Below are 72,089 nucleotides of genomic sequence, written 5' to 3'. Positions count from 1 at the left end.
TTGTGCCAGGCCTTGCAGCCTTGTCTTTCCATTCCCCAAAGATCACAGAATTTCAGCTGGGTCGCTCTCTCAGCTCTTGTTTCTTCTTCACTTTCCATATGGGAAGAAGCTCCCAGTCACCATCGAGTCGGAACATCTTTGGAGTTCATCACTCTTCAGACCCAGAAGACTGTGATCGCGACTCCAAAACCACCACTACTCCAAACCATCAAGACTTTCACCAGAGACTGCATTCAGACACTTGTTCAACGACCAAGGCAATGCAAGTATCGTACAGTTAACTAAACAAAACAGAGGTATAGTATAAGCTGTAGACGGCACTGATGGTTTCACTCAGGTGGTTAACTGGCTCTTTTCATAGCTTGATCTTCTTGTCTCTCTAATGGCTTCTCACTTGCCCTTCCCCCATGTATGAGTGACTGTATGTTTGTTTGTTTAGATTAGTTATGTGTTAGCCCTTAGTTAATAAAACTTTTGTGCACAAATTACATGAGTTTTGATTCTGATTCTGCCTTGTAATATTAATGTCCCTTTATGATTCTGATTCAAGCTACATGCTCTAAGGCAATAGTAGAAAACAGTAGAAAGTTATTTTCTGTGACTAAGAAAATATAATTTCTTAGAGCTGATATGAAATTATACTGAATGTTCGCTGGACAAAGAGATTAGTTGACGGAAAATTAATCCTGCTACAGTTACTACTGGCAGCTGATACAAATAACTGTAATTAATCATAATTAATTGTAATTATTTATATACATTTCCCTTTTGAGCTAATTTGCACACTTGATGAAACACAATGGACCAACACCAGAAGATGTCACGGCACCCCAAATCATTACTGACTTCAGAAACTTCACACTGGACTTCAATCAGTTTGGATTCTGTGCCTCTCCAGTCTTTCTCCAGACTCTGGGACCATGATTTCAACAGAAAATACAAAATTTACTTTTATCTGAAAAGAGGACTTTGGACCACTGAGCAACAGTCCAGTTCTTTTTCTCCTTAGTCCAGGTAAGATACTTCTGACATTGTTTCCGTTTCAGAAGTGGCTTGGTAGCCCTTTTCCTGAAGACATCTGAGCGTGGGGACTCTTGATGCGCTAACTCCAGCTTCATTATACTCCTTGTGAAGCTCTCCCAAGTGTTTGAATCGGCTTTACTTGACAGTACTCTCAAGCTTGCGGTCATCCCTGTTTCTTCTGCACCTTTGCCTACCCAATTTCTTCCTTTCCAGTCAACTTTGCATTTAATATGCTTTGATACAGCACTCTGTAAACAGCCACCCTATTCAGTAATGACCTTCTGTGACTTACTCTCTTTGTGGAGGGTGTCAATGATTGTCTTCTGGACCATTGCCAAGTCAGCAGACTTCCCCATTAGTGTGGTTTCAAAGAACAAGAGATACCCAGAATTTATATGGTCATTTAATGAAACTCAAATGTAAATATTTTAATATTTTGAGATACTGGATTTTTGACTTTTTATGCGCTGTATGCTCTAATCATCAAAATTAAAAAAAAAAAAAAAAAAAAACTTTTGAAATGGTTTACTTTACATCTAATGAATCTAGAATATATGAAAGTTTAATTTTTTTTTAAAATAAGTTACAATAAAAAAAAATAAGCTAAAAAAAAAAATAAATTAAAAAAAAAAAAAAAAAATGATCGCAAAGAACTGGGTGATTACCCACCACAATTTCAACTTCTGCCGCAAACAACAACAGTGATGCGATGCAACAGACCCACAATTCAGTTCAGCAACACATGATGACACCCATTCAAAGTAAAAGAGAAGCATTAACCCAACAACCCGTGTGAATGCCCTATAACCATCTCAGATTCAGATAACCTTCTCCTCTGCTCATGACAACTCCTCAAACCCTAGTTGGTCCTCAAACCTTTTGGGAGAATTTTTTGTGGACTGATAAGCTGAAAGTAGAACTGTTTCGAAGACAGGGGTCCTTCCTTATACATCTGGTGTAAACCAAACACCAAATTCTACAAAAAGAACACCATGTCTACGATGAAGCATAGTGGTGGCAGTGTGCAGCAATAATTGAGGGAAACCAGAATATCCTAAAGGAGAATGTCAGGTCTTCAGTTAAAGTTTAAACACAACAGGATTATGCAGCAATACAATGATCTTGAGTAAGTCCCCCTCTGCAAAATGAAAGCTGTGGAGTGGCCTAGTAAAAGTCCTGACTAGAACCCAATTGAGATGATGTAGCAGTTCACAAAGGGCAGTTCTTGCTTAAAAACACCCAATGTGGCTGAATGAAAGCTAACAAGAGTGGGCCAAATGTCCACCACAGAGCTGTAAAAGAGTGATCTCCAGATATAGAAGCATTTGGTAGCAGTTATTGCTGCTATTAGTGGCACAAAGGGGGTGATTAGTTTTTCACATGGACAAGAGGTGTTGCATAACTTTTTATTTTTTGTTCAGTTTGTTTTATGTTGTATTTCATTTATTTAGTATAAAATAAATCACAAAAAAAAAACTCTTGCGTGCAGGATTTCCCAAACAGGACTGTGAACACCTGGGGGGGGTTGTGAGAGAACTGCAGGGTGAGATCATGAAAAGCTAATAATTTGTTAAATCATATAAATGTCAAATGAAAATAAATAAATAGGAGTGAACAATTATTGAAAATAAAACAGTAATTGCGATATAGAAGTCATAAAAGGGTGCAACAGTTTGACACACTGCATGTCTCTGCATGTTTACTGCACCTGTGGTACACATAATTTTTTAATGTATTTTGCATTCTCAAAAGTATAATACATTCATTGAGCAAGTTTTTTTTTTTTTTAATAATTATATTTATTGCATTTTCATTATAACAAAAATAAGATCATCAAAACAGCAACAAAAACAAAACAAAACAAACAAAACAAACAAAAAAAAAACAGAGCACAAATAGCTCACTTTAAATATCACAGGATTACCTCATATAAAACAGATAAGGGAAAAAGGAAAAAAAATTAAATAAATAATGAGTTGTCTAGAGAGTTATACAGCTACAACATTCCTTGTAATATAACAGGACGAAGATGAGGTTCCAAATAGTCAAGATATGGGGTCCAGACTTTATAAAACTGGCCTGTTTTTTTATGTAATACATAGGTAAGACGCTTCAGGGGAATTAACTCAAAAATTATCTTATGCCAACCTTTAAGTGATGGAGATTTATCACTAATCCAATTAAGTAAAATATTTTTCCTGGCAGCAAAGGCCAGAATATTATACAATTTCTTATTAGCAGATGAAGCAATGCGTCCATTAGGAATACCCAACAACAATGAGACTGGGTCAAAATCCAACTGTACATTAAAGATCTTTTCCATTTCCCCCAGCACCAAAAACCAATACCTTTGCAGTCTGTTACATGACCACAGACAATGTGTTAAAGTACCAACTTCAATTTTACATTTTAAACACATTGGCGATGTATCGGGGTTTAAAAAATGCCTGTGGTTAGGAGAAATATGGAGTCTATGTATGATTTTAAATTGTATTTCTTTTGTACGTGTACAAAGAGATATTTTCCTAGCATAAGACCAAATATCAGCCCATGTTTCATCATCAATATAAATAGCTAACTCTTCTTCCCATTTAGTTTTAATTCTCTGTGTATCAGCAGAAGAGATTAAACACATAGAACCATAAAATCTACCCAGAGACATCTTTCCCGGTGATACAAATAATAACCTCTCAATAGCAGATATTTCACCATTCCCAACAAGTGTTGTGTTATTAGTAATATAATGCCTCAATTGGAGGAAACGAAAAAAAAAAAAATCATGTTTGAACAGCTGGTACTTCTGGATTAACTCCACAAAAGACATTAATTTATTGTCTAAAAACATAACCCCAAGCCTAATAAGTCCCAAATCACACCAACGTTTGAAACCATCATCCAAAATTCCTGGGATAAAATCAGGATTGTTTAATATTGGGGTAAATAAAGAAGTCAATTTAGATCTACCTTCAAGCCTACAGACTGATTATTAACTATAACTGGATTATCATATATCGGTTTTATTTTTTGAAAGCTCTTAACAAAAAGAAGAGCTCTAAAATGAAATTTTGAAAAGGAAGATTCATAAAGGAAGTCAGCCAGCTATTCAGTTCTTTTAATGCTCTATTTGAGAACAGTATCGGAACCATTCTAATAAGATATAATAGTTTGGGTAACACAATCATCTTCACGAGTGCTATCTGACCTAGCCAAGATACTGGCAAGGAATTCCAACGTTCTAAATCCTGCCATATTTTCTCAAATAAGGGAACAAAATTAGATTCATACATCTGCTTCAAAGATGAAGCGATAGAAATACCTAAATAGATGAAACCTAGAGGTGACCACTTAAAAGGTCAAACAAGGCATAATGTTAGGTTTGGAGATAAGAGTACCTAAGGGCAAAGCTTCAGATTTGGTTAAATTAATTTTGTAACCAGAAAATGTACTGAACCAGTTAATCAACTCAATTAGAGCAGGAACTGACTTCTCAGGCTTAGATAAAAAAAAGCAATACGTCATCAGCGTACAGTGCAATCTTATGATGTATATGTTCTATCTGTCAACCTGAAATAGATGTTGTTGATCTGATAGCTTCAGCTAGAGGCTCCATAGCCATCGCAAATAAAAGTGGTGACAGGGGGCAACCCTGCCTGGTGCCTCTATGCATAGGAAAAAAAAAATCAGATCTAAAGCCATTAGTCAACACAGCAGAGCATGGGTTTGTAAACAGCACTTTGACCCACTGCACAAAATTTTTACCTAGGCCAAATTTTTCCAAAACAAAGAAAAGATAGGACCATTCGATACGATCAAACGCCTTCTCCGCATCCAAAGACCGAACTAGACCACCTATAGATTAAAGGCGTAAATAACATTTAAAAGGTGTCTAACATTATCAGATGAATTCCTACCCTGTATAAATCCAGTTTGATCAGTCTCAATTATCGTAGGCAAAACTTTCTCAAGACGTGTTGCTAAAATTTTAGAAAGCAGCTTCCGGTCCACATTCAGTAATGCAATTGGCCTATAAGAAGCACATATATCACGACTTTTACCTTTCTTTAATATAAGCGATATATAAGCTTCTCCAAAGGTCTTTGGTAATTCTTTAGCCACAAAAGACTAGTTAAACATATTAAGCAATGGGTCTGCTAGCAACTCTTGAAACTTCTTAAAGAACTCTCCGCAAAACCCATCTGGTCCCGGTGATTTACCATTCTTTAGAGCATTAATGGCATTAATAACCTCCTGTCTAGTAATAGGGCCATTAAGAGATTCTTTTTGTGTATCTGAAATTGATGGAAGATTAATCTCAGAAAAAAAGTCAACCATTTGTTTGAGGTGGTCACCCGTTTTCTCAGAAGAATATAGATTAATATGAAAATCTCTAAATGTATTATTAATATTCTTATTATCATGAAAACTATTATCATCTGAGTCAACAATAGTAGCAATATACTGAGATGCTACACATTGTTTGGCAATATATGCTAGAAATCTCCCAGGCTTGTCTCCATGCTCATAAAATCTTTGTTTTGAGTATCTTAATTTTTTCTCTGCATCCACAGTGAGAAGACAATCTAAAGCTGCACGAACTGCCTGTAATTCTTTCAATAAGTCTGCCGAAGGATATCTATTATACATTTTTTTCTTTAACCAATAACTGAGCCTCCAAAGCTCTTTGGTTTGCCATTGTTTGACGTTTTTTAGAGGAACTATATGAAATAATTAGCCCCCTTGCATAAACTTTACAAGTTTCCCATAATAAAGATGGATTATCTGTGGATAAAGAGTTAAAAGAAAGAAAAGATTTAAATTCAGAAGAAAAGTAACCTGAAAATGCACTGTCTTTAAGGGTTGCGATATTAAGTCTCCACTGTATAGAACAGTCCACTGTAACCCTACATAGAAGCTCCATAGTGACACTGGCATGGTCTGACAATAAAATACTTTCTATATTACAAGATCGTACTAAATATAATTCAGTTTTTGGCATAAAAAAGTAATCTAATCTTGACTGACAATGATAGGAAGTAGGAAAGAATATATATTCTTTGTCAGTAGGATGAAGAGTTCTCCAGACATCTACAAAACCTAGATCTTTACATACATTCTCAAGAGATCTTGCCTGAGCAGTTAAGGATGCAGAGCTATGTGGGTACCTATCTACAAGTGGATTCATTACACAATTAAAATCACCCCCCACAATTGTTAAATCAGTGGAGCTGGCAATCAAATCCAAAAATACTTTAGTAACAAAGTCAGATGGATGAGCTGGAGGATAGTACATGTTTAGTACACGAATAGTTTTACCTTGCCACACGCCTTCAATAATAACATAGCAAACATCCCTATCTTTAATACAGCTTAAAACTTTGAATAGTAAATTACGTTTTATGAGAATAGCAACACCTCTACTTCTAGATGTAAAAGATGAAAAATATACCTGCCCAAAAAAACCCTGCTGTAATTTTAGATGTTCTACATCACTCAAATGAGTCTCTTGTAAAAGAGCAATTTCGATATTTCCTTTTTTCAAAAAAGTATCTTTCTTCTTTTTATAGGATTATGGATGTCTCGAATATTCCAAGTACAAATCCTGAGCACTCTAGACATTAAATAATGTGCAGACAATAACTGCATACATAATACAGATAATCACAAAATATATTTCTGTAAGGGTACCCTTTGGAAATCTGAGCTTTAAACAAAAATTAAATAAAATACCAAAACAGAAAAACCTATATAAGGAAACAAACCTGCCAAACATGCAGGAAGAACCATTCTTACTCTTTTCTTCTGCAGGCAACTGCCTACTCCTCCAAACACCTCTCACATCCTTAAACATAGGGTAAACACAAACCTCACAACGCTCTCAGCAACAAAATAAATCTTCACTCAGTGAGTTCTATGTTGTTCATGTCCCACATAACTATCCACGAAAGTTTGCCACGCTAGCCCAGGCTGTCAATGAAGGCAGTCACGTCATCTGGTGAGGCAAAGCGCTTCAATGTCCCATTGATGGTAAACCTTGTTGCAGGATACAGCAGGGCATATTCGATCTTCATCTTCTGCAGTCGTTTTTTAACATCGTCGAAAGCTTTCCGTTTCTTTATCACCATCACAGAATAATCACTGAAGAATGAAATCCTCGGTCCTGCTTTAGCGCTCCCTTCGGGATCCGTGCCACCTTGACGAGCTGCGTTCAGCACACGCTGCTTGTCTGTAAAGTTATGGAACTTTATGATGACAGGACTGGGTCGTTGCGCAGGTCCTGGCAACGGCGCCAAAGAGCGATGTGCACGATCAAGCTTGATCCGTCCTGCTTTCGTTGCAATCTTTAAGTAATCCGGCAGCCACTTTTCAAAGAAATGCACCGGATCACTGCCTTCAGTTCCCTCTGGCAGCCCGACTAAACGCAAATTGCACCCGCGCCCGCGATTCTCTAGATCGTCGATATGCGCTGACATTTCGCTCACTTTTTTCTGAAGATCAGCCACCGTAGCCTGCAGGGATTCCGTTGAATTTTCCACACCGGCGATCCGTTCCTCCGCCTGGCCCACTCGCTCAACCAATGCCTTGAACTGAACCGTCTGGTCGTTTATCGCGACTAGGACAGTATTCACTTTCTCATCTATTACCTTCGTAATGTTCTCGGTTTATTTTGTCCAAAGCTTGAGCAAAGTTAGAGTTGGAACTTTCCTTCTCGCGACTCATCACGCTTGCTTCATCCATATCAACATCCTTCTCGACGCCGCTGATAGTCGGAACTTTTCGGCGCAATCTTAGCTTTGGGCATTCTGTCAGATCCTTTTGAAAAATAATGATCTAAAGACATGGCACAGTAACCCTCTAACGACATAGAGCGATTTCACTGAGTGAAAATATATATTAACCGAATAATAGAACTAATGTCACGGGAGCTCGCCAAAATACGTGTTCACTCTACGACGCCATCTTCTTCCCCCGAGCAAGTATTTTAAGTATGTATTTTATTCTACATTTTTTTTAATTGTATTATTTGAAATACAAAAAGACATACGTACTACTGAAAAAAAATATATACAGTTTAATTAGTAAGAAGAGCGTAATCTGTTAATTTTTTTTTTTTTCACACCTACATTACATCAATGATGCATTTTTGTCGCATATTACAATGGTATGTTCACACCAAACGCGAAGCGAATATGCGCATCGCGTCACTTTAGATCACTCGAGTTGAAATTTTTCACCTTGCACGGAAGACGCGACTGAGGTTAATATTGCGGCAAACGCATTGCGCATTTCAAGTTATTTGCGTCGCCCGGCGCAAGTTCGCCTCTATTTGCGTCTTTGAATTGACTTAATGTGTAATCTACTCACGTGAATAATTAAATTTGCGTTTGATGTGAACACACCATAAGACTTATTTGTCTCTCTTAATTATTCATGACAACACATATTGCTTTCCTATGACAGATGCTTTAAGTGACGAGATTACATACAGTAGTTGAGAGACACATTCATTGTATGTTAATCATAAACAATTACTATTACTTAATTTTTATTATTATTATTTTTTTTTTTAAACATGAATAAAGACAGCTTTTCCCCACACATCTACTAGCAGTACCTCTTAAGAATCTTAGACCATTCTGAACTGAAATATGTTCCTTAAATTACTGTATAATCAAAATTTGTTGTGGACCATGACACAAAGATGTCCACTGTAGTTAAACCAAGTATTATTTAAAAAAAAGAAAAAAAAAGGTGGCTTTGCAATACCAATACATAGAGGTAATCAGTTAAATCAAACAATCTCCACTGGATCACTTAAGATGAACTGACCCTGAAGTAAAAGAACTGTGGTGTGCATTCCTCTTTTATAAGCACACAGAATTTGATGAAAAGACTATGGATGAGTAACAATGAGTTCTTTACCTCCCATTCCTCATAGAGTCGGATAAGGGTGGTGTACTCGCGACAGCGCAGGCACAGGAAGTCAAAGATCAGCAGCATGCAGAGAGGGTCATCATCTGGATCCAGACTGGAAACATTTTTAACATTGAAAAAGTTTTTAAAAATGGCCTCGCATGTTTTATCTGCCTGACTGACTGTGGATGATGGATTTTGTCTTAGGAACGTGATACATTTATTGTACCGATCTGATGTAGGCTGGTACCTCAGAATTAGTTTGCAGTACTCCAGCGCTGTGCGTGGACAACCTCTCTTCTCCAGAAATATCATGTGCTTGAACAGCACCAAATAAAAAGCCCTGTAGATACAAAAGAGTGAGAGTGAGAGATTTTATAAAAAGTTATGCTTACTTTAAATGGAAATATCTTATTGCTCCAAAAAAAACTATGACAAATAGTAACAATATAGATGTTAATACCAACAAGAATTAGTGTGCTGCATACATTTCAGGGTACCTGCAACATGATGATGACTGAAATAAAGAAGGTCTCACCTGTTTTCTGGTCGGCGGTAGTCCAGTCGACACGTGCCTGACGTCAGGCTGAACACAGGGTGGAATGCACACTCAAAACTATATAAAGCCCTTTCTGCAGAAACGAACAAAACAAACAAATGCTGTATATTGCCTTCTATATTGAACACATTATCATGAGTTTGGGTCTCTTATGATGTGCATTTAAAAATACAACATGCCAACCATCTTTTCATACTTGTAATAAGAATAAATAACCACTGCTCTAAGTGATAGAAGTACAGCATGTTCATTGGAATTCACTGTTATTTAACACCATACCTACTGTTGAACCGTCTTTCCGAATAAAGTACAGTAAACAAAAACATCATGAAATTGCTAAAAATTACATAATTTAGGACAGGGATGCCCAACCCTGTTCCTGGAGATCTACGTTCCTGCAGAGTTTAGTTCCAACCCTGTTCAAACACACCTGTCCGTAATTATCAAGTGCTCCTTCAGATCCTAATTAGTTGGTTCAGGTATGTCTGATCAGGGTTGGAGCTGAACTCTGCAGGAAGGTAGATCTCCAGGAACAGGGTTGAGCACCCCTGATCTAGGACTTCTATACAATGTCACTGTAAAGACTGCAGGTCTATCCCTCAAAGTCTTTTCAAATGTGTTTTCAACACTGTGACTCACTGCTTTTCATGCCTTCAGTCAACTAAGCAAGCACATAAAACCTCTTTACAACCATGGACTACAGTTAAGAGTTTTAAACATTTATGTTTACAAGGTAAAACAGTTAAAGGAGAAGTCCACTTCCAAAACAAAGATTCACATGTAATGTACTCACCCCCTTGTCATCCAAGATGTTCATGTATTTCTTTCTTCAGTCGTAAAGAAATTGTTTTTTGAGGAAAACATTTCTGCATTTTTCTCCATTTAATGGACTGTTATGGTGCCCCGATTTTGAACTTCCAAAAGGCCATTTAAATGTGGCTTCAAACAATCCCAAAATGCGTTTGTAAACCATCCCAACTGAGGAAAAAGGGTCTTATCTAGAGAAACGATCAGTTATTTTCATTAAAAGAAACAACACAATTTAAATACTTTTTAATCTCAAATGCTCAAAAAAACTCCAATCGTATTTTCTTCCTCAAATTCAAAAATCATTTCAAAATCATCCTACATGCATGCAGAAGTACCGACCCAGTCTTTGCAAAGTGAACATGCAAAGAAGATTAAAGACCCTTAACAAAAAAGGTAAAACAGCGACACAGGATGATTTTGAAGTTAAGAGAGAACATGAAATGGGAGTTTTTCGACATACCCTAACTGTCATGAACCGAAAAAAAAAAAAACAGTCCAGGCAGAGTAAGACGAGCGTTTGACATTAGAAAGTATATAAAATGTATTGTTTTTATGAAAATAACCGATCGTTCCGCTAGATAAGACCCTTCTTCCTAGGCTGGGATCGTTTACAACCACATTTAGGATCGTTTGAAGCCGCATTTAAACAGCATTTTGGAAGTTCAACATCGGGGCACCATATCAGTGAAGACATGATCTTGGATGACAAGGGGCGAGTACATTATATGTGAATCTTTGTTTTGGAAGTAGACTTCTTTAACATGAGCTGCTGTTTTTTTTAAATTAACCCTTTTAAACCTTTTAAATTAACTTAAATATTAAATCTGGTTTATCAAAAGTTAAACTTCTTTGTCATGACTCACATGATTTTCTTGAATTTGATCATAATTGATAAGATTTATTTTCACATGCCTACTTCCACATGATAATTTTTGGTACATAACATTACCATCTCAAAAAATAAATAAACTGTTCTACCAAATTTTTGCCTGTGCTCCTAAAAAAAAAAAAAATGTAAGCATAGAGCCCGGAGAGCTTTTCTGTGAAATACTGTCTCATACATGTCACTGGTCCCATATTCAGTGCATCAGTGAACTTCCTCACCGATGAGATCTCTGGCAGTCTCTTGATCTTCTTGCATGCGACAGACATCTGACAGCTGCAGAAGTGAATCAATATGATATGGGTTAAGTTGCAGGAGAACCTGAAGAAAAACAGAGAAACAGAGTGTCATCATACATTGTTAACACACCTGTCGCTCATGTCTGCATACAAAAAAATATAATAATAATAATAATAATAATAATAATAATCTAATAGTTTGTAATAAAATTACCACAAAGTTATTAGGGTCCATTGACTCGACCGCTTCAAAAAACTTGAACTGGACTTGCTGATAGTCACGATTATGTTCAAAGGTAAAATGCTGAATGCCGTCTTTAGACTCCACTAGTGCCATGGAGATACCTAAGAAATGCAATGACAGTGATTTTTATTTTGCTTGAACAGCATTAACACACCAAAGGTTCTCACAAATGCACTGCTCGCAACAAAATATATATTAAAAATATATTACACACTGCAATAAAAAAAAAAAAAAAAACATTAAACAAATTCATACAGGTTATTTAATATCTGCAATTAAATTAGGGCTGCACAATGATAACAAATAATTGCAAAATTCATCATCTTCCATAATGTGCAACACATGCTGTACAGCTGTGGAAAAAAATGGTTTTGGTGTGCATCTTTACTTTCTAGTATACTAATGGTCCTATCTATAAACTATACATAAAATACTAAACAATAACAACATGTAAAAAATAAAGATTTGCTTTTCTTAATTAAAAATTATTACAACAACAATAAAACTCCTTTGCACGACCCAGTCTTTTTTCTATCATTACATTCATTTCAGACTGTAGACTCACAACTCGAATAAAGCAAATTCTTTTGCCTTGTAGAATGCAAACATTTAAGTACTGTTAACAAACCAAAAACCATTACATTACAGTACTTTTTCAAGAGAACTCTGTTAGGGTTGGGGTTAAAACAAATCAATTCTCAGTTCTCATTTCCCTACCTTAAAAAAGAAGGCAGAAAATGTGAATTAAAATCAGAAGGAATTAAATATGCAAAATGGAAAAATCTTGACTGTGCCATCGTCACCATTTTGAGCAGTCAAAAATAAAGGTCCACTAGTTTGCAGGCATGTGCCAAACAAGTCTGTCTACACTCAGCCAATAGAGTACACTCTGAAGAGCTTGTGTGCTCAACTGTTATGTAGACAGAGTAGAATGCAAATCTATTATACCCATTATGTATATGTATGTATGCATGTATGTGTGTGTGTGTGTGTGTGTGTGTGTGTGTGTGTGTGTACTTGTTTTTGCTACATTGTGGGGACCAAATGTCTTGTGTATACTTGCCTTACGGACATGAAAAATATATAGAGAGTGAAATGTCTACTTTCAAATTAACCAGTTCAAACAGAAAACAAAAATTCTGAGATTATGTAATCCATATGAAACATGCATACAGGCGCAACACTACTGCGGTGATGACGAGTGTCGCCGACTTCATCTCTTAAGCCGAAAAACAAAGAAAGCACTAGTTTATCAATGGATTATTAAAAACGTAATGCAGTCCCCTTACAGTTTTTCCCTGACACATTCATAATTATTATATTTGCCGGTGCGCTGTGGCAAGCTTTATGTGTGCACTTGAGCGCTTATTAAGCTACAGGCAAATAAAGGCTCATTATTATTATTTATAATGTTTTATTAATAAATTTGCGACTAATAGTTGACTAACGCTCAAAATGAACGACTAGCCTGATTAATTCATAAACACATCCACTCTCACTAACTTATGCGTTCACAAGCAACAATGTAATCTTTACTGCGCTAACATCACGTCACTCTCTAAGATGGCCCAACAGCGCCTCCACTTTCTCCGCCGGCTCCCTCCACCCATCCTCCCATTCTACAGGGGCACCATTGAGAGTGTGCTGACCAGCTGCATCACTGTCTTGTATGGGAACTGCAGTGCTGCTGACCACAAGACCCCACAGCAGACAGTGAACACAGCCGCAAAGAAAAAAATCTGTGTCCCTGTGCACTGTTTCACCTGAAATACCTCTTATGCCCAATCTCATGTACAGTATTTATGTAAAGTTCTTGTACAGTCTCTCTTAGATTATGTATAGCCAACTATTTATATGTATAGTCAGATGGTTAACTGTGTATAGGTTTATGACTGGTTTTTTTTTATACTTCTATTGTTGTATGTTTATATTTATGTTTAATTAGTATGTACTGTGTAGCACCGTGGTTCTGTGAGATACCAACATTTTGTAACGCTATGTCCACACATGTAGCAGAATGACAAAGCTTGACTTGATAAATGTCAATTTTTAAAAAATCTTAAGTCATTCAACCCCTGCCGGTAAGTAATCTAAATATCTCTAAAAGGCCACTGGTTTCATGTACTTAACAAATGTGTCTGATTGGTTAAAACTCTCAACACGAAAAAAGAAATCTTTCATCCTACCTGAGCAGGTCCAATTTTAATTCTGCAATCTAGACTTTATTATTATTATTATTATTATTATTATTATGATTAATTTCACTTTAATGGCACCAGTCGTAATCATTTTAATGTAATTGTGCAGGGGCATTTTGTGTTTATGTACCACATAAAAAGGCGTCACAGCCCCGTGCTAATTTTGCCAAATCCATATAAATTTGTGGCCCAAGCACTGTTTGATCCCTGTAGATTGTATCAACAATTAAAAAAAAAAAAAATGCCCAGACTTCAACTTAAATCCAGACAGGTTAGTTATTTCAGTCTTCAAAGCCATGTAGGGACGTGTATTCTTAGAGCAAAACAGTGCCGTGAAATATCAGCCTTTGTTGTAGTCATCTCGAACACTCAACAGCCTGTCGGCCATGCTCACATTAACAGACTCTTTGAAACCACATCCTGGGCCCCGGGCCATTCCACACTTACTCCAAGATTAGTGGCGACATGAGTGCTTTAAATAACAGTATCATTTCAAAGACACTATTAATCCAAATGCTCCCGCGTGAAACACAAACGCCTCTGTGAACTTATCATATGAAAGAACATTTCTGTTTTACTGTGAATCATCCCCTAATCCAGTGCCGGTCCAACCTACAAACTATGCAGGCGATCATCTAAGGCCCTAACTTGCCTTGGAGGCCCTGCTGGGAGACAAACATGTAATCATTTTAGAACAGTTACTGCCGAATAATCATTCTTTGTTCTCCACTGACAAAATGTAAAATGTGGCACGCCAGCAACACAGTATACAACACAAACAAACAGACACTTTTTATGCCAAACGTTTATCTCGTTTTCTCAAAACTAATCTGGGAAATTAAGTACCACCATTTATGTGAACTGACAAAAGCCGAAAAGTGATTAAAATGGTGAAACAATTAATGGTGACAACTAAAATATACACTGTTCCTTATACATTCATTATACATTGATGACACCCTATTTGTCAACACCCTAAAATTATTTTTACTAAATTTGTTTTAGTGCCATTTAGTGTCATGTTTGTAGCGGTTATATAGTATAATATCATGCTGTCAATATTGCAGAAGGCCATTTTCATGATTTTGCCAGAGGCCCCACAAACTCACAGATCGGCTCTGCCCAAATCCTACAACTGATACAGCAGCAGGTCTGGGTGATATTTGTGAGTACTGAACAAACATTCTGGAAAATATTAAACTGGGTTATAGGTCCGACCTGGTCGACTGAAGCGGGGCCATGTGTCTTTGAAAACAGTCATCCAGGTGCACCGATGAAACTGCCTCTGTCTCTGTTTTGATCTGAATATGGACAGAAACAAAAACACACACAAAAAAAAAAACATTCAGAACTGCAATTCTCATTATAATTTTCATGATAATTCATTATTCATCATAATTCATGAATTATCTTTAGGATCACAATCATTAAGTGATGAAATCAGATCCATTTGTTTAGACAGTGAGGTCAATATCTGGTGTTTGGTTGCGATCCACTTGTTTGGTTGTGATGTAAGGAATGATAACACTTCATAATAACTTTCATTAATAAATCATCAACACATAATGTTTAGCAGATCATTACGTAACATAGGTTTGAGGGGCTTTTTAATGTTTACTAACTAACAAATCATTAGTTAATGTAAATTAAAATGCTTACAGATGTTATTAAACTTTAAAGTCATATAAATGCACCATGAAAATGCAGTACAAAGCAAACATTACATAATGTTATACTAACTTTTTCATATACTTGGTATACTAGTGTATAGCTATGTACAACCACTATCTTATAACTACCTATTCTACTAACCCTAACCCAACAGTCTACTAATATTCTAATGAGAGCTTAGTTGAGAGTTAGTTGACAATGCAGTTACTTACAGTCAGTGGAATGTCTAAAGTGGACTATCAATATGTAATCTAATATTTTATCATAAATCTGTAATTGAGTCAATAAGCGCAAAGCTTTTCTCTTAAAGAGCACCTATTATGTGTCTGTGAAGTTTCAGTTCAAAATACACCACAGATCATTCATTATATAATTTTGAAAATGCCTATTTTGAGTGGAAGCAGAAACGCACTGTTTTTGTGCATGTCTCTTTAAATGTAAATGAGCTGCTGCTTCCCGCACTCTTTTCCAGAACAGGACTGTGCCTTTACAGCTCATAACTCAGATACTCTGAAAAAAAAAAAAAAGACTGTATGGTTTTGATTATCAAGTCTATCGCACTGAAATCAAAAGTCGGTTATGTCTGTTAAGATCTGCGTATTAAGTGACAGCAGTGTAATCTACAGCACCTATAATGCTGTCTAAGCTGTTAGTATATGACCTAAAATAAAAACAGATAATCACTTACTGTTCTGGACTGAATAATTTCTGTAGCTTTAAGAGGACATTTCTTACTTGAATGCTGCTTTTAAATGCTCTGGTGTGAAGATAAACATGGTGGATTGTGCGCAGTTTACTCAGGGCGGGGTTCTAAAACCCATATCTGATGTAAAGTTAAACCAGTTTAGAGAACAATAATAATAATAATAATAATAATAATAATAATAATAATAAGAGTAATTCCTAAATATTAATAAATGACTTGTAAATATGAGTAAGTATTATAAGTCTGCATACACACCACAAAAAAAAAAAAAAATGCAAATGTGTCAACATCAATAGGAAGAGCTTAAAATTATTAACATTTTTACATTTGTAAATATACAAAACATCACCACATGAAATACAAATCATTTTAATCAGGTTTCTAAGCACTGAAATGCACATTATTAAATGTATCATTTGCATATTGTTAAAAGTGCATGATCATATTTAATTTACATTAAATAATGTTCTGTTAATCATTATTTAACATTCAATAAGTTCATTTGTAAACATTAACAAGCACATAATATCAAATTTGTCGCTATTTTAATATATATTGACTAATGATCTGATGAAAATTATATAATGTTTGTTAATGATCTATTAATTAAAGTTATTATAAAATGTTACCGACAAATCACTGTCTAGCGTCAGTGTATATTAACAGTTTGCTGTATGCTTTTGGTATCAGATAGAGCTTTTGGACCTGGAAACAGTAACGTACACAATGTTATACCTAACAAGAAGATAGCAATTATGCAGACATCAACAGAATACTGAAAGATTTTCTACACTTGGCCAATTCATGTATTTTCATTCACTTAATGGCTATCAAGTTAATGAAAAACCAGGTGTTATTGTCTTCCAAAACACATTCGAGACATACTGCAATGTAATATCTCAACTTCAGGACACGGTCGAGACGTATCACAGGCACAATTCTGCTAGGTGCAAATGGATCTGGTTGTTGAAGTCATATACTGTACACAAATTGTACAACTCGCCAAGTTTTGAGTATTTGAGGAATGTATTTAAGAATAAACGTACCCAAAAGTAAAAACTGTAAAGCTGAAAATAATATTAGGAAATTACCTCTGGTCTCCCAGAACAGCTCGTGCTCCAAAATACCTCTTCAACTCTGTCTCTGGATTCAGATTCCTTTATGACCCAGAAGAAAACATTTGGGCAACATTTTAGATTTAGGGAACAAATATTCACTATTAACCAGCAAAAGATGCAAAATTAAAATACTAAACAGAGTGATAAAATAATGTTATTAACCAGTTAATGGCCATTAAAAAAAAAGTTTCTGTTCAGAACTATTAAATTTGATTTAGTTTCTGGTTCTGTTCCTCCAAAATAGTCCTGCTATTAACTAAGAGTTAGTAGTAAATAGTGTAACTAGTCAGCAGTAAATAATGTTCCCTAATGTAACCCCAAAGTCTGACCAATATTTGTCTTTCACATTTACTACATTTGAATGGCACAGAATTAAATCACACATGCACCTCACCTGTGTTCCACGTACAATACAGGTCTGTGTTCAGAGGTGCTGTTTTCTGCACTCTGGTATGACAGACCTTTTTTCTTATCCAGGGTCTCTAAGAAAGCATCAATATCATCGCCCACACTCAAATTGTCCTGACAATCACAAACCACATGATAAGTGAATTTTAGACACATTACGCACATGATAAACAACCTACCATTATAGTAAATTTTAACAATTTTGGAACACTGCTTGAATGAATAAATATTGGAACTTTTGGAACACTGCTGCAATGAACTTTGAGGACCTGGGCTACATTACCCAAACATTAATGCCAAGAATGGTTGTAAAACTGGCATTTTCAAATTAGTGGTATGGGCCAATGATCCCACATGCTTGGTCAGTGATCAATAAAATATCTGCTTATACAGAACATCAGTAACTGTTTAAGTCTATTGGCAGGGTCACTGACATAGAAATAAAAACAGCTGCACTGGTCACTGAATTGCATGTCAACATCAGCGCCATACCGATTACTCTCACAACAGGACCTGAGAAAAAAAAAAACATCTGACGTGGTGATTTTTTTTATTTTATTATTATTATTTTATATCTATCTAATGTTTTGGTGAATAAATACATGCATACATACATACATACATACATACATACATAACATACAGGAATAAATCAAACTCCCACCCTTCCATTCTCAGCTGGAGTCTTCTTCTTCTTTTTTTTCTTTTTTTTGTTTGACTTCTCATTCTGCAAAAAAAGACATTAAACAGAAAACAACAGATTTGAGAAATTAAAAGAATTTAGAAGCTAAAATATACTGTCAAATGTTCTAAACATTCCATTTCACAAACTCTAAACAGGTCACAGTTGCATGTTTGGGGATGATGATGGTGATGATGTATAAAGGTTCTTCTCACCTTCACAGCATCTTTCTCTAGGGAAGCTCCTCCTTGTTGTCCGTCACCGATTCTTTCTGCCGTCTCTTCATCTGATGCACATACATCCACACCAGCCTCACCTATCTGAACACACCATTACAGATACTATATATCATGACAGCAGCATCATAAGGAAAGGAAATGACGTGATGTGTGGTCAATTTATGACCCCATGTAAATGGTGTGACCACATTGTAACATTCTTTTAAATTCACTTGTCACACTTGAGGACTATTTTGGTGCATAACAACTGTAACAGTCATTACAAGGTACATTAACTGCAATTGTTTGTTGTTGGGTTTTTTGTTGTTGTTGTTTTCTTCCCTTAAACTCTACTTATAATGTTTGTAAGACTTTTACATTCAAAATAATCAAAATTAAGAAATATACTGCCATTTTCTAACTCTGATTGGGTAACATCTTTGCATATGAAATAAAAATTAAAGGATAATAAAACACTAAATTAACTTAATTTTTCTGAGATTTATGACAATGTTAGCATGTCAGCATGGTGCTTTTCATTTAAACTCTAGGAGAAAACTTTTTTGTTTGTTTGTTTTGTTTTGTTGTTTTTGTTTGTTTGTTTTTTGCATACAAAACAATAACTATAATGCAGTTTTGCCAACTACACAATTTTGATTTAACAACACTTCAGACCACCCTAGCAACCTTTTCTTTCAAAAAGCACCTGGCAACAAATTTAGCTATTTTTTAAAACAAAATTAAACATATACTTTAGTATTATACAGGAACTGCTCGAATAAAATTATGATTAAAGTTGCTGTGATTACATTTTGTTTGTTTGTTTATTTTTTGTTTGCAAGCATTGTCAGTGTTGAACATGAATGCAACTGCCAAGGTTTTATTCAGCAAGAGCTCACAGACTCTCGGAAAATGCTCCCAACATAACCAACGTTTAGACACAATGTAATATGTGAGATTAATTATGCAGTGTAGATGGTTTCAATTCTTGTAACAGGAGTTTTGGATGAAAGAGTCAAACTTGCACTAAACTTAAGTGATTGACAGTTCCAGTTATTATAAAGGGAGTTTGTAGATTCATGCCCCACTCAAAAATAAAGGTTACAGCACTTAAACATCCACACACCTTTTTAAATTAAAACCAACCTAAATGTTAAAAAAAACTCGTGTTTTTGTTATTTGTTAACTACACGTTAAGTATGTGTTATCGACAAATACCAAATCACACAACGTCTGATATTTTATGATTACTTTGGTGTTTTGAGCATGTACCGCTCTATCAACTTTTTGACTAGTACCCTGATAGTATCATGTCACTTTTAAAGCACCTCAAATCAGTATGTAAATATCACGGTACACATGTACGGTAAATACCATGGTATATATCAAAGTACCATGGTAATACCTCTGCACCATGACAATCACACATGCCAGACGTTACCAGCTCAAAGATGTTGCTGATGTTCTTCTGCTTATGGCCAGTTTTGTCACTCTTCATATGCTCCTTTTCATCTCTGTCATCTTCATCAGTGAGTTTAAGCGCGTTTAAAGCGGCCTGAGCTCGCTGCTCGCCCTTCAGCCTACGCAGAGCCCGACTCGACATGATGAACGTCAGCTCAACTGATCAGTGATCAATAACTTCGCACCAAGCCCAAATGTCTCATAAACTTGTATTGAATGTTCAACAGGAAACGCTATAAACACATGGGAAACACGTCACCTTAAACGGAAGTGAATGTGTTACAAAGTAGGCGACCCGGACGTTATTTTTATACCTTATGCATTGTTCATATTCGTTTTTATTTAATTGTCTGATCAGATGCAACGACTCCTTATTTATTCAAAACTAAGGAGGGGTTTAAAAAAATGGTTGTACATTGTAATTTATCTTGTGAACGCTTCTGTATGAGAATATAATAGAAAGAACTATTTGCAGTTCGTGGCAGGATTAAACATTTTTTATTTTGTCGGGTGACGTGGAGTATGAATAAATGTAAACAACAATACATATTAAGGCACAATTGAGATATAAATAATGCTCAGTAGATTATGCGCCTTTTTGAGCCACCGAGCGCCCTCTGCATGATAAAGCATGTTTAGCTTGTAGAACTTATGCGTCCCCCAATAGAAATAAGCGTGGAGTCATCTTTAGAATTTTGTGTTGGAACTTTAGCAGCAGCAGAAGTAAACCTGCTTTGGTAGCCATGTGGACAGAGCCCTGTGTATCAGCCTTCCTGTAGCTCAAACAGTAGAGCGTGGTGCTAATTTTTATTGTACTATTTATTTTAATGTAGCATCAATATTTTGGTAAATATTTAGGTCAGGCAAATTTTAGTTTCACCTCTATCTATCATGAAACACTGGTTTAGTACAGATAAGAGTTTATACTACACACACACACACACACACACACACACACACATATATATATATATATATATATATATATACTGTATATATACATATATATACCTATATATTGTTTTTGCAAGGATGGCAGGAATCTACAAGTTTTTTTTGTAACATTCTGTAATTTTCTAATGCTTTTTGGAACATTTCAGAACATTGTGGGACTAGTCATAAAAATTTTAAAACATAAAAGTGTTACATGTGTTATTGTTTTTGTTTTAGTTTTTCCCCCAAGTATATATCTGTATTTGTTTAGTGCTATATAAAACAATAAATAGCAGACTGCCAATGAGTCACTAATTAATTTGTATTTGCTGAGTTTATTCCATTTTCTCAATAATGGTCAATTATCAGTACTAAAGATGTATTATTTTGATGTCATCAAATAACAAGCCTTGTTTTGAAATAAAATAAAAATGACCAATTGAATATGCTACTTGGGCAGTCATGCTCAGAATCCTCAAAAGCTTTACAGCTCTTGTGTCATAGAGCAGAACTGATTTTCAGAGCATTTTGCCAGTTTGATGTCACGATCAGATCTTTCTGGCCTGAAGTATTTATTTCTTCATTGTATACGGTGGTGATTAACAAATAAAAAATCAGAAAAACAAGTCATCAAACAAACACAAAAAACAATGAGTTTTTTTTTTTTTTTTTAGCAAGATTAACTTCCTTGTTCCTTGTTGAGTAATGAAGGATTATGAAAGCATGAAGACGTTTACCTTCTGCCTAAATATGACCATTGTACATGTTTTTGTTTCTTTAGTTATGAATACAGGATGACGTACTTAGGAAGAAAAATGTCCCTTTGTAATGATTTGTAAATATAATAACACAGCATTAGGTTATACATGTGCACAACACAAAAAAAAAGGAAATGAAACTTGTCAGTATTTTAACATTATAGATGACAAATGATTGAATTAAGCACATCCTGAGTTTATTGTAAGTACAAATGAAGAAATAATCATATACAGTCTCTTGAGGTAAATATACACAATCACTGTTAAGATTTTAATAGCATTACAGTAAAATTATATTTTCTCCTATGATTAGATTAATGATAAAAAAAATCTCTTACATAAAAATTGCTCCTCTATCAGTAACAATAATAACTGGGATGTGTCAAATTTATCAAGAGTTACACACCATAGATATTATTAAACATCTTACAAGTCAGTGCCAGCTCTCTCTCTCTCTCTCTGTCTTGATGCAGTTTGTAAGTATAAACTCATAAATGTTCCATATCATACATACAGTTACCTGTTGATGAAGCCTCCATAAATTATAGGTAACTGTTTTCACAATGGAATCCTTATTCATTGACGGTCACAGACATGGGATTGTCATAAGCAGCAGTCTCTAGTTTATCTGCTTTCTTCCGGCGGAGTTCAGGAGGAGGCCGAGGTGGAGGGTTTTGTGGAGGTTCTTTGATGCTATCCCCAACACGCTTTGGTGGATCTGTGCGGGGCAGTATGGGCTCCCAGTGCTCTCCGTGAATAGCTGCCTGTGATGACAAAGTTCAAAATCATGTATGAAATCAATGGCCACACAACCAAATGCATCCAAAAACAGATGCTGCCCCAAGAGATCTTCTCCATGTCAAATGAAGTAAAGTATTCTACTAAAATACTAAGGGATGGATCATCATACAGCACTCACATCATCTGTCTGTCATCATCATTCATACTCATGTTGTTTTAACATTTTCCTTTATCCGTAAAATACAAAAAAGAGAATGTGCATATGAACTACTTTTTTATTTATTGCTTTTTTTTTTTTTTCCATTTTTGAAGTATGTCAAACAAGAAACAACATCATATGGGTTTGAAACAACATGTGAATGAGTAAATAACAGAATTTTCATTTTGGGTGAACTGTTCCTGTAACAGCTTGAATGTGAAAAGGGGGGTTTTACAGGAGGAAGCAAATGAGCGTGAAGCAATAAGAACTTTTAGTTTCCTATATTCTTTTAATTGCAGTTGTATTCCCATTCATTCCGTCACATTGTTTATCTAAAGTTCAGATGAATCAGCACTGAATAATGATGGATTATTAACTTACAGAAAGGTAGATTAAACTGGAAATTCCTAGACACACACATCCCAGAACTGTCGCTAGCATGAACCCTCCAGGAACACACAACCTGCAAGGTAACACACACAGAGACAGATATGTGTGTGCATGGATAGAAACACAAGTAAGATGCTTTCTTATATAACAAAAGTTCACCATACACAAAGAGAAGGGACACTGACTGAAATATGAAAGACTTACGCAGCGTGCAATAATGCTCTGACGTAATAGTTTCTGGTCAGGGGTCCGAAAGCCTTTACACACACTGTGAGGCAGTACTGACCACTGAAATCAAACAGAAAAGTTTTATATGAGAAGTTTATGACTCAAAGCACACAAGGAAGTTTTGCTACACAAATAACTCCGTATGAAATGTTTTGGTGCGAATTATTGATGATGTGTGGAAATCACCAGCCTGTACTTCCTGTAACTAGTTACAGTATCAAATGAGGTCAGATTGACTCTTTATAAAACACTCACGTTCTCTCAATGCTGGTGCCTTTGCCCCGTTTGCTGCGTGGATATTCAAGCAAACACACAAACACACCAGCAGCACTATCACAGTCAAGGATATAAATGAGTATGCTAGAAATACACTTTGGTACTTCACCAAAAAAATTGGTACTTTACATGTCAAAAGACTAGAGTCAAATCAGAGACTCCCACATCTATAGGAAAGAGCCCTGTAGAGGTTGTAAGGATACATGCCGAATGCTGCAAACTGCCAGCCTCTGAACTGACCAGCCACCCCAACAATACCACCAGTCGCATAAACTACAACAGAAAATAAGAGAGTTAATTTCATTTCCTCATTTTCATTTCCTCATATTCACATCAGCCTGCATTAACTGAAATATTATATTTAAAATAAAAAATAAAATAAAACAAAACCATCTTTTTAAATATTGTTCTTTTACATTCAAAGTAAACTATTAGTTCAGAGGGTGAAAATCAACTTTTTGAATTCAAAGACAGAATAGATTAACTGACATTCTAAATAAGAAATAAATTCTTGACGACATGAATGACAGGTGCTAGATTTATACTTCAAAACCCATGTAATATATAGTCACAGTCTTCTCTTTAGAGCTGTACATAAATCTGATTCACGACACCATTCGGGAAACATTAATTTAAGTAAAACATTACTCCTTGTTTAAATGTTTTAGAGCACCTGAAAAACAGAACGAGATATAGAATTAAAGTATTTGTGTTCTTACTAAGTCCAGCAGCCAGAGCTTGCTCGTTTGCCCACATCGCCCACTCAATTTTCCCCATGGTCACTTCAGTGCGTGCTGACACTCATAAATGAACTTTATTTTTTAGCTTAATTCTATAAAAGAAAAGTGGGAAGTGCCCAGCGTGTCATAAACCCAACCCTTTTGTTTCATCACTTCCTTTTCACTGTGTGCTACGTTTCATCAAATTCTACAGTAAATTCAAGAAAGGAAATAGAAAAGCGCTAGAATGGGCATGTCAATAAAGACTAGAGCACAGGAGGCGGCACTACAGCAAACAGGAGCTTTCTCATTGGTCAGATGAGTTCAAGTAACGTGAGAAATCTGTTGGCTCTTTTCAGCTCGTTCCTTAACCATACATATTTTATATATTTTTGAGGAAATAAATCCTTCAAATGATTATTATTGTATTTTTTTATTATTATTATTATTATTTTATTTTTTTACACTAGCCTACATGGTTAAATAGAAAAGTAAAATCTGTGCAAGAATGTTAAAACAAATCTTTTGACTTAATGTTAATGAACCTGTGTTGATCAAGTTGTGAAATCAGCAACTTGCAGTGCTTTCATAATGTTTTAGTTCTATTCTACAAATGTATGATAACAAGTAAAACGTTTTACATTTTAAAAACAAACGTCTAAATAGACCATAGAGTAATTTGTATATTTTAATGTCAAAGACAAAAGTTACTCATGAGATTAGATTTTTGGACATGGCACACTCAGAGGGTCCTCTAACAAACCTTCTCAGGTCCTGTGGCATTCCCGGCCACCAGAAGCTATGTTGTAGCAGTGAAAGGGTTACATTGCTCTCTGTGCATGTGCTCAAGAATTAGTGGACACATCTGATCAGAGGTATACTGGGTTCAGGGTACATACAACGTTGTACGTGTGACTAGAAGGGCATTGCAGTGGAGTGGTTTCAGAGGCATTAACTTTAGAGATTTGTTTCTCGGGGACCATTAAATTGGATTCCCTATCAGGTTAGTAAGCATTACAGATACGCATTTCTCTGGTGGAATGTACACATTTTAGAATTAAAGAGGAGCTGGAATTTTTTGCAGATGTTGAAGGACCTTCAAAACGTGCTGGTGATGTTCAGTCATGCTCCAGGAGTACACCAGCATGCCATTGATCTAGACCAACACAAAGTGGTGGAAGTACTCCTGAAGTACCTCCGACTCACCTCATTCAAGAACTCGAATATGAAGGAGGTGCTGACCAGGCAATACCGCAGGCAATAACAGGGTGATGGCACTGACAAGGCAATACCAGGGTGATGCAGTACACCCTATAGTATGATGCCAGAGGTGGATTTCTCCAGAACCAGGAAATGGACAGAATCCACATGAAGCTGACCAACTTGAAGTTGAATGGGACACACACTGTAGTGGACATGTCCTCGGCTGAGTGGCTTTCCAGTCAATGATTTAACTTGGTAACTTGTATAGACTCTCTTCTGGAGATTGAGTTGGCGGCAGTGTTCCCCTGAGATAAAAATGCAAGTTGACCCAGAAGGTCATGATGAAGGTGAGGACTGAAACAGAGACAGAAGCAGCAAGGTGTACAATAGAGGTGTGTACTCATGTTGCAGTTGTTTGTGTGGTCTAGTCTTTTGTTATGGAGTTCCAAACTCAAAACACAGTTGCAAGGATGCTGCAATGAACACAGAACTGGTAAACACAATATCAATGTAAGTTGATATTGTGACAGCTGAATAACTTCTTCTGTGTTACCAGGTTTGTGACAGATCACACCTCTAAACTGATGCTAGTGAGTATACAGTGGTGGCAGGCTTTAAAGGGGAATGGAATCCAAGAAGACAAAAGAGCAGGGAGAATCACTAGGTAAGTAGAGTGGTAGTCGTAGTCGTAAGCGACACCAGACATTGTGTGAGTTAAAGGTGAATGCTTAAATCCTGTGAAATAATTAAATCAGCTAATCTTCAGCATGTTTGCCATTTAACATTAGTTTTGGATTGCTATATTTTTAGATCTTACATTGAAAAAAAGTGACCATGCAATAGGTAGGATTCAGTTTATGGTAGGCTTCTGCTAATTCATTTCTTAACTGTCCACTGTACAACTCAGATTAAGTTACATTAAATGAATAGTTTACCCAAAAATGAAAATTCTGTCAATTAATTAATTGCCACACCCTAATGTCGTCCCAAACCCGTAATACCATCTTCGGAACCCAAATTAAGATGTTTTTGATGAAATCCAAGAGCTTTCTGACCCTCCACAGACTGCAAGGGTCCTACCACAATTAGCAGCAGCACGCGCATACATTGTTTACATGCAGAGGAAAGCATGTGTACGCGTTGTGATACTCTCCACATTGGTGGCCATGGCAGATGGGATGAGGAGGAGAAGAATTGTTGAATAAAGTCATTATTTTTGTTTCCTTTTTCACAAAAAGGACGCTTGCTGTATATGGAGGGACAGAAAGCTCACGGATTTCATCAAAAATATCTTAATTTTTGTTCTGAAGATGAATAGAGGTCTTATGGATTTGGAACAACATGAGGGTGAGAAATTAATGACAGAATTTTCATTTTTGGGTGAACTATCCCTACAAGGCTGTAACATGATAGGTTAACAAGGCACGCATGATCCAAAAATAAAGTATGAATGTAATCTAGGCATGCTGCATTCGCCATATTGTCATTTTCATGTGACCTACCAATGTCATAGCATCACTTCACTGCCATTTACCAATGTTTGCATACTTCAGAATCTCACATCAAGTAGTAGGTAATCTGGGTGCTTTTTGCCTACTCTTTTACAAATACTGTGAATTCGTATATACTTCTATTATGGATTTACATTCGCATGAAGACACTTGAAAGAAGCCACTCGGAAGGACGCAAGGACTCAATGCATCTTTGGGAGAATTGAGATATGCTGTGATGTTGTTGCTCAACTGACTATCCCAGCACAATACATATCAAACATAACATCACAAACAAATGCCATAACCTATTAAAACATTTATTCATTTTTGTAGACATTATTTCTATATTTTTCATTAAATTTATCTGTCTTAGATTATCTGTTTTATCTGTTTTAACAGCATGTATTTGTGAAAATAAGCATGAATATTTGTAGTTACCAATGCTTTGTCATTGTTAAGATTCTTTTTAATATTGCAATAAATATACAGAAGGCTTTCTTCAGGTCTTTATTATTTCATTAAAATTATGCAAATCAAAATGGCAAAAAAAAAAAAAACTCTCAAGGTTGTATTTAATGCATTCTGAATATCAAGAACACATCCGTGTAGTTTCACCCGTCCTCTGCACTTGTGTTCACGACAGCTGATGATCACAAGCACTAATTAAAACAATAACTGAATTAAAGCATTCTCAACTGTCAGAAAGTAACTAAAATTATGTCCAACCTGCTAGTTGTTTCAGATAAAAGGATGTTTATGTTGCACAACATTTTATGTTTATCTATTTGAAAGGAGATTTACAAAAAAAAAAAAAAAAGCCACTGCTGTTTTTGTTTTTGCAGTTCATAAACATTTATAACTTAAATATTAAGGTTTGTTAATGTCACCCATTCTTTAAGCCTAATTCTTATGAGCCTAAACAAAGATAAAAATCACTTTATGGAGATCAGAAAAAAGACAGATTGTGTCATCATATAAATCATTATTTAATAATAGTAAATTCACTCTTTACGTAACAATTTATATTGAAATATATATATACAAATTATATGCTAAACTTTTTCTGTCTCTATAAGGATCTTTAGGGTTAATGTGAAACAGCACTCTTCTTGGGCAGCCCATCAGCTCCCAACAAATGATGGTTTGGATCCTTCACCACACATGGCCCAGGACCAGCCTAAAAGCACATTATGCAGCAATTATGGTAAACAGGTCATGCACAACATTTTTCCCTGACACAGATTTTAATACAGGGTATAGTGTCTATGACATCCTTTTATTCTCAATACAGAACAAGTTGATAACATAAATCTGCCTTACAGTTAATGAAGTACGGATAGCAGCCATTTTCAGACAATTACCTTAGTGCTGATTATGTAGTGTATACCCTTGGGCATGGGCTCCATATTAATGTTTCTCTTTAGCTCCTCAGAAAGGTCAGTTGAACACACAGAAAGACCTTTGACAAATCTGCAAATTAAAATGACTGAGTTATGATCATAACATGATATGCCTGTGCTTTGTGAACATAGCATGCCTGGCTTGTAACTTACTCTGCTCCATTGACTTCTGGGGGAAAAAAATGACGGACCACCTGTACAAACTCTGGCAAGTGGTCTTCCAAGGTGTAAATAACAGCATTAGGACCAGCATCAAAGGTATATGCCACCTGAAACAAAGCAAAAGGTGCAAATACATCAATACATTTATATCAAAACATAACAGTTCACTATAGTATAAGAAAAGCCAATATAACAAATCGTTATTAATTAATTGCAGGAAGGCACTGATTTCTATGTCTGTTGCATAAGCCATAAATTCTCTCTGGGTAAAACCAAAAGCAACTTGCCAAAGCAAAACGAAATGTGAACAAAATATATGCAGGGCTCGACTATACGAACTGCCCGATGACATGTGGTCAGCGTGAATGACACTTGGGACAGTTGGCTAAACTATTCTAGACTAAATTTATTGGGTCAGTGCTGCACACATACACACGCACACATGCACATGTTTGTTTTTGTGAATTGTGGGGACTTTCCATAGACTATAGTTTTTATACTGGCCAAACGATATTGTCTATCCCCTACCCAACCCTTACCCTAAACCTACCCCTTACAGAAAACATGTTTGCATCGTTACATTTTCAGATAAACATAATTTTTAATAATTTTTTAATGAGCCTGCGGTCCCCACAATGTCAAAAATTTCAGGTTTTACTATCCTTGTGGGGACATTTGGTCCCCACAATGCAGCAAAAACAAGTACACACACACACAAATCTGCTCTTGACTAGGGCTGGGAATCGCTTCCAAAAAGAATAGATTCCGAAGCATTGGGAATCAAGAATCGATCCTATCAAGGGGAATCGACTCCTCATTCAGAGCTGTTCACATTCAGTCGGTTTACTTGGTACAACACAACTATGGGATATCGCACTCCTGCTGAAGACACCTATATTCACGCCTGAAAGGCCAATGATGCATGACGACGTCCTGCTTACAGCATATAAACGCAGTGGCATACATCATTCCCTTTGTTCTTCAGCTCTTCAGTGCGGTGTTAGAACACAATTATGCCACAATCACAAGAAAACCCACGGTGGTGACTCTTGTTGATAAGGAAGGCAATAAAGGATAAATTTTGAGCTCACGTTTAGCACAGCTAACAAATGGCTAATAAACTTTTTCCTGAGAAATGTTTGAGCATAAGATTTTACCCCTGTCCAATGGCATGCGGGTGCTTATGGTCACAAGCATGGTCCGGAGAGTTTAGGAGCTGTCAATGCTAGGTTGGCTTTCTCCAAACCCGGTGGGTGTGTGTGCACTTCCATCAGCTTCTGCATTCAAGCGGCGTGTAGCACGTGCTTGGTGGGAAAATGGCTAAACACGATCCGCTCCAGTCTTCCAGGGCTTATCCTTATGCGGCTCCCGCAGTTGTTGGGGAGGGCCAAAGAGTGTAAGGACGCCGTAAGGTCCTTGTAGGGTACACGATAAGGTTCCTCAGGCTGCCCCAGAGTCTGAGCACAACTTCAACTGTCTCTGACACAGAAAAGCTATCGTTTTGCATTCGACTCCTGTAGAAGCAGTGATGAGAACCTGCCTGCCGTAAAAATCCTGCAAGATAGAGGGTTCGGATTCCTCCCTGTCAGCCTTGAGCAGTGGCGGGTATGCGCCCTAACGCCGTGGGTTCCTCGCACGATTCCAATGGGGTTATCAGCTGCGCTTCCTTTCGCGCGCCCCCCGGTTCGGCGGAGTAATTGCAATTCCGGTGTCTGAGGGGGCATTTCCAAGGCTGACAGAGGAAACCCATGTTCTCCAGTGGCAATTGAGGAGTGGCCACAAGGGAAAAATTTCTGAGGTCTCCGTCGAGGGGACTGCCTACTGCTTTTTGGGTCCCTAGCGTCATGCATATCTAAAAGATGTGCAGAGGCGGTGCGGCTCTGCTGTGCCATCGGAGCATAAGATTGTTCATCAATTTGGGCAACTTGCCCCTGTCTGCAGACAGCAGGAAACAAGCAGTGTTTCAAACACATACAATTGTTTTCCATTTAGGAGCTCTCTTCTTGATGAATTTCAAAAGGAGCTTGCTCGCCCAGAGTCGGTGGACGTTATGTCTCAGTCGTGAGATAGACTCAAAGCACAGCAGGCAGAGGATTATCGCAGCTGTCTGGCTCAGTTTTTGGCTAAGACGAGTGCGTTTATTACTAAAGTACTAAGACTGCTGGGGCTTATGGCTTTGATACCAGTAGTACGGCTGGACCATCCCCTCTTTATGCGTGGGTTCCGACGCTGGGTGCTGTATACCGCGTAACATTTAAGCAGACATGTGCCGATATAGCGCAGATGTGCGTTCAAGGACTGATCCCCGGGAAACCCGGATCTGTTCAAAGGTTCCCCTAGGCAGGGTTACGTCATGTGTAGTAGTGACGTCAGATGCTTCACGGCATGAACGAGAAACTCTGTCGAAGGGGAATGGTCGACCATGCTGTAAGAGCGTCAAATGAACTATTCGGAGTACTTCCCTTGATGCTGAGACAGAAGGGCAAAAGTGTTAGTCAGAGTGAAATGTGGTGTCATGCATAAGCAGGCAAGGGAGGGTTCATTCTCTTCCCCGGCTGCAACTGGCACGAACGCATGCTCTGTATATAGGGCAGACCCAAGGTCCCCCCTGAAGTGGCGTTAGCACCCTGAATAGCGGCACAGATCTGAGATCGGGTTCGGCAGGACCGGTGTGGATCTTTTTGCATCTGCAGAAAACACACACTGCCCATTGTTTGCTTGATTATGGACGGGGGAGCTCCGCTGGAGGTGGATGCTCTGTCGTATTGCCCAGGACCCTGCTGTGTGCATTCCCACTGAGGGAACTGATGGAGCTCACCCTGGACAGGGTACACTCTCAAAAGAGATGTGACAATGTTTAACGCATTTTGTGACATGTTGAATGCATAACTGATAAAAATTGTGTAACTACAACACATTAGTGTGTGTAGTAAATTAACAGGAATAACACACTGATTGAGTTGAAGGTAACACAAAAGGTGTTGTCCTAAACTAGGCACAGAGGTGTGTTAAGAAACAGTGCAGGTTGTTGTTTACAGCACATTAACTGATTAACTGATCATCAGCAAGTCCGAGTGCCTCTATAAAAGCTTTGGCAGTTTGCTGATCTGGAGCCTTCAGGTGTGCGTTAACACATTGCCAAGGAGGTAAGACATCAGCAATCATCTTAGAGAAGCAATTGTTGCTGCCATCAATCTGAGAAGAGTAATACGGCCATTTCGTATGGCGGTGGCGGCGGCGCACACAGTTGCAGCGGCTCAGTGTCCCACTGGTCGGTGCTATGTTTGGATGTTTTTGTACATGTTTTGTTTTGTGTGCATTTGGTCGAGCGGATATCATCTACAGCCGGCACGATCTACTTAAGATCGGAATATCTTACAAAATGAGCGTGACAAGCGAGTTTCACAGCTCAAACAACATTCCGGTGGAGATAGCAAGAAACCCCGGCTCTCCGTGGATTATCATCCCTGCGGGGAGGAGACGAAGGTGGCTGAGAGAGAGGAGGCAAAAGCGAGGCTGCAGGGCTGGCCCACTAGCCAGACTACGGAGGCAGCCATTTAAACCACCGCTCCCCAGTCTATTTCTCTCAAATGCCAGATCCCTCGCAAACAAGATGGATGAATTGAGGCTACAGATCGCGACGAACAACAGCGTCAAGGATGCGTGCATTCTACTCATCACCGAGACCTGGCTTCAACAATCCATACCCGACACTGCTATCGAGCTAACTGGCTACACAACACAGCGCCATGACCAAACTGAGGACTCCGGTAAGAGCAGGGGAGGGGGGGCTTTGCATTTACGTGAACAACTGCTGGTGTACAGATACAGTGATTATAGACAGTCATTGCTCACCGGACATAGAATATCTGACTGTTAAATGCACGCCCATCTATCTCCCGAGGGAGTACACTGTTGTTTTAATAACGGCCGTCTACATACCACCACATGCAAACGCTAACTCTACCATTGGACTGTAACATGCCACAATCAACAACTTGCAAAGCTTGCACCCTGACGCTGTGCAGGTCATAGCAGGGGATTTTAATCATGCAGAATTAAAGGCAGCACTCCCTAAATTCCACCAGCATGTTAAATGCGCTACTAGGGGTGTGAACACTCTGGACAAAGTTTACTCCAACATCAAACTGGGCTACAGGGCTAAACTACTACCACACCTGGGCCAGTCCGACCATTTGTCCATGCTTTTAATTCCAGCATATGCCCCCCCTCAAAAGGACCGCACCTACCATCACAAAGACTGTTGCAACCTGGCCGGAGGGTGCCTCCGAGCAGCTGCAGGACTGCTTTGATAGGACCAACTGGGAGGTCTTTGAGCATCAGGACCTGGAAACATTCACAGACAGTGTATTATGCTACATCAAGAACTGCATAGACACTGTCACAGTGAACAAACGCATACGGATATACCCCAACCAAAAACCATGGATGACCCAGAAGGTCCAGCAGCTACTTAGAGAGAGGAACTCCGCCTTTAAGTCCAGCAACAGAGACCAATACAACACAGCCCGAGCAAACCTAAAGAGAGCCATCAGAGAGGCCAAAGCAGACTACAGGAGGAGGATTGAGGACCATTTAGGCAGCAACAACAGCCGGCAGATGTGGCAGGGAGTCCAGCACCTCACCAACTACAGGACCAACATAGGAGCCGCCGAGGGTGACCTCGCGCTGGCAGAGGAGCTGAACATCTTCTTTGCCCGCTTTGAGGCCACTGCACCGGAGACAGCACAGCCCCACCAGGCCCACAGCAGCATGATCCTCACTTTTGAGGAGCATGAGGTGAGACGCACACTGCGGGCTGTCAACCCGAGGAAGGCGGCCGGCCCTGATGGAATCCCGGGACGAGTGCTAAAGGACTGTGCTGACCAGCTGGCTGGAATCTTTACAAAGATCTTCAACCAATCACTCGCCCAGTCCACTGTCCCACCATGCCTAAAGTCCTCCATCATAGTCCTCTTGCCCAAAAAGCCGCACATATCCAGTCTTAACGACTACAGACCAGTGGCACTCACCCCAGTGGTGATGAAGTGCTTTGAGAAACTGGTCCGAAGACACATTACAGCAGCCCTGCCCCGTAGCCTTGACTCCCACCAGTTTGCATACAGAGAGAACCGATCCACAGAGGACGCCGTGGCCACAGCACTCCATGCTGCCCTTTCACACCTGGAGCAGCAGGGATGCTACATGAGAATGCTCTTCGTGGATTACAGCTCTGCATTTAACACCATCATTCCACACAAACTGGTAGTCAAGCTGGAGGACCTGGGGCTGCCACAGACCGTTTGCATGTGGATCAGCAGCTTCCTCGCCGACCGCAGACAGAGAGTCAGGGTAGGCCGTCATACATCCACAGCCATAAGCCTCAGTACCGGATCACCCCAGGGCTGTGTGCTTAGCCCCCTGCTCTACTCCCTCTACACACACGACTGCACCCCCGTCCATCACAGCAACACCATTGTGAAGTTTGCGGACAACACTACAGTGGTGGGGCTCATCGCAGGGGGAGATGAGTCTGCCTACAGAGACGAGGTAAAGCAACTGTCGACATGGTGCATAGAAAACAACCTCCTCCTTAACACGTCAAAAACCAAAGAACTCATAATAGACTACAGGAGAAAGAAAACCGACATCCCACCATTATTTATCAATGGGGACTGTGTGGAGAGGGTGGCTGACTTCCGCTTCCTGGGTGTCCACATCGAAGACAACCTATCCTGGAGTGTGAACACCGCTGAGCTGCTGAAGAAGGCCCAGCAGAGACTGTACTTCCTGAGAACACTCAGGAAAAATAACATCACACAGAGACTTCTGGTGTCCTTCTACTGTGCCACAGTAGAAAGCATACTAACATACTGCATATGTATCTGGTACCCCAGCTGCACAGTAGCTCAGCGGAAAGCATTCCAGAGGGTCATCAACACTGCCCAAAAGATTGTTGGCTGCCCTTTCCCCTCACTGGAAGACCTACATAGCTCCCGGTGTCTCAAAAAGGCCCAGAACATTATAAAGGACACTTCACACCCTGGCCACCCCCTGTTTGAACTGTTGCCTTCTGGCAGGCGATACAGACTAATTAATGCAAGGACAAACAGACTCAAAAACAGTTTCTATTCAACCGCAATAACTATTCTCAATACTGCTAAGAAATAATGTGCACAATCACTGTTTAATCTTATGGCTGGACTGAATGAATGATGCACTGACTGGAGAGCACTTTAAATTTCGTTGTACTTGTGACAATGACAAATAAAGATCTATCTATCTATCTATCTATCTATCTATTTCCAAACAATTTGAAGTTTATTCACAAGTGGAAGACATTTAAAACAGACACCTCTCTTTCCAGGAGTGGACGTCCCAGAAAATTCACCCTAAGATCAGACCATGTAAAGCTCAGAGAAATGGCAGACAACCCAAGAACTACACCTCAGACTCTACAGGCCTTAGTTAACATGTTAAATGATAAAGTTCATGACAATGGCATTAGAAAAATATGGGACGAAAATGTCATGTTTGGAAGGCTTGGCAGAAGAAAGCTTCATTGCAGCATTGCAGCACAGTTTAGGTCTGCAAAGTTGCATCTGACCAAAACACAAGTCTTCTAGAATAATGTCGTTTGAACAGACGAGACCGAAGTGGAGATGTTTGGCCATAATGCACAGCACCAAGTTTGGTGAAAACCTAAAAAGCATATCAGCACAAACACCTCATACCAAAAGACAAACATGCTGGAGGAGGGCTGATAATTTTGGGCTTGTTTTGTAGCCACAGGACCTGGGCACCTCACAGTCATTGAGTTGGCCATGAACTCCTCCGTATATCAAATTATTCTACAGTCAAATGCGAGGGCATCTGTCCGACATCTAAAGTTGGGCCAAAATTGGGTCATGCAACAGGACAATGATCCCAAGCACACCAGCAAATCTACAACAGAATGGATGAAAAGAAAAGAATCAAGGTGTTGCAACAGCCTAGTCCATGTCTAGAGCTCATCCTGGCTCAAATGCTGTGGTGAGAGCTGTGCATAAGCAAATGCCCACAAATCTCAATAAACTGGAGCAACATTGAAAAGAAGTGTGGTCCAAATTCCTCCAGAACGATGTGAGAGACTGATAAAGTCACACAGAAAATGAATGCTTCAAGTTATTGCTGCTAAAAGTGGATCTACAGGCAACTGACTCATAGAGTGTCCTAACACTGTCACACATGGCCTTTCCATATTGGCTTTATTATTGTTAAATAAATAATGACACACTGTGATATGTCATGTGATGATGTTTACCTGAGGATTTATTTTCTAAATTTTAAGACCTGCCAAGGACCAGATAATTTTTTATTATGTCCCGATACAGAAAACCATGAAATTCAATAGGGTGTCCTAACTTTTTCACATGACTGTAAATCTGAAAGAAATGCAGTGAGCACAGATCAGTGGCAGAGAGTGCATCTGATTGATAGATAAACCACAAGCTCTTATATCAGTCTTGTCGTTAATGTTCTGGTTATTTTGTGTATAGTTTGCTAATTTTATGCAAAGCATACTGTTAAAGTAAACATCATTTAGCTGAACTGTACACATGTATTTTAGACGCTTCATGTCTTGTTTTATTTATGCAATAAATCCATGTCCACTGCTGAGCTGTGGGCTATGACTGATTTCATGGGCAATGCAGACAAAATTACAATTTACAATCACAGCTACAGAAATGTATCATAATTTTTTTTTACAAATAAAGCTTCATATTATGAGAAGGCGGCTTTCTACAGCCTCTATATCCTGCAGTCATTGCGAAAATAGGTTCCTCTAATCTAAAAAACAAGAATCTAAAAAGAATCAAAAACAACAGTGAGGAATCGATTCTTGGAATAGAATCCCATCGATAATGTTTGTACGTTTAACCTACCTGAAAAGCAGTATTTCATTTGAAAAAATTTTTTTACATTTTTTTTATTGTGAACTCATGTCGGAAACTTGCCTCCCTTTCACCATCATTCTCTACAATAAAGAGAAGATAACAGAGGGTGTTTTCACATATAGTTAATTTTAAAAGAACCAAACCCAGTTCGCTTAAAGTAAAACAGAGAGGAAAACAGCTAAAAGTGAGTCTTTTTCATTGACACACACACACACACGTCTGGTTTATTATCCTTGTGGGGACTCTCCATAGGTGCAATGGTTTTTATACTCTCCACACTGTATTTTCTATCCCCTTACCCTAACCCTACCCCTAAACCTACACTCAAAAAAATGAACTTTCACTGTCGTTAGTTTCACTCTATACATCCATGTTAACATTACTTGAAAAATGCATGTAACGCCATGGACTTAATATAACTGAGTGGTTTCTACAAAAAACTAACATTGTCAGCTTTGCTTAACAAGTGTTTGTTCAGTCAACTTAACAATGCTGAGTGAAACGCACAAATTAGTAAAACGACGTAGGATGGACCTTTAGGTGCACCGTAGCTGCAACGGAAGACAGACAAACCAGGAAAAGATGCGGGTGACTCAGCTTGTCAGGTATGAATTAAATTCTTTACCATCCTGTTAAATACTGCTTTGAAAAAGTGATTTAAGTCTGCACAAAGGGTTTTTATTAAAGTTATCAGTATATTTTGGTGCCTGGCAATGCTAATCTGTTTCATACAGTCTTTACAATTACACACTGCATAAAGGTCCTGCATAAAACTGACAACTTTTAAAAACTGGAGTTTGGAGTTTTATGGAGTTTGTGTCCACTGAAAGTTTTTTTTTTTTTTCAGCTTGAAAAATGTATGTTGTTAAACAACAGTACAATTCATTGAATGCACTGTAACCTATTACTTACAGCCCTATTTATTCCTGTCTAAAATTTATATGACCCGACTAAGGTCTGTGGACACATAATTCTCAGAATCTTTGCTTTTACTGGATGTATTGCTAAGTGATGTTAAATTTGCAACCTGCATTTGTTGGTGTAATAAAAATTACTGAACAGCTTTACTGTTTTCATGCCTTTTAGGACTTTGTGAATGCTGAAAGAGACCTGGCTAATACAGCCATTGGAATTTACATCATCAAACCTGGTCTGTGACCCTCCATCAGGTTTTGGAATCAACTAAAAGTCGAGATGTCACCTAGGCTTGTGCTCTGCATCTGAGTGTCATATACAGCATGAATCTGTATTACATCACCAAAACCTTGGGAAGAACTTTTTCTGTTGACAAGAATGCTGTTGCCTATCTTGAACTGAGAATGATTACAATTTCTTGAAGAAGTTGCTCATTGTAAGACCTTGAGAAGAAAATAAATGTATTTTGTTTCTAAAAAATGCTTGACATTAATGGGTTTTTTTTTTTTTTACTTGCACTCATAGAGCAAATAATTAATAAGGTAATAAGGTAAATTAAATTAATAAATGAGTTCACTTTATGTAATAAACTTTTATAAATTTAACATAAAATTATTAAGTAAACAACACATATAATCAATATATAACAGTGACAAATTCAAATGATTTGTATTTACTTCAAGAAATTTTGTCAGCTTTACTTGAATTTTTTTGTTCATACAACTAAATTGTTACTTGTACAAATTACTCAATGTAGTTGCGTGGAACCACTTGACAGTCTTTTTTTTAAGTAAGTCCAACAAATCATTTTTTTGAGTGTAACCCTTACAGAAAACTTTCTGCATTTTTACATTCTCAAAAAAACTCATTCTGTATGATTTATAAGCTTTTGTACCCATGGGGACCTCAATTTAGGTCCCCATGGTGACACTAGTCCCCATGAGTCTGTGTGTATTCAGGTTTAGGTCCCCACAAGGATATAAAAACAAGTCCACAAACACACACACACACACACACACTTAGATATGTAGTTTACAGTGACTCTATATAGGCATAATGGTTTTTATTCTGTACAAACTGTACTTCATATCTCCTTACCCTAACCCTACATCTAGACCTACCCCTTACAGAAATCTGGTTTACAGGGACACAGAAAGTATAAACCTCATAACCCATATTTATGCTGTAGTACCCATGTCATTATATACATTTGTGTCCTCATCAACCATATATACCAGAATACACACACACATCTCACACACATCACTGGCACACAGAGATTGGAGACTGTGCAGCGCTCACACAGAAGCATTCAATGTTCAATGAAAATGATTTGGTAATGCTGCATTTTAATGTAATGCAGGTTTTAAACTCAAAACAGTATGATGAAAAGTAGTCTATTATAATGACAACAGTTCAAATTAGAAAGGAAGTGACAAATATTTGTATCTGAATTGGCCAATAGTTATTTTTTAAAATATGTATCAGACAAAAAAAAAAAACAAAAACAAAAACAAAAACAAAAAACAAAAACAAAACAAACAAACAAAACAAAACAAAAAAAAAAACAGTATAATACTAAAAATATAGCATTCAGTATATCTAAAGAAAGTGCACCGTCTAAGGTTCATTCTAAAACCACACACACACATTCCATGCAACATCAAATTCAACAGGTTAAACTATGCAATATATCACACAATACTGTTTAAGGTTTCTTAATAGCAACCTGTTTGTGCAGCTTCAAGGGAGCAAACATACATCTATGTTGTTTGTCTCCTTCAAATTACTTACTATACCTATTCCTGTAAATAAAATTAGCATTCATTTATTCATTTCAATCATTTTATATAATTTTTCTATACATGTTCAATTTGTATGCACTGGTGAAAATAACACTCGTCAGACAAAATCCGACTTGAGCATCAAACCAGACAAGAGATTATTCAATAAACTGCTCACAGTGATGGTAAGAATATATCCTGATTCCTGCTTTTCCACTGCCACTCTCTGTCTTTTGGGCTGATAGAAGAGTTATTTCATGACTAGTTTGGACATCAGACAAAATCACTGTTAACTGGTTTTAAGTGTCAGACAAAATAAATACCTTTTAATAAGATCTGTTAAAGAGATTGGATACAACATCCTGGCATGTTGACAGCTAACACTATATACTAAACTCAGGTGTCATGCTCACTGTCTATTTCATTCTCCGACTCTCTGATGGCATATTGCATACAGAAACACTTTCTAGCAAGCGATGATGTGTTTGGACATTTTTAATCAACTTCCAAGAGCAAATGTTTCATTGGTTTCTTCTGTCTGCCTGGAAACATTATTTGTTTACAGTGTGCAGGTTGAGATCATGAGCTCTCTTAAGAATGAAATAATCACTGGATTTGTCAAATTTTGCATGGTTAGTGGCATTAAATCTCTGAATATTTGATTGTATTACTTGCACTCACCCTGGTCTCTCCATAGTACTGGTTATAGCGGTGAACTAGGCTGATGATCCGGTGCGATATGTGGTTCAGATAGAATATGGGTGGATAGGTGTCCAGGCAGATGGCATGAAACTGATTGCTGTCTTTCATGGTCAGCTCACCAAATGCTGGAAAGTCTCGTTCTCGAATAACCCTGATCATCTCCTCCATACGACTGGGCACCACAACATCTGCCCGGTACTGTGTAAGAGTATAGCAGGTGAACTTATTTGTCTACAAACCTACGTAAATTAAAGCAAACTAAATTACTTCCCTTGTATTCCACTGCTAGATTACCACAGATGTAAATTCTAATAGCAAAAAACGTAAATTCTGAATGCAAAAAAATACACAAGTTACTGGCCTCTTTTGTCTAAAAAGTAAGTCACGCAACATTAACTTGCTGTTTTTTCCAGTTTCAGATCATGACAGCTGTGATTCCCTGTGTGCTGATATGCACGGTGCTGGGTAGATTACTTGCAAAATGTAGTCTGTTACTTCTTACAAATTACATGAGGAAAACTGTAGTTAGAAACAGTCTATTAGATTACTTATTTTAGGTAATGTGTTCTGACTACATTCTGATTACTTTTTCTAATTGTTTTTTTACCTAACTAATTTATTAGATTTATATAGGATTATCGTCTACCATATATATGGAAAATAAATTAAAATCTTTTTTTTTTTTTTAATAAAAACAAACAAAATAAGATGATTGAACACTGAAAATATAAATATTTTATTGGTTTATCTGCATGTCAATGTGACCATTAACTAACATCAGCAAAAATTATTTGTGTGCATGGTCTGAGAGGTACTTTTGTTTTGGAAGTACGGATCACAAATTTATTCACATGACATTTCCATGCCATTCTATATTTTATATATATTTATATTCTACAGTAGATTTTTTTAGAAGTGAAATACTAAAGAGAAAAGGAAAAATGAGAGAGAATCAATAAATTATGAATAATTTAGTGCCATTGTGTGAATAATATGTATTTATGTAATTAATAAAAAGAAACTGTAATTTGATTATGAGCATTTTAAAAAAATATGTAATCTAACTACAAGCACTTCATTTTTGCAATCTAATTATGTAATCAGGATTACATATGATCAGTTACTACTGATTGCAATAGCACTTGCTAAAATACATCCCAGTAAAGACAAAAAGAAATGGCAAAAACCTTTAAAAGTTGGCTTGTCTCCACACTAGTATGCATTCCAAACGTGCTCCCAACAGACTTCTGCTCAGCACTCACCTGAGAGGAAACATCTTTATATCAAATACAGAAATGAACAGCCGACAAATGGACATGAACATTTAAAGATATTAGGGTAAACTGTTTTTATCCATATTAGGCAAATTGTATGTTTTAAGATGGTGTAATAAGTCACCACTTTTTTCCCCCCCCATCACATTCAGACATGATGTGGATGCATCGTGTTTTAAAGATCTGTCCAGTGAAAACACATATTGAGAAAGTGTAAATACTTCCTTATGTTGGGTACACACTAAAAGATCTTCAAAATGTGAGAGACCACAATCATGAGGACAAAATAATCCTAGATTTAACCGTTTTGCTCCTATAGTGTGTGGTGTGCCGTGATGTGACAAAGACAGCACACCACACACCAACAGATTTTCAACCAGAGTCCTGACTGTGAACACGGGAAATCTCGCAAAATCTCTTGAGACTTGAGAATAAACATGGCAGACAATAGGTAGGAAGAAATTGTGATGACTGCGTTTGTCATACTTCTGTCTTCTGTCAGCTCGCTTTCTGACTGGATATTGTTTAATTTCCTGTGATCTCCAGATCATACGCACATTTGCCCTCTGGGATCCCCCCACACATCAGAATCAACGTTGAATATTTACGATTCGTGATCGGGGGCGCCTCCATCGTTCTTTCGAGCAGATTCAGTCACTCCTAACACACTTCACACCACAGGAAAATCTGATAAAAATAATCTTTAGAACCATTAAGAAAATCAGGACATTACCTGGGATAAACGAATGGGAGAAATCTGCCCAAAATCAGCCCCCAGCATTACAAAGGTGTGGGGTTCCATTACATTTATGCTGTAATCGGTAATGATTTCTGATACATTATATACAACACGCCTGCATACTCACCAAACAATTAATCATTGCACAAAAAAAACATACACTGACCAAAATTTTAAACGCAACACTTTTGTTTTTGCCTCCATTTTTCATGAGCTAAAATTAAAGATCTAAAACTTTTTCTATGTACACAAAAGGCCTATTTCTCTCAAATATTGTTCACAAATCTGTCTAAATCTGATCCATCCACCTCAGGTGTGGCATAGCAAGATGCTGATTAGACAGCATGATTATTGCACAGGTGTGACTTAGGCTGGTCACAATAAAAGGCCACTCTAAAATGTGCAGTTTTACTGTATTGGGGGGTCTGAAAACCAGTCACGCCTCACACAGCGCAACACATCTCCTTCACATAGAGTTGATCAGGTTGTTGATTGTGGCCTGTGGAATGTCGGTCCATTCCTCTTCAATGGCTGTGCGAAGTTGCTGGATATTGGCAGGAACTGGAACACACTGTCGTATACGCCGAACCAGAGCATCCTAAACATGCTCAATGGGTGACATGTCCAGTGAGTATGCTGGCCATGTACAGATCCTTGCAACATTATCATGCTGCAACATGAGGTGATGGTCGTGGATGAATGGCACAACAATGGGCTTCAGGACCTCTTCACGGTATCTCTGTGCATTTAAAATGCCATCAATAAAATGCACCTGTGTTCGTTGTCCATAGGCCTGCCCATACCATAACCCCACCGCCACCATGGGCCACTCGATCCACAACGTTAACATCAGCAAAGCGCTCAACAACACTTTTGCCCTAATAAATAATCAATGCTGATAATGTATAGAAGCTTCCAGTTGTTAAACGTAATCCTCTTGTTCACTGTCGGAGAATCTCTGATGTGAGTTTGCAAGCTTTGTCTTGTCTTGTAATGCCTCTTCACATTAGCCCTATTCTCTCATAATGGAGACTGTATCTTGGCAAATAAGACAAACACATTTACTCTCAGTGAAAAAATTAATCAGATTTCTAGAGCTAATTAAATCAACAGCCCTCTTTATGGATGCTTCTTAAATGGAAGGGCACGTGCAGTATAGGTAACGACAACAGCCTGTGGTGTTCCAGTGGTTTACATTATGCACAGTTTAGCATTGTGTGATTAATTTACAACAAAACAAAACAACAAAAAAAAAAAACATCATGCCTTCATGATTCTCTTGTGTTTTAGCATTTAAATATTGTCCCGTATTTCTCCTGTATTTTTAATCTTTCTAGAAAAAATCAAATAAAATAAAATAAAATAAAATAAAAATCACTGGGCGTATTTGATTATCATACTCTGAGCCGGAGGGCACGCTCATGCAGAAAGTAAAAAATGGCACCATAAAACATGACATGCCAGAAAATTCCTAATATGGAAAAAGGCATTCAGCTGTCGCTGCAGCTAAGGTATAAAAAAAATGTATAAAAAAATGTGAAGAGACTACATGCACAATTGCAACAACATATGGTTGTGTGTTTTTGAAGTCCTCTCCAGGTAATAAATAAAGTATCTGGATGATGCAGTGCTAACTGACATAGCATTTATTTCAGTAGCCTATAGAAACTACAAAATATATTTCCTGCCTTATTCTTTAATAAAAATGTTAAATAAAATATGTAGTATATTAAGAAATAAAACTGAATATAGAAATATAGAAAATATAGGTAAAAGAATTGTACAGAATACACATTATTGTCAAAAAAATGATGTGGGTCCATGTAGCTTCTGGACATTTGATATTTGATTTTATATTTAAAAAGAAAAGAAAAGAGAAACAATCATTATTATTTTTTTTCCCTTCATTTTGTTTAAGAAAGCGTGGGCAGCCCTGAAACATCTCTTTCATCTGATCAGTCAACCTCCCCCCATCTTCTACAACACAAGCTTAGTTCATTTTCAAAAAGAGACACGCGGCAGGCAAGACAAGTTGTTTACAAGAATCTTGCAAGTTTGTAGTGTAGGCTGCTAGTGGTACTTACTAGATTAAATAAACAAACAAACAAAAAAAATAATCTCTCTTTTCACAGCTCCTGCATGTTACTGATAAATCAGAGATGACTTGATTCATAACTAAAATAGCATTTGACTGTGGTTTACTTTTTTTTTTAATAATAATATCATTTGTGTTTCATGGTGAAAAACCCAACCCTTTATTAAAAAAAAAAAAAAAAGAAAGAAAAATACAGCTTAATTTTCATTTTCCCATTACTTAATCAGAACGAAAAAAACAAAAATAAAATGACCAGAAGGTACACAGACCCCGAATACTTGTTTTTCCTTACTTTCTTTCTCTCTTTTCGGTAACACTTTAGTACAGGGACTAATTCACACTGTTACCTAGCTACTTATTAGCATACATATTACTGGTATATTGGCTGTTTATTAGTACTTATAAAGCATGTATTCTGGATGAACATATTTTACATCCCTAATCCTACCCAATACCTAAACTTAACAACTACCTTACTAACTACTAACAAGCAGCAAGTTAGGAGTTTGAGGCAAAAGTCGTAGGCAATGGTTTGTTAATAGTGAAAATTGGAACTTAAAATAAAGTGTGACCCATTTCACTCATTATTCTATGTTCAATATTATTTTTAAAAATCTTGTAATAAGCCATTAATCCTTTTTCAACTTTTAATTCCACTTTACATGTATTCTAGGAGATACAACTTAAATATTTTTAAATAGTTTAAATAAAATAACTTTTTAGGCACACTATTTGTATGCTGCTGCCATTCTAAGGGTTAAATCCACACACTTACCACAAGGACCAGTACTCTGAGCTCTGGCCAGTGTGACTCAGATTCCACTTGTTCAGCGAGACTGTCTTTCCCATCCGACCGTTCCCCCAATTTCCACTGGACAAAGCCACCATACAAACTCCTGCATGCACTACCAGAGCCCTGCCGCGCCACTGCAGAGAGCTGCTCTCTCTCCACACCGAACAACTGTGCCAGTGTGTACACTAAAACAAACCAAATTTTCACATCATCATCATCAGGAGATCAGGATGTCATACTAGTACATTTACTAGTGAAATCAGAATTTTTGAATCAGAAAGATTCCAGTAGAGAGGTGTCAGAAGCTTGTAAGCATTTAGAGGCAACGTTTAGTGGAGGTTATAAAGAATAAAATAATATCTAAAAAATGTGGCTTTTGCTTGAATAAATGTATACATGAATGTTTAAAGCTTATTTAATTTTCTTATCAACTTGTCAGAATCACTCAAATGTGTATTAAAAACTTTCTATAATAGTTTTACTGAATATGAGGTTAGAATTGTTGCATACTTCCAGATAAACAAATTTTGAGCCACAAATAAATGTAATGAAATTAAAAAATGTTGAACAAATGAACAAAATTAAAAGAATGAGATCCACAAACATATACTGGAGTTTCACACACAAAAACATCAATTAAACTGATGATTAAATAAGCAATTCTGTGCCTCTGAAAGCATTAAAATAAAGTTTCAATAATCTGTTATTATTAATACATTTTAATAAAAAAAAATATTAAGGTATTTTAAATGCATTCAATTTAATTATTTAAAATGCATTCAAATTATAGGGTACACTAGTAGGTATAACTCTAAACAAATAATTAGCAGAATAACAATAAAAAAATGTTAATTAGGTAAAGAGATACATGAAATGAAAGTGGAAAATAAAGCAAATTTTATTTTATTTATTCATTTTTTAATATAATTTTTTGTGAAACTTCTGTATATATTTGTGGATCTCATTTGTTAATTTGTTTAATAATTATGAATCTTTATCTGGAAATATGCAACAATTCTAACCCCATAACTAAAACTTTGGTTGAATTATTTTCATAAAGTTTTGTTCACGGCAGCAGAATGTCTTGGAGTTTGAGGAGGCTCAATAATTTTGATTGCAACTGTACATGCAATTTGTTTTCACTCACCCAGACAGGCGTAGCCTGATGCAGAGGATGCCAGGCCAGCAGCAGTGGGAAAATTATTCACAGAGCAAATATGGACCTTATGGGATACACTGCTGACATCAGAAGTGGAATCACCAGTATTTCGTCTCTTGCGGGCAAACCTTCGAACTGGTGAATTGAAATGAGATTGACATCATAATGAAAGCTCCTGACATACAGTTTAATTATTTTAATGTTTTGAAAGCCAGGGACGTACTCTCCTGCAGACATGACTGCAATCTGGGGTTACTGATATCCTCTTCTTTGCCATTCAACCAGATGCGGTCTTGCTGTAAATTTCTGCTGCACGCAATTGTTGTCGTTGTTTTGAGCTGAGAAAGAGAGTTAAAGCATATAACTCTTAACCTCAATGTCTGAGCTATAATCATTTAGAGCTCTTTAAATGAATTGCTAATAATACAGGGACTATCATTCACCTGGTCCTGATGCAGTGTTACGCTGAGGGATGAATTGATTGGCAGAATGAGATCTTCATCACGTTTCCCCCCTGATTCAATGTCAATAACAACTCAACCAAACACATGACCAGAACATGTTCAGTGTTATTTCTATTAATTTTCATTGTAACTGTTATTTTTAATAAAATCAATATTTACCGAAAGTGTAGACAGTGGCCCCAAAATGTATTTGGTCACTTAATTCACACCATCAAATATGTGACTGTCACTGCATTGTATTGTCTTTTTTCTCTTCATTAAAGTTCACTTTTCTTAATTTTTTCTACCTTTTCTGTGTTTCTGTTCTGTGTTTGCGCGTGTGTGTGTGTGTGTGTGTGTGTGTTTTAGTGATTTTAGTATATGCATTATGTATGTTTTTCATAAGATCATACATAGGTGTGGTTCATTACATTAGCTATAAACATGCTCCATTAAAGTTTTACAAGTGGCACAATACGTTTTGTCCTTATTTTCAGCACTGTTTAGCATTTCAAACCTAAAGTAAGTTGACAAATAGTCTTTGCGGCCACTGTGCATTTAAACAGTCACAAACATGAAAATAAAATGGACTTAGTGCAAAGAAAAGACACTGAACACTTTCTCAAAACTAAAATAATGATCATCTTACATCATAATCACAACTGAATTCTACTGTTACTGTTTTAAGAGATTAGTACATTTATAGGACATGCACACTTACAGTATTTGATGACAGCGATGTTTACCGGTCCCGTGCAGGTGACCATAGCGAGATTTTCTTTATCGTTTTCTGGCATATTCATACGTTTTTAAAATCGACAAGCAGATAATTTAACAAAAGTGAACGTTTATTTACAAGTACAACTTGCAGTGGTTACGAGCTATTGCTTAGCGTGAAGCACAGTCTGAAAGCAAATGAAACACAACCATGAGTTGGATTGGTTCACACTAAACACGAGGATCCGTATTTGACCAATTGGAGAGATCATCGCACAACCCTACATTAAAGTGAACCAATCATTGGCGTCGGACCATGGTCTTACCAGAACCAGAGATTGCCTAATTCTTGGGAGATACCAACGTCTGCAGCCCCACAATTGGAGAAAACGTAACGGCAAACTTGGATCATGTGTACTTTGATAACCAAACCCTGCGGGTGGCTCTAAAATCGGTGCCTCCTCGTTTCCTTCGCTCCTCTGTCTTCCAACCCGTAACTCGGTGTAGCAGCCTGTTCTGTTCCCCTCGGAATGTCTGTTCCCCTTTACGCAATCATCCTACGTGTCTTGCGCAGTTGCCGAGTTATTATGTATGGGAAGCAAAATAGTTAAATAGTTCAAAAATTACCGTCATTTTTTCCGAAACTTGAAAAAGGATTTGAGAAATGAGGTTTTCCCCAACTTACAACCGTTTTAAGCGTAATGTTTGAGGCTTTGGTTATTACGAAAAAGTCTCTAGCGCAGGCATATTTGAAGCACAATGTCTGTCACGGGTGTTTTTAAATGTCACTTCATTTTATGAGTGAAATAAACAACGAAGAGATTTTCCAGCAGGTATAACAATTTACAAAAAAGAAAAAATTAAGACTACAAAAACAATGGCTTCAAAATTCAATTTGAATAAAGAAAAGCATTTGTAAAAAAGCATTTGTATTCTTTTTCTGTGGATGGATTATTAATATAGCCCATGTGGAACCATCGCCTACAGTCATCACAGGAAATCTGTAAAAATAATAATACAAAAAAAAAAAAAAAAAAAAAAAAAAGGAATGTTAGCAGCATTGTCAGCAACTGTTCTAGTCCATTCATCAACACCAATTAAATAAATAAATAAAGCAAAGATGTTCTGAAGGCCCAATGCAAGAAATAGGCCCATTTAAAATGACATTTTTACCATTGTAATTGCTGGAAAGTCAATTTAGTATAGTTTATTGACAAGTATTAACTTTGTATCAGGTCTTGGTATATATATCTATATCTCACTGTCAGTAGATACGAATATCACTTAGTAACCACTTAGAGTAGTTTTCTTACCATCAACTTGGAAATTGGAAGAACGTCTGCGAATGACATATTTATGCTCTTTTTTTTTTTTTTTTTTTTTTTTTTTTTTTGTTAATGCCAAACGGGTAAATGCCTCAAGTTTTATAATTGAATATTTCCTCAAACATTTTTGGATCCATTGTTCGGATTGTATGAAAATGCCAGCAAGAACAGAAATTCAGGTGACAGTGTGACATGGTCATGTCCCCAGTTCATAGCTCTATTGATTAACTTGATTAATTGATTTTATTAGTGCCCTCTGAAATTAGGCTACGTGTCACTTACTATAACAGCTGTATATTTTCCTTGCATCTTGTATTGAGACCTTCTTGTGAAAACAATAACGTTTTGTTAAGTATTCAAATTCAATATATGCCAATAAGTTATCAGTTAGAGGACTGATAGATGAAATATTATGATGTATTATATAGTCTATGATATGAGTTAGAGTTTTATCTGTATTCACCGACATATTAGACTAAAATGTATATGCAAAATGTAACTGCATAAACTCAGACATTAGACAAAAACAAAGGAAAAATTGCAAGAATAATTAAAACCACAGAACATTAACGAGAGGGTGAGAATAATTTTATTACGCTGCAGTGTAGCAAGACATTTGAAAGTAGCGCCAACACTTTTGTCCCTTTTCGCTTTCCGTACATTCAGCACCCGTGTTGCCAAAACCACAGTTTTATTTCCGCGTAATTAGGCAAAGTTTGATTAACTCTTGGTCGGGTTAAATACGCAGACCTGGCAACCCGCTCAGCAGATACACTTCGTCGAGGTGGAACAGGAATTCCAGAGGGGATCAGAATCGACTGCAACACCGGAAGTCTATCGGACCTTATTAAAAGACATACAAAATTCTGTCATTTTTCCACAGTAATGCATTTAAAATGCACTGTGGTATTCGTAATTTTTTTTCAGTGTTGTTGCAGATAAAATATAATTATTAATAACTTAACGTCTCACGCATATCCACTATGCTTGTAGCTTGTTCTTTTTATTAGTGTTTGTAGAGAAGACGTGCGTCCCGATTGACAGGGTCCCTACAATGTCTTAATTGCTACTCGCATGGGAATGGGATATTCAAAGGCAACGAAGGGAGCAATCAGATCATATAAACAAATACTGTAATTTACTTTACTTTTAAAATTAAAATGCATACAAATAACCAAAAAACCAAAATGTTTATGTTTATTATATAGGCATAGTTGTATGACTGTTGCAGCTATAAAATAACAGATCTGCAGGTGTACTGTAACTGCAATATGAAAATAAATTTTGATTTAGTTAACTACGTGTGCATATGTGTTCCTAATCCTTGCTCTTCATATATATCATATATACCTGTGATGTTCTACAAAACAACAAGCTTTAAAACACTTTTTTCTTCCTGCTGAAAATTAGATAATTTACTGTGAAATCTGTTTTCTCTCCATCACCAGTGTTAATGGTGAAAACTTCTACATCACTCTTGTCAATGTAGTCGATAGTTACTAAATACTAAATTGTAAAGACCACCCCTAATTAATGACTCCACTCCTGTAGGGAGCGAGGTGCCGACATCAGAATGGGTCCCAAGCAGCACATGGTGCTAAGATAATCTGATGAGGCTCATGACGGGTCAAGTTCTGACCAGACTGTCACTAGCTTGTCTCCATAAAGACACTGAGAGGGACACAGATGAGCTGTCTATGATGCTACATTACTTTATACAGGCAGAACAAGCCAGAGAGGATTATATGGAAAAAGTAGCCCAGTGTCAGGAGTACAGATGGCATGTGTTACAACATCCATTTACACAACTTAAGAGAGCAGTTCAACCGCAGAGACAAGACCAACTGACAAAAAGAAGGGACCCAGGAAAAACTACTCACAAAAAATACCAACACTTCTGGGTTTTTCAAAATTGAACTTGCTGTTGTTGGGCTAAATTGAGTTATAAAGTCCGAACTACGAGATATAAACTTGCATTCGCAGATAAAAAAAAAAAAAATAGTAGTCAGAATTGTAAGATAAAATAGGTAAATGTGTAAACATGTTTGATGTTAGAAGTTTAAATAGTATTTCATGCTGTAACTGTAATACCGTTTTCCTATGTTCCCTATAAACTGTATATGTGAATATTATGTAGACAAATTGTTTAAATTAAATTTATGCTTTATAAATAGATTATAGCAGGTTTCATCCATAATCTGTCCACTTAAACATCTATGTTTAGCTTCAAATGGCATTTTTGACGACAATATTTTATAAAAATGATCTGCATTCCGATTCTGACATCCAAAGGCACTATACATTGTTTTCTCTTATTCCATGGATTTGACCTGTTTCCCTCCACTTGTTACCAGTGTTTTTCTATCACCACAATGACTACGCAGCTGTAGGTGATGTAACTGTCCAGGGGTGCGTTTCCCAAAAGCGCTGTTAGCTAACTATGGTCATTACTTCTATTGAAATCTATTGGCAACAACAGAACCATATGGAACCATAGTTGCTTTCGGGAAACGCACCCCAGATTGGTCTATTAGGACAGTATTAAAAATCATATATATGTAAACATATCAGCATGGAAAAAGCTACAAAACACATGCCATGGTACTTATAAGTTTAGCATATATATATATATATATATATATATTTTTTTTTTTAAGTGATGGGCTATAAGACTGAAATAATATCTGAGTTCAACAATAAAAACCTGGCCTGGCCCAGAGAAAAACATAGTTTGGTTACAAGCAATAAAACCGATGTAACAGTATTTCTTAAAATTTCGTTTAAGGCCTTTATTATGTAAACAGTTGCACATATAGGTCTCAAAAAAAAGTCCACAGAATCAAAGATATGGGGCAAGTTCCAATTATTGCAATAACAACAGATCAGAATTGTCCACTGTGTTCTCAAAAAAAGTCCCTAAATAGGTAGCAGCATTGCTGCAATGTGTTAAATGAAGAGGATCTGCTAAACTAAAGATGAAAAACAGTAAGAGTTCCTGTATCACCACAGATCAAAATTCTTTGGCTGTGATTGTGTTTTGGGCAGGGCAACTAATCTGTCGGTCACTGTCATGTCCTGGTCAGTAGTCAGCAGACCAGATTACCAAAAAGTACCATGAGTACAGAAAGCCTAGCTGACTCATGACACCTGCACATCAGTCATCATCCTCATCATCTGAGTCCATTACCCGTCGTCGGTTAAACTGGAAACAAAACAGAGACATTCACTGGACACTCGTGTCTAGTTATAGATTCATGAAATTTTACAATCTTGAGAAGAGATTTTTAAAAACGATCACAAAGTACTTACCTTTACAGTTGTTTTCTTCTCTGTTTGTTGACTGACTTTCTCCAAGATCTCTATTAATCCAGCCTCTGTAATCTAAAGATACACTCAATGCTATAAAACACATTCTAAAATTATTAAACTCATTATTAATGATGCTTCATCAGCTTTCTTACTTTTCCTCCAAGTTGTCCAAAGCGAGCCATCTGTATCAGGTAATTCTCCACTGCTTTTGCTTTATCTGGCTTTACAAGAGCCAAATTACTCACTAAAAAGGAACAACATCATTACTGTAGATTTTAGATTTTAAATATTTAAAGTTCCAAATTCAAAATACTGAAGAGAGTTGTGGAGCAAAAAAAAAAAAAACTGTGACACTTCATTCACTGACAAGCTTCACTCTGCAGCACTGGTTCGAAAATGATGAAAGTCTATATAAAAAAATAAAGTAAAAAAAGAAATAAAAGAAAAATTAAATATTAGCTTTGTACTTTTAAATTGTAGTTTCACTTTTTATTTTAAAATATAATAGCATTAATCATACTTTATTATTTTACTAGATTGTTACAAATGTATTATTTTATTACATTTATTACAAAAACAAAATAAAGTGCAATAATACAATTATTAATTATTAAAATTTTTATAGTTATATTTAACAGGTCACACTGGCCGATTCTCCAACGGAAGGCTGCATCCTCCGGAGGTCGCATTTGTAGGCTGCATACGTCATGCTGTTTGAGCACCGAACCAAATCTCCAAGTGCTCTCATGAAAACCAGACTGAAAAACGTGTGTCCCCGTTTATAAATGTATCCCCGTGTCTAAATAAAAATTACAGGAGCATCACATGCTTGAAAAGCAATTATTTCTTACAATTTTGACAAGGTGCCAATAATTTTGTTCAGTCCAGTTCTGTGTGAAATTTTTATCAAGTAGGACTTTTCTTCTCTGTTTTTTTGTGTTGTTTCAGTGCAAACAAAATCAATAAGCACGTGAATACCAAAACATTTGCAATTGGAACAATTTTCTGAGAGAAGTGTTGTGTTGCATTTTCTGACAGAATTGGAAGGGTGCTGATATTTTGGCCATGACTGTATGTGAATAAAACCCCCAATTAAAATCTGTTCATCATATAGTCAGTATAAACAAAGTCTCTTCGAAAGAATTCAATTAAACCACTTTATTCATTAGAAAGACTTAAAAAGCTTGAAAATTTTGGTTGCATGGACTTTCAATGGATAGACAAAACTGATGAGAGAATATTGAAAATCTTAATTTGTTTTCCGAAGATGAATAAAAGTTTTATGGGTTCTGAATGACAACACAGAATAAAACACCTGCTAAGAATAGAGAATACAGTATCTATAAGCATGCTTACATGCAGGGTTATGGAGTAACAATATACATGTAACTTAGTTTATTTCATTATTTTTATACAGTAACATTTTAAATGGGCAGTATCAAATTACAGTTACATCCAAAATTATTTTAGATTACCAAAGTGAAATACTTTGAAATGTAACATTATTTATTTTATTTAAACATTATTGTGAACTTTAAAGGAGAAGTTGGAGGAGAACATGTTTTTTTGTTTTTTCATCATACCCTAACTATATTGACCCGGATTACACAGAGTTCGCATGCGTGTCGCAGAGAATAGACAAGACGAGCGTTGAGGTTAAAAAGTATATAAATTGTAAATTTGTTTTAGAAAATAACAGATTGTATCACTAGATAAGACCCTTCTTCCTTGGCTAGGATCGTTTAGAGCCCTTTGAAGCTGCATTAAAACTGCATTTTGGAGGTTTAAACTCGCAGGCACCATAGAAGTCCACTATATGGAGAACAATTCTGGAATGTTTTCCTCAACAAATTTAATATTCTTTACAAATGAAGAAAGAAAGACGTAAGAAAGACGTTTTTTTGTTCTGGAAGTGAACTTCTCCTTTAAGAGGCAATTAAAGTAAATATCAGTTGGTTATTTTCTGATTCACAATTTCTAAAAAGTATGTATTGTTCTTATTTAGAACTGTCCTGAATAAGCTTTTTCACATAACAGATGTTTACATAGGCTTCATAAGACAAAATAACTAAATTTATAAAAATGGTCCCATTCAAAAAATGTACATACCCCTAAATCTGTCTGTTGTTACCTGAATGTTCTGACTATAACACTATTGCCTGATTTTGTCTGGCAATGATTAAGTGATAAAATCAGTGACTTGCTGCCACCTACTGTTTTAGTTTCATTTTTAAAGTATAATTTCAGTTATTTAAATAACTTAATATTAATATTTCTTAACTTTAAGAGGACAATCTGTAGATTATTGCAGAAGTGAAATCATTTCAAAATATTAAACACCCCCCCAATAAAGGGAGAGGAGACCGCTAAAAGATTTGAAGTACCATTTCCATGGTAACACAATATCCAATTTTAGAATGGTTTTCACAGAGTGAATTATGAGGTTTTAAGCTTTCAAATTATATATATATATATATATATATATATATATATATATTATATATATATATATATAAATAAATAACTAAAATAGGTGATGGAGAAAAAAAGACAATGAAAGAAAGAGCACCCAACGGGCCCACCGGTGGGCCGGTGGCACTTAAAGGGTTAAACAACATCAATTCTGAATTTATTCGCACTTATGCCACCTGCTAAAAGTTTGTAAATGGACTTACACCTGGCACGGGCAGACTGATCCAAGACTTGAGCCAATATAGAGTTTCTCATCTCAGTCTCTCTGTGAAAATCACATTAATAATAAAACTGTTAAAACTAATAAAACTAATAATAATACATTAAAAAACCCTAATAAAACAGACATAATCAATAACAGTAAAATAATAAAACTAATAAAACAGACATAATCAAACAACAATTAAGCAATGGAAAAAAAACACTGTGAAATTATGTAAATAGGATGAAAATGGTCCAAATGATCTAAAATCCTGCTTTTAGTAGCAAGTTTAGTGTTGAATTTAATTTTAATAAAATGTGTTCGATTTTTTTTTTATATAAACAGAAGTTTTAAATATTTAAAAAGCATGTTTAACATTGTGTAACAGAAATACATAATACTTTTCAAAGGCAAATAACTTTAAATGTAATTTAATCTGCATCAGAAAACTTCTGTTTGTTATTATTGTCCGTTGTACCTCTGTTTGGCCTCCTGCTGGCCCTGCTGGTCACTGGAAGGGTCCTAAAAGGTGATATGTGAAAATACATATGCATTATCTAGTATTTAGCAGAGGTGGGACCAAATCAAGCAAGTCACAAGTAAGTCTCGAGTCTTTGCATTCAAGTCTCAAGTCAAGTCATGAGTCAAGACAGACAAGTCCCAAATCAAGTCCCGAGTCAAGACGGGGCAAGTCTAAGTCGAGTTGCAAGTCCTCCGCTTTAAGCGTCAAGTCGTAAACAAGTCTTTGCTGTTTGCCCAAATTAGCGTCTCTGGATTAATTACTACAGCAAATTTAAAATCAATAACAGTCTATAGTAAGTATATTTATAAAGATAGTAAGTAGAATTATAAAGTAGGCTTTGCTTAGGCCTATACCCACTTAAAACCCCTCTGACGTTCATCATTCAGTAGTGTCCTGCATTAGCCAAAATCTTGACAGTCCACCACATCCAGTCATGTGTAAATAAATGCAAATATTCGCTAAAAACACCCAGTAAAGACAGTGATGATGTGGCCAAGACCGTGGCGCTGGCTTGCTTTGAAATATGTTTGATGATTGTGCCTGATACGCCTGTGCCCGCTCAGTCTCCCACACCGCAGGTGCTGCCTGTTCATATGCGAGAGCATGTTGGGGGAGGCACAGAGTGGTAAAAATAATAATTATTATTGATTACTGATTTGAATCAGTTAAGGCGGGCGTACACGGTGCGATTTTTGAGGTCGTACGAGCTCGCATGCGATTTTTTGGTTATCGGAGGAAATCGTCTCTTCTCGTATGGTCGGGGCTCGTATGGTGTGTGAGAAATTACGAGACGAGCAGAGCGCCTTACGAGCACTTCCCGACCTTACGATCATTTTTAAACATGTTAAAAAACTTCGGGAGCTGTCGGATTGAAAGCGTGACGTGTGTGCTGTTGAACGAGCCGATTTGTTGAGCAAACTGGAAATGACCAATCAGAAAACCATATAGCAAAAGTCCTGAAGGCAGTTTTAGGGCGGCCGTACACGGTGCGAATTCGGACAGTCGGAAGACCGTATGGCCACGCACACGTCACGAGTGACTTTGTTTACGGACGCAGTGGTACACGGCACGATTTTAAAACCTGCCGATTTCCGAGGCAATCACATTCACGAAGTTCCGCGCCAAAAACATGGACTCTGAGGAAGAGATCCTTTTCTTTGTGGCAGCAATGGCTTGCGAAAAAACAAAAAAGAAAAGAAAACGAAGGGCATGGCAAAGAGTTTGGCTGAAGGGCAGAGAACAACATGGACTTTCTTTTCTTCTTCGTGGAAGATATTGTAAATTACACAATCATTGCATGTCATGCAAGTTTCTGCAATTTGTGACGTTGTTTTTATACATGTTAAAATGCTGGATAGTTTAGGTATTATTGTATACATACTGCAACTTACATGTTGTATTGTTGTGGAAGAACAGGAACGATTAATCGCACGATGTCGTGAGGCGCGTTTAGTCAATGAAGCCGGTACTTTGATTAGTAGTAAAGCTCCATCACGTGCGTTCAGCTGGAGCGGCAAGTAATACACAGAGCCGTAAAGCACTGACAAGCTACGCCAAAATCGCGATTCGATTTTGCGCGCGATTTTGGCGTAGCTTGTCAGTGCTTTACGGCTCTGTGTATTACTTGCCGCTCCAGCTGAACGCACGTGATGGAGCTTTACTACTAATCAAAGTACCTGCTTCATTGACTAAACGCGCCTCACGACATCGTGCGATTATCGTTGCAGCCCTAGAATCAGTACATTATAACGAAAAACAATACCTTACAAATAAAAAGAAGCAGGTTTTTACGATCAGACATTTATGAAACCGGTGAACCCCTGTAAACTTTTCAGTCCAAAGATCCAATAAACTAATGCGTTCAAATAGTAAATTTAAACAGCTCTAATACAGGGTAAACCTGAGCGATTTTATCAGAGATTGCGAAGCGTATGCCCACTTCGGGCAGCACTATATACAAATGTTAAATGAAAAATAAGAAACCATCAGTGAATGGATTTAAAAAATGGATTGGATGTGATTTATTATAGTTCTATATTATTTTATGTTCTTATATAGGCTATTCCTTCAACAAATATTCATAATAAATTATTCCAATTTCACGATGTCACGAAGACGAGCACAATGTCAGTTATAATTTTAGTCTTTAATATTCTTCATTCAAAATAAAATTTTCATTTTGTAATGATTTTAGGGGATGAGTTAACATGTCGAATTTACAAGTTAAATGTCTCTTGGCCACAAGTAGCCAAACCGAACATGTCTGGCACCACTGCTGTTTCAATATACATTCAGTGTTTATTCTTTATCTTCTTATTATTATAAAGGGTTTATAGTGATTATGTGCATTTTAAATGTCTAAAAGATTAAATATCCTACTGTATCTTCTGCATGAGCCCTTAGTGCTTGGAGCCCGACAATCACTGCTTGCTACTATATTCTATGTTTTTCTTCATTCTATTCAAATTAGAACTTTTAAACACACAGTTAACGTTAACCGTGCATATTTACTAAGAATTACTGAAGAACTTCATACTAGACATATTTGCATATTTACAGAGACAGCCGTTTTTGCGTATTTATTTATAGATCAATATATTTCAGATGGCTGCACTCTTCAAACATATACCAAAATCATGAAAATAACTCTAAACTTCTATTATGCAGCCCATTGAAGTCCATTAATATCACAAAACATTAGCCTGTAACATTTCACACTTGATTAGCTCAGTGGCTAAGGTTTGTTATTGGCTCACTAGTTAAACACAGCAGGTTGAGAACGAGACTTAAATATATTAGAAAACGTTTAGATGGATTTTAGGGCGGTCCAGACAACAATAAACGCGAACGACGAGGATAGATTTGATTTATACTAAGGGCCTGACATGTACAGTTCAATATACGTCCACAAATTTAGATTTTATATTTTGCTTGTTTCTTTTTTCGTTCCTCTTACCCCATGTTTCGCCTGCAGTTCTGCCATGCGTTGCCGCCTAATGGCTTCCAATTCTTCATCAGCCATGATTTTTAAATACACGGCAAGCTTTCAGAGAGAAATACGACACGATTCGTGTGCGTGTTCTGCTTCAGCATGGAGAGATACAGCGAGCGAAGCTACGCTAGTTCCAGGTTGTATTAATCAAAACCAGAGCGATCGAACCTTACTAAACAGTGTTGCCAGGTTTAGCTAGCGAAAAATGCGACATGGAGCCACCCAAAGCCGAATTTAAACCCACCTTAAAGATTTGAAAACTATCCCAATTTTCCCCCGTGCCCCATCCAGTTAAATCTGACAGCTGTGGGATTCTTGTAAAAGTTTTAATTTAATCTCATTTGGATGATTTTAGATATATATGTTTATGTTTAATATGTGCTATGTATTTATTCCTCTTCAGTTATTTATTTAGTCAGTTATCAGTATTCCTCTCGGTTTTATTTTATTTTATTTTGGTACATTTCATGTTGATATGAAGTAAATGCACTATATTGCTCACACAAGGACGTGCAAGAACACCTAAGTGTCCACCTAACATCTAAAAATACATGTGTAGATTTCAGTTGATTGATAAAGTTTACCCTCTTTAATTTATTGCTGTTAAAATTGAAAATATGAAGCAAAGCATTTGCACGGTTTTATTTGTAAGTTAGATGCTTCTGAAAGTTGTTGATGCTATAACAAACCCTGCACGTTTTCTTTTGTAATCATCACTGGCCGGTAAAAAGAAAAATAGTACACATAAAACCATTTTAAATGTTAAAGGCCCACTCATCATGTAGAGGTAGGGCCAGTTTCAAATTCAAGTTACTGAGGGTGATTCTGAAATTAGTTACGGGTGCTCTAGCCTTTAAAGGTGAAGTAGCCTATGCAATATTGACAGCTAGCGGTTGAAATGGGTAGTGCAGGCCAAATTTAAAATACTGAAGACATATTTCTCCCGCCCCCTCTTAAAACCCAAAGCTTATGTGACATGCAAATGGAATGAGCGTAACTGACAGTGGAAGCCGATACACTGTAAATTGATAAGCTGATTTATCTGCATTTTAATATGCATTTGGTCTGAGCTTTTTAGCTAGATGCCAAGGATTTTTAGGTTGGGTAGAATGACACACTTGCTGGCTTCCATGGCTGCAATACACCAACTGACAACCTAGGATAATACTATTGGATAAATTGCCAGCAGGTGAAATCAAGGCTCCGATATACTTCAAGCTTGGGGACAAGAAAGAAGCTTGAAAAGGCTGAGTGACCCTGTGCTGCTGGAGGCGGGGTGTAGATTAAGTGTGTAAATGTATGCCATGCATATCCCCTAAACACAACAAACATGGCAGCAGTGAGCAAAGCACAGTTTTGTAAACATCTGGCAGTAGCATTGATCTGTTCCAAGGGTTCTCAAACATTTTAGGGTCACAGACCACTTACAGGGGAGAAAATTTTCCACGTTATTATAACAGTGATTAAGATGTCTTTGGAACTTTGGAACAGATTTTCTGGATTTTTGTGTACTTTTAATGTTAACAAAAAGGGGTTGGTTAAATTAAATTGGGTTAAAAAAAGCATGCATAATTATTTTAAATCATAACACTTATATAATTAAAAAAATAAATAAATAAGGATTGTCAAAAAAAAAAATCCTTTCCTCTCTGAAATTCAGAAATGTAATTTTCTTTTTTAAAGGGGTCATTGGATGCCCATTTTCCACAAGTTGATATGATTCTTTAGGGTCTGAATGAAAACTCTATAATATACTTAAAACTATAATATAATAAACTTGCTAACTAGCACATTATTAGGAAAGGCGATTGAAAAGATTAATAAAAAAAAAAAACCCTTATACTCTGTAAGTGCTGTAAGTGAAGCTGGATCACAAATGATTTGCGTGAACATAGATGGATATGTGCAGATCGGGAGCCACATTCCCTTCAAAAACAATTGTAATCCACTGCATCTTCAGCAAATGAAAATTTAACAATTCATTTTTCTTTTTCTTTTTTTCTTTTCTTTTTTTTCCGCCCAACAATGTGCTGTACAGCAGAGGTTTACTGTGAAAATTACAATGTAATTAAAATAGTGTGATTATTCTTGTAAAGGTGCTATATATATGTTTTTGACTCTTCTTAAGTCAAAAAATAACATAATATGTTCGTAGATATTTAGGAAACATGTTATGTTTACATAGGGTGAATTAAGGGTGATTGGGACAGTTTTTACAATTCTGCCTTGTGCAAGGTTTCTTGACATAAATTTAAAACATCAGCCCAACACATTATATATTTCTGTAATACTGAAGATGTTAACTACCCATTTGAGGAGGAAACAATGTTATATTAGAATGAAAGGATGTGTGGCATACACTTTTCTGTAAACTGAGCCCCGAATTTTTTTTTTGTAACATCTGGGTGATTGGGACAAGGTTTGGTCGATTGGGACAGCACATTTTTTCATTGATTTAGGGTAGTGTAAGAATATTTACTGTATTGTTAGTTTATACTTTAATAAAAAAAAATTATGCAATATTGTCTTTTCTGTTCATCATTATTAAGTGCCCATGTTTATTTCTGTTCAACTTTATTTCTCAGTTCAACAAGACAAGAAAAAATAAAAATAAAAATAAAAAAAGCTTAAGGTCTAAAAAAAAAAAAAAAAAGACGGATGGCCCCATCACCAGTTAGCAAACACATTTAACCTGCATAAACCTTTAACAGAGACATGAATATGGTTTATTACTGAAAAAAAAAAAAAAAAAACATTAAAAAAGGTTAATCTATGATGCTTCTATTTTCAAAATGATTCTATTTGTGAATTTTTATTTTGGCAAAATCTAGCTAGTTCATGAATATTTTTGTGGTTGATTAGGGCTTGCACAAATAAAAAGGATGGAAACCATTGATTTAGGGCATAAACAGCATATACCATGGTTCTCTATTACAAGGTCAATCACTGTCTTAATTAGCAAAGCCTTTCAGCACTGTCCCAATCACCCAAAATTATGCTGTCCCATCCACCCAAATTGTGTTTGGGTGGATATGGCCTCCCTTTCAGGAGTAGAAAGTGAGTATAACTTGCCCTTAGGCGGAGACGTACCTGGCAATAGATCCATAGCACAGTCATAGGGACGATGCGGAGGAAGAGAAGCAGCCCTGGACTTACTGAACACTTCCTTCAGGTCAAGGTACTCCTTGGGCAGGTTCACCAGCTCATTCTGCAACAAAGAACAAGACAGAGACGAACAAGCAGACACAAGACAAGAAGCGTAACAGGAGTCACTCCATGCAGACACTAAATTGTGACCCCAGTCCACCCTGGGATTGTGGTGGACCAACCAGGAATGTCCAAAGACAATAGGGGCCAATGGAGATGAGGTGAGAAGGAGTGTAATGCTCTCCGAATGATTTCCGGAGGTAATGAGGGTAACCTGGCCAGTGGTGTGTGTGATGTCGGGAAGCGTCTGTCCGTTGAGTGCGTTGATAGAAATTTTGTGAGTGAGGGGAACAATAGAGATGTGAAGGTAAAGAGCCAGATTAAAGTCCATAAAGTTACCTTAAGCTCCGGAATCCACCAAGGCAAGGCAGTTGTGAAATTTGGCTGCCCACTGCAGTCTAACCAGGAGGAGAGTTGTGGATGAGGTTTTTTCCAGCGATAACCCACCCGACAGTAACCTCGACCCTACTGTCGGGCTTGCCCTTTTACCGGACAGTCCACCAAAAACTGGCCAGCAGCTCCACAATATTGGCATAGTCCTTTAACTCTGCAATGCTCTCTCTCCTCCCGGGAAAGCCCAGCTCTACCCACCTGCATGGGTTCTTGGCCGTATTTGAGGAGTCGGTGACCGGACGTACAGGGAACTCTGACACCAGAGTGTGGTGGTCAAGTTGATCATGCCGCTGTAACCGTGTGTCCACTCAAAGCGCCAAATCAATGAGTCCATCCAGATCAGCGGGTAACACCATGGTGAATATTTCCTTCTGAATACGGTCAGCCAACCCATGCAGGAACATGTCCCACTGCGCCTCCTCGTTCCATTTGCTCTCTGCAGCCAGTGTTTGAAACTCGATGGAATAATCCGAAATGGTCTTTCTTCCTTGACGAAGATCGGCCAGCATACGCGCCGCCTCACAGCCCACAACTGCGTGATTGAAGACTCGTTTCATCTCCTCGGAGAGTGCTTGGAACGAGGAACAGCAAGGGTGTTGATTCTCCCACACTGCCGTTCCCTAAAGCGCCGCACGTCCAGATAACAATGTTAATACCAACGCCATTTTAGACGGCTCCATAGCGAAAGTTCTAGGCTGCAGAGAAAAGAACATTGAGCATTTAGTTAAAAACGCTTTACAAAGTTTAGGCTCACCAGCGTAGGGTAAAGTCTACATGGGCTCTGGCATGGGTAAGCGTGGCTCAGGCTGATGTTCGGCGTTTGTGGGCTGGGGAAGAACCGGCAGCGGGGGTGGCGCAGTGGGCGATCTTAGTTGTTGCAACTGGGTGGTGAGCTCGGACACCTGTGCTACCAATGCTTGCACAGCACGACCTGTAGCCAGCAAGTGTTCCTCTTGTTGATCCATGCGTGCGTTAAGCGACATGAATTCTTGTAGATCTGGTGCACTTGCGGAATCCATAGTGTGGTCAGATCATTCTGTCATAATAACAAGACAGGATTCAGTTCACAAGTGCAATATAAACAGTTTATTGTGTAGTGTCCAGACAATAGCGAGAAGCACGTGAAGCAAGTGAATGGTCAGTCTCTCTGGGTAGCACAGGGACGCGAATGGGCAGCCAAACATCCGATAAACAATCCAAGCGATTGAGGAGAACCGGAAACAGGATCCAGGCAAGGTAATCCGAGAGAGGAGAAAGTGGAACACACACCTACACACACGAACAGAATCAAACGATCTAACAACACAGGACGGAAACACAGGTGTTAAATAGCTGAGCAAACGAGCTACAGCTGGCGCAAATCACACTAACAATCACATTGTGTTTAGACGACACGGCAGACTACCGTCATGAGCCAGAGACCAGCTTGCAAATTGAGGTAAGAGGAGTTCATTCTGATTCGTTTGCACATGTGACACTATTTTAGAGTTTGGTGTGAAAATTACACAATAATTTCTGTAATTCATGTAATGTTCTGTTCATGTTCTGTTAACTTGAGTGGCATCACTCCCGATCTACATATATCCGTCTATGTTCGCGTGAATCATTCATGATCCAGATACAGCAGAAGTTAGTTTAAGTTTTTTTTTTTATTAATCTTTGTGATCGCCTTTCCTAATAATGTGCTAATTAGCAAGTTTAGCGGCTAAACGCGGCTAAAGTAAACAGACCACAGAAAGTAGAGAGAGGCGGGGCGAGCAGAGCTCATTTGCATTTAAAGCAGCCTCGACCTGAATGGGATGATTTTTGCAGAGCTGATTTTGGCAAGGTAAAAAGGGTGTTGTTTTACACAACCATTGAGAATTTTTAACCAAAGTATATTATAGACTTTTCATTAAGACGCTAAAGAATCATATCAACTTGTGGAAAATGGGCATCCGATGACCCCTTTAAACATGCACACTGCACGCGCTGTTTTGGATCGTCAAGTCACACGTCGCAGTTACACTCTTCTCTACAGTGCAGAGAACGATCATGTAATCCAGCGTTTAACTGAACTATATTTTTAGCTGCATATGAAAAGAATCGTTCAAACACCACAGATGTGTCTGACTTGACGTGCGCAATTCATATGCAAACGTTTGTTTACATAATTTATATATTGCTATAACGCATATAAAAAGAAGAAAATAACAGATATAAAACAACAGGATCGTTTTAAAGTGGCTTATTGGAAGACTAGTGTGCAAACTTTTTTCCTCATGCCAAGCTAACATTGTTGTCAGCAAAGGTATAACTGCTGCTTTTTGCAGTGCAAATGTTTGTGATGAAAATAACAGTATGTTTCGTCAGTTAGTGTACCTACAAATCGCAGCATTTCTTACAAATTTCTTCTCATTCGAAATCGGATACAGATGAAGTAGCACAGTCGTTGTCATGAATTGTACTCATGATGGAGCGATGCTGGAGCGCTCCTGGAGTGAGTGAAAACCACGTCGCTCCGACTTTTAAAATATCCGCTCGTCACTCCATTATAAATCACACTGCTCCGCTCACATACTCTGGTGTGAACTGACCACCACACAGAATATGAAGGATATCAAAAACATTACGAGTCAGCTGTCCACTGTGGTTCTTAAAGGGTTCATCGGATGCTAAGTTCACTTTTTCATGTTATTTGAACATTAATGTGTGTTGGCAATGTATGTACAAATCTACCCTATAATGATAAAAATCCATGCAGTGGTTTTTAATTAATCTGTAAAAATAATATCCCCTTTTTCAAATCGAGCCGTTCTCAGATGCCTGTCGGTGTGCCGTCACACCGACAGAGGCCGCTCCCACAACAGTTGATTGACATGAGCTCTTACCTCAGACCAGCTGTCACAGTCCAGTAACTTTCCTTGTTTTGATGCCAAAGCAGGGATGTAAGTTAGACAAGAATATCTCCGATTGAGCGATTGAGGTGTTGTGTTGATGGATGTAATAATGAACATAGTGGTCGTCATTTACTCCTGACATCTGAGCCGCTGAAGATGCAGTGAATTACATTTGTCTGTGAATGGAATGCGCCTCCCAATCTACATATATCCGTCTATGTTCACGCGAATCATTCATAATCCAGCTTCACTCACAGCAGAAGTGTGTGTAAGCGTTTTTTTATGAATCTTTGCGATCGCCTTTCCTTATAACGTGGAAGTAAGGAAGTTTAGTGGCTAAACGCGGCTAAATGCAGCTAGAGTAAACAAGATCGTCATTCCACAGAGAGAAGAGAGGGGCGGGGTGAGCAGAGCTAATTTGCATTTAAACAGCATGGCTTCAACAGCATTCAAAAATTACACTGAACGTTTTGCGTGCCCAAAAACACAGCCAATAGCTAATTAACTTTTGATAACAGACTTACCTGTATTTTTAAAGGAGACTTAAGGTGGTTTAAGCCTCCGTTTTCTTGTGACCAGCAGGCAGATTTCCCGTCGTTGACCACGGTCGTTGTGTCCACATGATCACATAGCCGTGAAACTTACTCAATTTCTTAAGTCGATGCAAAATACAAAAAAAAAAAAAAAAAAAAAAAAAGATAGAAAATAAGCAGTAATTTCTGTTTTTAAAACTGAGAAGTTTTATTGCAACTTTCTCAAAAATTTTCATTTAAATGTACCAAAAACAAAGGACATGTAAAATATATGTTAGTTTTTTTTTTTTTTTTTATTAAAAAATCCTTAACAAGTAAATTTGAGATAAAATAAACTCTGGGATTTTTACTTATTAATTTTGGTAAACCCAGCTCAAACAATCTTTAATGATATTCAGAGATTTTATTAAGTTAATACAAGTTTTTTTTTATGATATTTACAAAGCCACTGAATTATTAACATCTTTATAGGAAACAGGAAATTTTCACAGTTTAGTACTGTTTTAATGGCAAAAAAAAAATGTTTGACTGGTTTTACAGCATTTTGTTACAGTGTAACCATACAAATTCTTAACAAAGTGTAATTATGATCAAATTATATAAGCTACTGATTACTTACTAGGAATTGGTTGGGTTCCGCTTTACTTTAGGTGGCCTTACCTACTATGTACTTACATCAAAAATAAGTGCAATGTACTTATTGTGTTCATATTGTATTGCAAAACACTTTTGCTGGGATATGGGTAAGGTTAGAGACAGGTTTGGTGGTATGCACAGGTTTAAGGGTGGGTTAGTTACAGAAATTAATTATAGATGTAAATAATAGCAGGTATTTTGTTTAATATAAGTACAATGTTAAAACATGTATGTACACAATAAGTGCATTGTATCAAATTATTAATTTAAATGTAAGTACATAGTAGTTAAGGCCACCTAATACGAAGTGGTATTTAATAATGATTAGTTTGTGACATTCTTAGATGATAACAAATTTGCAATGTTAACACTTTATAGTAATCATCTACAAATGCGTATTAATGTTTAGTAATTTTTTTTAATCAACAAAATCTGAACACTATTATGAAGTATTACCACAGTAGAGAAAACATTATTTTCTTATGCATGCAGTAGGAACTGAAAGATGCATGAACTTTACATTTAACTTCCTCTATATGTACTATAAGAGAAACGGCTCAGAAGCAGTGGAACATGGTACTTCTGTGAAGGATCAGTAATGGTGAAGACAACCTGAGGAGAGAGAGAAAAATACAAGTCATTGTATTATACAAGTCATCTTATAGTCATTATTAGTTGCCCTGTTTCACCTGTGTCTAATTAGTTCATTGTATCACCTGCCTATATAAGCTGTATTCAGTTCAGTGTTGTTTGTCCGATCTTAAGGTTATGTTAAGGTTAAGATGTGGAACAGGACTTAATCGTCTTCTATGGGGATGTCCATGAAGACATGCCCCCTCTTCTTCCACCATCCTCTGAGCTACCTGTCTGCCCTGAACTACCTGTCTGCCTGGAACTCCCTGCCTGCCCTGAACAATCTGTCTGCCTTGATCTGTCAAACTACCTGAATTTCCCACCCACCCTCCCTCAGTTATCTCTTCCTATCTGCCCTGCTGCCTCAGCTCTGCCACCGCTGTCTCCTGGCAGCCCCCCTGCTCACCATCTCTGCGGTGGGCTTGCTGCGGGTCTGCCAGTCTCCATCGCTGTCATGGCTGGAGGATCCCTTGTCTCCGCCTCCAGCCTCTGAGTCCTGGACTTCACCCCGGCTCCCAGCTCCCTCATCTCCACTGTTGCCTGTCCGCCCACCAGCTCCACCAAGCTCCCTCATCCCTCCGGCTCCGCCTTAGTCAGTTGTCATCCCGTCATCGCCTCAGGACTCCACTCCTCCGGCTGCGCCTCGTCGCTCCATCCCAACAGCTCCATTGGGCTCCTCCCTCCCTCCAGCGCCATCTCAGTCCTTCGTCGCTCCGGCTCCGCCATGGACCTCCGGATCTCCGCCTTGGTCACCAGAGTTTTGGGTTCCGCCTCGGTATCGCCCAGGATCATCGGCTCTCTGTCTCTGCCTCGGGCTCCACCACCACCTGCTCCGCTGCTGTCGGTCGGCCCCCTGGAGTCGTCAGCCCTTCCTCCACCATGGCTCCTCCCTCGTCAGCTCCACCGTGGGCCACCATCATGGCTGCGGCCTGGGTCTTGCCTGACTCCTCCTGCTCCGGGTCTCTTCTGTCTCCTCCATGGCTCCTCCCTCCGTCTGATCCGCCCTGGACTCTGTTGCTCATCTTCCTCCCGGGTATCCATCCTCCGCCAAAGCCCCCACCAGTACAGACTTCCTGTGTCCATCCCTTCCTTTTTTCTACAGCGCAAGGTCGCGCCTTCCGGGAGGGAGGAGTAATGTCACAGCCCTTGGACTGTTTGTGTTGGTTTCTCCCTCTGTTGCCCATATTTGGTTGTTCCTGTTTCCTGTCCTCGTTTATTCATTATTAGCTGCCCTGTTTCATCTGTGTCTAATTAGTTAATTGTATCACCTGCCTATATAAATTGTATTCAGTTCAGTGTTGTTTGTCCGATCTTAAGGTTATGTATGTGTGTTTTCCTGCCTTTCCTGTCTGGATGTTGTGGATATTATTAAAAGACTTGTCATTATATTTTGTCTTTGTGCGCCTCCTTCCACACGCGACTGTGACATATATAGATACTCAAAAAGTGTAAATAAGTACAGTACTCAAGTAAATGTACTATGTTACTGTCCACCTCTGCAGGTAAGAGAGACAGACAAAATGTGCAAAGTGGTGGATCCCAAAAACCAGGATTGAAAACCACTGTAAACATTTGCTAAAATACATCTAAAATAATGACAAAAAATTACCCTAGGTAATTGTTTAAAATGGAAGTTAAATTTTCTCATACCTCTACATATGGATAGAAGCATGTCTCCCCCAAGGCATCCCAGTAATTTCCAGTCTCAAAACGCATTTTATACACACCAGCAATGAAGCTTTCTTTTGTGATTAACCCAGGACACCGTCCATCATCATTTGTTATCCTGTATAATCAATACATTTTTCATACTTGTACAAAACAGTTACATCATCTTAAATGTGCTTACAGTCAGGTCAGTCTATTTTATACAAAACTTAAGACATTTAATCTGTGGAATCAGACAGTTAATTAGTGGAATAATTTGACAACACACTTTGATTATTTGTTTACCCTGTTGTGAGTAAATTCCACTCTGATGAGATGGGGTTTAGGTGATGAAGGCTAATGGTCATGTTGGCTCCAGGAACTCCTTGGGCTGTATTCAGCACATGTGTTGTGAGGGGACTTGGCAGAGTAGTGGCTATGTTCATATTCTGTGGCAAAATGTGACATTACATTAATGCAATATAAACCAGCTGCTGTTAAACTATAAAGCATTTTTTTAAAAATGATGATCTGTTGAAGCGGTAACACTTTAGTATAGGGACCAGATTCACAATCTTAATTAGCTACTTATTAGCATGCATATTACTAGCATATTGGCTGTTTATTAGTACTTATAAAGCACATATTCTGCATGACCATATTCTACATCCCTAATCTAAATTTAACAACTACCCTACTAACAATTAACAAGCAACAAATGAGGGGTTTTTTGAGGCAGAAGTCATAGTTAATGGTTTGTGGTTTGTTAATAGCGAGAATTGGACCTTAAAATAAAGTGTGACCTGTTTTTCTTTACATAATAAGCACCAAATGTTAAAACACACCATTTTAAGTTTCTAAATACTGAGAACATAATAACTGATTTCCTGTCAATTGAAAAAAAAAAAGCTGAAGTTGTTTGCTCATAAAAATAATCTGTTGTATGTGATCAATTATGCTACTATAAAAATAAGTATCATTTTTTTCTGGTGTGATGTGGACATTTAAATTATTTAGATTAAAAACTGTAAATAGCTATGTTACATAATACATGCTTTAGTGACTGACTCAATGTCATCAGGTGCTTTCTTATTTACTTCATTACTATACAGATTTAATTACTGGTTGATTGATGCAGAGACAAAAATAATCTTACCTTATCTGCTGACACAATATGACCCCTGATATGTAGAAGTCTGTTCATCTGGAGTGTATCTTGTGGTATCGCACACCAGTGGTATAAAATAAATAGAAACTGCAGTGAGGAACAATGAAAGAAGCAGCAATATGATGAGAGGCAGTTTAGTGTGAGATAACAAATGAGCCAGCACCCAGCAAACCGTGAAAGACTGTCTTGTGAGAAGAAAGTTTAAATCAGTTTGACACAGATTCCTCAATTGAGAACAAATGCTGGTTGTCTGATGTCAGTTTCTTCTAAAAATGTGGACTGTGTGTCTGCAGAAGTGTAAACAACAAGCCAGTGACCTCTGGGTAATTTGCCTTGCATTGATAACATGGTGCAAAGAGCAATAAATGTTTCCAAAATTAATATTACTGTAAGGAGCTTTAAAAATGCATATACATATATTTAAATGCCAAAATGGTCCTCATACACTAATTGAAACTCACATTATGTCAACAACAAAAAAATTCATAGAAGCAGACTATCAAGATGAGGGCTGATTTTGAGATTTTATAGATGATTTCCTAAATACAGTACCTGTGAAAAGTTTGGAATCCTTACGCTTTTTTTTAAATGTTTGGTACTTACCAAGGCTGCATTTATGTGGTAATACTAAAATACTACTATTGTGAAATACTATTACAATTTAATAGTTGTATTGTTTCTATTCTATTTTAAAATGTAGTTTATTCCTGTGAAACGAAACAAAACAATTTCAGCATCATTACTCCAGTCTTTAGTGTCATATCCCTTCAATCTTGGTAAATTTCCTTAACATTTAAAATCATGTTTAAAAACTTCTGACAAGTAATGTATCTGACAATGTTGACATGCAACAGGTACAAAACTGTGAATTTTTCCAAAAGAATAGTTAAATAAGTACTAATGGTAAGATCATATCATTTTACTATCTCATTTGTTCTCTCAAAATGAACTACTTTAGTTATTACTTTCATTTCCGACTATGTCTCTCTAAAAAGTATTTGGACACTTTTGAAATTTTCCATGCTGGAGCATATCAGCTGCATTACCACTTGCTGACTTTAGATGACACCATTCCCAAAGCTAAACACACTTTGTGTGAGTAAAGCAGATGAATGTTTTGAGGTGCTGCACTATTTTTAATTTTACTAAATATAAAACAGTTTTATATAACTAATTTTACTAAAAAAGGTCAGAAAGCAGTCCACTGCTTTGCTGCTTTGGGGATTAATTAGCCTGTCAACAGTAGCAAACCGTGTATGCGTGTTGTTGATGTTCATGTTAACATCTTGTTACCAACATGAAAAAACTCTGTCTAGCAGTATGAGGTCTTATATTGCATGCATTAGGACCCTCTTTATAGATGTTGATTGTGATGTATGTGATGCTGATTATTTTTAGCTTTGTTTTCTGCCTCATGTGATCAGCTTTTATGAATTTTCTTTTCTAACATTGTCCTGTTGTGTTTTTCTCTGTTGCCTTACACATGCCATTGAGTTTCCTAATGTTTACAGGTGTGATTTTATTAACCTTTTTATTGATTGAGATCAGCAAAGATCATCATATTAAAATTAAAAATTAATCGGTCTGTGCTGTATCATTTGAAATATTTTAGATGATTAGACCTTTACTGATTAGTGGACCTGTGTGTCCATGATTGTGGGTAGGTCCTTCCGCGTGCTGGGTGAGATCAAAGGTGCTCTTTATTGGTATTATTTTCAGGGTTATCTATATGTGTCACGATCAGTAACAGAGTAACCCAAATGAAAGTGAATAATATGGGTTTATTTGAAAAAGCAAACTCAGAAAAAAAAATAAAATAAAACAGCCCAAAATACAAAAAAAAAAAAAAAAAAAAAAAAAAAAAAAAAAAAAAAGAAATCCTTAGCCAGGCAACAGTCACCAGATGACTGGAAAATCTGGGAGGCAAAACCACAAAGGTGCAGGCTACTGCTGAAGTCAGTACAGGCAGAGGGCAAAGCCAGTTGGGCAGTCAGTACCCGGAAATAAGGAGGGAAGTAGACCAGGCCACTGGAAAAGCTTACAATGACAGAGGTAGCAAGATGAAGTCTCCAGGAACTAGCAGGTGTACAGGCTTGGAGGGCCAGTGTCAGGTAGGAGGGAGATCCAGTTGTCAAATCCAACAGAACCAGGCCTGGAGAAGAAACCTCAAGATCCCAGGCAGGCCAGGAGCATAAATTAGGTGGAAGAAGCCCAGCAGAAGGTTGACAGAGAAGGAGGGCAGGACAGGGAGAGAATCCTGGAGCCAACAGGAAAAAACAAGACTGGACAAACTGACAAAAACAACTTAATGCTGAGCACTCAAGGGCAAACAACAATCTGGCACAGAACAACCCACACAAGGGGAATAAGTAGGGCATTAAATCAGCAGAATAAAGAGCAATGGCAGGTGAGACAAATAAACTAATAAAAGCCAGGAGTCCTGACAATGTGTAGCTATATTGACATCACTAGCAATAGCACAACAATCACAATAAGTGGAAGTTGCAGACACAAATCATCAAGTGCTTGAGAGCATTTCAGTGGCTATAAATACTGTAATTAGAAACAGAAAACATAGAGAACCTTTTGACGGTTGGGATCGTTAGGATCCATGTGCATTTTAATCAAAACAAAGGCCATTTTACAAAAACAGGCAGGGGTTTAGATTACAAAATTCAGTCAGACCAGGCAAACATGTACAATCCACTAACCAAAAGAAAAGTAGAGAATAATGGGCAAATACTGTCCAAAACCCACAAGCAGGCAGGGTAACCTGAGATAACAGGCACAGGTCAAACACAGAAAAACTGACAATACAAATGAAAACACATAACTGCTGGCTAGCTTATGAAATCTCAAAGAAAGAGAGGATATGGGAGCATAAATAGTCAAGGAGTGATAGGAAACAGGGGTGAGAGGCAAATGAGTCCCGGCAGAGGACTATGGGGAAGATAGTTTGTGAGAGACGGAGCAAAAACT

At 37.4% G+C, this 72,089-nt stretch overlaps 4 protein-coding genes across 5 annotated transcripts; all 4 read right to left on the bottom strand.

The window, feature by feature from the left end:
• Positions 1–21,997: 21,997 nt before the first annotated feature.
• LOC127180835 (cytochrome b-245 light chain) lies at positions 21,998–24,537 on the bottom strand. Its single transcript, XM_051135140.1, has 6 exons — positions 24,376–24,537; positions 23,860–23,929; positions 23,636–23,710; positions 23,357–23,440; positions 23,144–23,225; positions 21,998–22,586 (listed from the first exon to the last, which is right to left on the bottom strand). Exons 1-6 carry the CDS (start codon positions 24,431–24,433, stop codon positions 22,395–22,397), a joined length of 561 nt encoding a protein of 186 aa, XP_050991097.1. The 5' UTR covers positions 24,434–24,537; the 3' UTR covers positions 21,998–22,394.
• A 3,330-nt stretch (positions 24,538–27,867) lies between these two features.
• Positions 27,868–47,733, bottom strand: mvda (mevalonate (diphospho) decarboxylase a). Of its 2 annotated transcripts, none has more exons than XM_051135136.1 (10): positions 47,196–47,733; positions 46,475–46,566; positions 46,255–46,369; positions 46,020–46,166; positions 44,855–45,057; positions 41,159–41,233; positions 39,951–40,169; positions 28,625–28,740; positions 28,433–28,541; positions 27,868–28,248 (listed from the first exon to the last, which is right to left on the bottom strand). In XM_051135136.1, exons 1-10 carry the CDS (start codon positions 47,275–47,277, stop codon positions 28,159–28,161), a joined length of 1,248 nt encoding a protein of 415 aa, XP_050991093.1. In that variant the 5' UTR covers positions 47,278–47,733; the 3' UTR covers positions 27,868–28,158. The 2 variants fall into 2 exon arrangements, with proteins under 2 accessions (XP_050991093.1, XP_050991094.1); XM_051135137.1 differs by having other exon boundaries at positions 46,475–46,545; positions 47,196–47,731.
• Positions 47,734–51,290: 3,557 nt separating this feature from the next.
• On the bottom strand, positions 51,291–58,182 carry pdcd5 (programmed cell death 5). Its single transcript, XM_051135143.1, has 6 exons — positions 57,979–58,182; positions 54,978–55,021; positions 54,501–54,562; positions 51,978–52,069; positions 51,826–51,897; positions 51,291–51,718 (listed from the first exon to the last, which is right to left on the bottom strand). Exons 1-6 carry the CDS (start codon positions 58,042–58,044, stop codon positions 51,671–51,673), a joined length of 384 nt encoding a protein of 127 aa, XP_050991100.1. The 5' UTR covers positions 58,045–58,182; the 3' UTR covers positions 51,291–51,670.
• A 7,167-nt stretch (positions 58,183–65,349) lies between these two features.
• On the bottom strand, positions 65,350–69,382 carry uraha (urate (5-hydroxyiso-) hydrolase a). The gene is made up of 4 exons (XM_051135142.1): positions 69,099–69,382; positions 68,249–68,391; positions 67,946–68,081; positions 65,350–66,274 (listed from the first exon to the last, which is right to left on the bottom strand). The coding sequence occupies exons 1-4, from the start codon at positions 69,144–69,146 to the stop codon at positions 66,185–66,187; spliced, it is 417 nt and encodes a 138-aa protein (XP_050991099.1). The 5' UTR covers positions 69,147–69,382; the 3' UTR covers positions 65,350–66,184.
• Positions 69,383–72,089: the final 2,707 nt, after the last annotated feature.

This window comes from Labeo rohita, chromosome 18 (assembly GCF_022985175.1).
Source record: "Labeo rohita strain BAU-BD-2019 chromosome 18, IGBB_LRoh.1.0, whole genome shotgun sequence".
Taxonomy (NCBI): domain Eukaryota; kingdom Metazoa; phylum Chordata; class Actinopteri; order Cypriniformes; family Cyprinidae; genus Labeo; species Labeo rohita.
This window is presented reverse-complemented; position numbering and strand designations above follow the sequence as displayed.

Bases quoted from the DNA above. Each gene is read 5' to 3' on its own strand.
- mvda (XM_051135136.1), bottom strand. From the start codon at position 47,277: ATGAATATGCCAGAAAACGATAAAGAAAATCTCGCTATGGTCACCTGC. The intron at 40,170-41,158 runs GTTTTTGCCATT...ACTCTTACACAG, and splicing joins AGACAAGCCAACTTTTAAAG to TACCGGGCAGATGTTGTGGT. The intron at 28,542-28,624 runs GTAAGTTACAAG...TTTAATTTGCAG, and splicing joins CCAGAAGTCAATGGAGCAGA to ATTTGTCAAAGGTCTTTCTG.
- pdcd5 (XM_051135143.1), bottom strand. From the start codon at position 58,044: ATGGCTGATGAAGAATTGGAAGCCATTAGGCGGCAACGCATGGCAGAA. The intron at 55,022-57,978 runs GTAAGAGGAACG...ATCACCTTTTAG, and splicing joins AACTGCAGGCGAAACATGGG to GACCCTTCCAGTGACCAGCA. The intron at 54,563-54,977 runs GTACAACGGACA...TGATTTTCACAG, and splicing joins CAGCAGGAGGCCAAACAGAG to AGAGACTGAGATGAGAAACT.
- LOC127180835 (XM_051135140.1), bottom strand. From the start codon at position 24,433: ATGGGGAAAATTGAGTGGGCGATGTGGGCAAACGAGCAAGCTCTGGCT. The intron at 23,441-23,635 runs GTGAGTGTTTTA...GTTTGATTTCAG, and splicing joins GGCACCAGCATTGAGAGAAC to TGGTCAGTACTGCCTCACAG. The intron at 22,587-23,143 runs GTAAGTTAATAA...TTGTCATCACAG, and splicing joins CCAGTTTAATCTACCTTTCT to GCAGCTATTCACGGAGAGCA.
- uraha (XM_051135142.1), bottom strand. From the start codon at position 69,146: ATGAACAGACTTCTACATATCAGGGGTCATATTGTGTCAGCAGATAAG. The intron at 68,392-69,098 runs GTAAGATTATTT...ATTTTGCCACAG, and splicing joins ATATTGTGTCAGCAGATAAG to AATATGAACATAGCCACTAC. The intron at 66,275-67,945 runs GTATGAGAAAAT...CTCTCTCCTCAG, and splicing joins GCTTCTATCCATATGTAGAG to GTTGTCTTCACCATTACTGA.